Source organism: Carassius carassius, chromosome 36 (genome assembly GCF_963082965.1).
Source record: "Carassius carassius chromosome 36, fCarCar2.1, whole genome shotgun sequence".
Taxonomy (NCBI): Eukaryota; Metazoa; Chordata; class Actinopteri; order Cypriniformes; family Cyprinidae; genus Carassius; species Carassius carassius.
Genome location: NC_081790.1, coordinates 19,775,805 through 19,847,893, shown reverse-complemented (window position 1 = coordinate 19,847,893; position 72,089 = coordinate 19,775,805). Strand labels below are relative to the sequence as shown.

Below are 72,089 nucleotides of genomic sequence, written 5' to 3'. Positions count from 1 at the left end.
AATTTGCAAAATCGAAAGGTCATTCAACGTTGATTCAACCATGGTACTTGACGTTGTTTCAACGTTGGAATGCCGGCTGGGTAGTCTTGTAAATATAAATGCATGAATGAGCTTTTCGAGATCACGAGTGGACAGAAATGGTTTCACTTTCGCTATTAATCTCAAATGATAGAATGAAGACTTAACGACAGAATAAATTTGTCTCTCAAACCTTAGATCATTGTCAAAAAGAACACCTAAATTCCGGACTAATGGCTTACAAAGGGGGCTAAATCACCCAGATCATCAAGATTATTTGGAACTCCAATCCACACGACTTCAGATTTCTCTTCATTTAGTTTAAAAAATGTTAAAGATAACCATGATTTAATGTCATGTATACAATTATGCAGCAACTCTATTTGGTTCTTGCTGTTCTTTTTCAGAGGGAGATAAATTTGCATATCATCTGCATAAAAGTGAAAGGGGATTCCATGCTTGCTAAAAATTGACCCAAGGGGTAGCAAATATAAAGAAAACAAGATTGGGCCAAGAATGGACCCCTGTGGAACCCAACTGAGCAGAGAAACAGGTTGTGAACGATCTCAAACAATATTTACCGAAAAGGTTCTATTTAAAAGAAAAGACTTGAACCATGCAAGCGCTGTACCTTGAATTCCTACTACATTTTCTAGACGTGAGAGTAAAATGTCATGGTCAATGCAATCAAACGCAGCGCTAAGGTCCAGTAAAACAAGAACTGCTGAAAACCCTGAGTCGACTGCAGTCAGCAAATCGTTTAAAACCCTGATCAAGACAGACTCAGTACTGTGAAAAGCCCTAAAACCTGACTGAAAAACTTCAAAGATATCGTTCTGAATGAAAAAGCTATTTATTTGATTCAAAACGACCTTCTCCAAAACCTTGGACAAAAAAGGTAACTTCAAGATTGGCTGGTAATTTGATACAACAGCAGGGTCCAAATTAGTTTTTTTTCAAAAGGGGCTGGACAAGAGTATATTTAAAATGGTTAGGAACAACTCCAGTTAAAAGACTATTGTTTATAATGACTAAAATACTGTGGCCAAGAACATCAAATGCTTCCTTTATCAATTTAGCTGGAATAATGTCTAATGAACAGTCAGTTAGTTTTGACTGCTTGATTACCTCAGCTAGTGACTGCAAAGAGATCATTTCAAAATGGTCAAATGTAACAAATGGTGGCCGAACAACAGAAGGATCAAACAAACTAGGTTTGATTGTAGTTTTAATGTCCTAGATCTTTCGGACAAAATAATCCAAAAAAGTCTCACAAGTAATGGGTGGCAGATGGAATAGCACATCTAATTTTGGATTAAAAACTGAATTTACTATATTAAATAAAACTTGCGGCTTACTACTATTTTTTGTAATTACTTCAGCAAAGTAATTCCTCTTAGCCATCTGTACGGTATTCTGATAGTTATCTTGAGACTCCCGTAACATTTGAAAATATACCTGTAACCAGGGTGCGATTTGTGAAAAAAACCTTGTGTTTTGAAACCTTTTAATTCATAAAAATAAATCATGAGAGCATGAACTAGATGACGCCATGCACTAATTAGCATATTTATGATGTAAGTGCGTCGTATTGTATTGCCTTCCTATGCTCACATACTGCAATTTAATTTAGCCTTTTAATTAAATTCTCAATAAAACTGTTTTTATTACTATATTTTAATGTTTCTGTTGTAAGACAAAGGAATTAATATTATAATGACTGAAAAGCTTTCCATTAAGAGTCTCAGAGACTAAATAATGATTGCCCATGATTAATGATTTGTCGCTAGTCGCTTTTTTTGAAGAAAAAAAAGTCGCTAAATCTAGCGACGAAGACTCCAAGTTGGAAACTCCACTGCCCAGTGGACCCGGCTTCAACCGTTTTGCAATTGTTGATAGGCTATTACTCGTGAGGTGTAACCAATAAGATAGCGCTGTGGGCGGGACATTGAGCAAGTCTGCAGAGTGGTGCATACTAGGGCTGCAACTAACGATTATTTTGATAATCGATTAATCTGTCGATTATTTTTTTACGATTAATCGGTTTATGTACTTACATTTTAGTTTTGTCCATTTTTCCCCAAGTAAATTATAAATAAAGGGTATTTATCATTCAGCATAGATTTTTAAGAGATTTTAACCATTTTGCATTGTCATATCCTCATCAAAAATATACCTGGAGTTGTTTTATTATGTGTTAGTAATCCTTTGTCGAACTCTTCTGCAATCAAAACACTGACCCATACTCTAGCAAATTTCACAAGGAGATTTCAAATAATGTTTTCACCATGGCAGTCCTTAGAGCTCCTAAAGTAGTTTAACATCCTGAACAAAGCTTATTAAGGAATCTTTAAGAACATATTTTCACGAAGAATAAGGATAAAACAGAATAAAATTGCAGTACATTGCATTTTATAATTTACTGGGAAACAGCTTTATAGCTTATGCTGTGAAATTGTAAACAATCCTTTCGAATAAAGTGCCAATGGCATGAAACCTGAATGGAACTCACATTTTAAAGTAAAATCCATCAGAAGGTTGTCCAGAAAAAAAAAATTGAACACACACAAAAAACCTGCTGTGTGAAAAAGAGCAGTGAATACTTAGAAAAAAAAGTGCATTTCAAATATATTTAAACATTTACCTCTCTCATTCAGTCATAATTAAGCTGCAAGACTGAATTATGAACTGGTAAACGACAAACTGATCACAGAACATGTTAACTGTTAACTGTTAAATGTTAACTGTTAAAAAGCAATGTTATCAGCTTTTACGACTAAACATTTGCAAACAACATTGTACTGGAGAATCTGCACAAATAAAAGTCTTAGGGGCCGTTCACATATCGCGCCTAAAAACGCATGGAAAACGCTAGGCGCGCTGCTTTCTCTTTCTTTCCAAAGCGCTCGGGCAGTTGCACCCCTGAGGCGTCTGCCTTTGCTAAGCAACCATGACGTGCTCTCTCCATGAAGACGCGGAAATTTCAGCAAAGGATAAATGGATTTGCAGCTCTAAAAATCGCTTGTAGTAGCTCTGCTTCTAAATTTATTTCAAAATGGCAATCCATATACAACTATGATCAGCTGTTCCTTCATCTTGGCTGAGCTTTCAGCGTTGTTACGGGAAAGGATGAAGCTGATTGGTTAGTTCTTGTCACATGACCCGCGGTGCGCTTGCGGCTCTCTGAAAAGTTGAGATGTTTTTAACTCTATGCGGTGCGGAAAAACGGGTCACATGTCCCGCGGTGCGCTTGCGGCTCTCTGAAAAGTTGAGATGTTTTTAACTCTATGCTCGCTTCCATTATGAGCACGCATACCGCGTGCCTACATTGGAAATAATGAACTTGAGCGTGCAAAAGTCGCGATATGTGAACGACCCCTTAAACAGTTCAGTAGTGCAGAGTTTACAGGTTACTCTTCTTTTTTGAAGGCTCAAAGTAAAGTACTCCCACATCCCGCTGAATGCGGCTGAATGCTGCAGAGATGCTGTTCGGGAAGCACGTGACATAAAACGAGGCCAGCTATTGGCTATTCGCTACTTCTCCTGCTGTACTGGCTGAGTAAAACCTCCGGTGGCTCATTACTGCCACACTTTGGTCACCGCAGATTTGAAATATGCACGAAATGAGCCGCTTACGGCAAATAAAAGTTATTTAGCAACTAATCGATGACTAAATTAGTTGACAACTATTTTAATAATCGAATTTAATCGATTAAATCGATTAGTTGTTTCAGCTCTAGTACATACAGAGAGGCTGCACGGCAGCCAGCCAAAGTAACACATTTTAAAATAAAATTGACTTTAATCAATTTAAACAAAGTTTTGTGATCCGTCTCGCTACTAGTGTAGTAGCACTGATCACTTTGAGGGGGGGATAAATTTATCCCCACCGGGGATAAAAATAATTAAGCAGAGGCAAGGATACATTGACCAGAAAGGGGGGCAAAATCCCACACATCCCACACATTGCTCCAGCATTTAAAAGCCTGTTGTAGTTGGCTTTGAGCTCTAGGTTTTTCAACACGTGGTGTCAACATCTTAAAAATAATTGACTTATGGTCAGAGAAAGCTTGATCTGATATTTCATTATCAGTAATAGATAAACCATAAGTCAAAACTAAGTCTAAAATATGACCTTGAACATGAGTGGGTTTATGCACGTGCTGTATAAGATTGAAAGAATCGATTACATTCAAAAAGTCTCTTACCAGTGGCTTGGTAGGGCAACACACATGTATGTTGAAATCACCCACTAGTAGCAATTTATTGTATTTCAGTACAATTTCACTTAAAAAAATCAGTAAACTCACAAATAAAATCCTTGTTGTATGCAGGCGGTCGATATATTAAAGCACATGAAACTTGATTAGTCAGAAACAACTGCAGTTCAAAGCTTAAAAAAGTGCCGGCAGATAATAGCTGAAACGAAAAACTATTCTTAAAAATAGATGCCAGACCTCCACCACGACTTGTGATGCGTGGAGTATTAAGAAAGCCACAGTCCAGAGGTAACAGATCTGTGAATGGGCTTAAATCGTCAGGAATTAGCCACGTCTCAGACAATAATAAAAAGTCTAAGTTACGTTCAGTAAAAAAGTTATATAAAATAAATGTCTTATTTGATAACGAACGCACATTCATCACTGCCAATATTAATTCAGTAGATACCTTCTCCAGGGTTGATTCGCAGTGAACTTGTCGGAGATTCTGCATGTTCGCCTTCCGTCTGCAAAGTCGAGGGATCCGATAGCATGATGATATGGCTCCGTCACATGGACGCACCGGTAAAATCCACTTATACGAAGATTCAGAAGGGCGCCCGGAGAGAGACCAGCTTTCTTCCCGTTCAAGTGGTGGTGTGAGGAAATGAGAGTGGGTTGCATTAGAAGAAGTAATACTCATTTTCACCTTCACCGCAAAACCACCTCGCCGTCCGCGTCTCCTGCGATGTCTGTAAACGCACAGGGGTCGGCACAGCTGGAACGGGAGCGAGCGCCCAGGTGGCAAGTAATCAAAGCCAAATCCTTTCTGCGCGCAAACGCTTGCTCTGTTCATTGATGATTTAATATCCAAAATCATTTGCCGGTCATAGGTGAACAAAGCAGAGGTGTTTATCACCTAAAAATATAAAATCACGAATAAAACAAAGACAAACTCGCAAAGCGAGAGACGGCATGCCAAGTACACTGGCGCCATCTTTCCTAGAGGCCACTGCATGGTACAAATGGTACAAAATTATGGTCTTGTGAAAATAATAATATGGGCTGCGAGAATATAATGAATAGAAAGAGTAGTGCTGCTGAGTGCAGGCATGTTTCAGCCCAGTAACACACCGTTCCTCAGAGCCAAAACACAGACCGAATTCAGTTCAGCTGGAGGGGGTTGGGTTTTTGGTGGTAGTTATGTATGGCTTGTGGGGGTTGAGATAAAGGTGTGAATCTCTTACTCTTTCATATGGACAGTGTCTTATGAGGCTTTCAAAGTTGCTGAACCGGTTTATATAGGACTGTTGTTTTGGTTATAGACTAAAAAATGGTCTGTCCCCACGTAAGCTTCTAGTTGTTCATTTGTTATATTCAACTAATCAGAGGTTTATATAAAATTTACATAATCAAATCTTGATATATTCCATGCTCAAGCACATGCATTAAGTTTGCCACAAAGTACATGCAGAAGTAGCCTAATAATTGTGAAAAATGAGACATTTTAATTATTTATTAATAAACAAATGTTTTCTTGTCTGCTGCAAGATGAAATTCACAGTGCTGGCTCTCTCCGACAGAGAAATGCAACATTCACAGATTGTTGAATGTTGAATATTAATGCGCCCTGTCATTAATGCGCATTAAGAATTTTTGCACAAATACTTGCATATGAATATTAATTCACATTTCTTTTTCAAATTTTCTTTTTAAAATCCACCGATGCACCACTCAGTTCTCCTGTAGTTCAGAGTGGCTCAACCCTCCCCCGCGAGACAGAAACATGCCGCCGAGCAAAGGATGAGCGGAGTGGGGTGATTCTGACTGGAGCCTCCATCACGAGTACAATAAAACAGCCCGTAATATAACTGCATATTCAGCAAGAATTCATGTTAAACATATTTAGCTATGGCTTGATCAGGTTATAATGACTGCAATAGTCAAGCGGGATGTTAAAGGCTATATGAGTTTGTCTGTTTCTTTTACTGATTATTTTCGGGTTAAAGCATGATTTAAACAGATAAAGCACATTCACACGCAATCGCTTTAGCAATAATGCATTCAAACAAATTTAATCTTACAGTGCTACTACATTATCAGCAGGCTATCTGGTTTTGAAATCTTGAAGAAATACATCGATCTGTTTAGATAAAATAACTGACAAAAGTGTACTGTTATTTTCCTCACAAATAAAATTTGCCCAAATGATGGGCTAGTATTAACAAAAAATAAATAATAATAAAAAATAATATATAATAAAAAAATAATAAAATAAAATAAAGGTCTTTCCAGCATTAAGGTAATAACATTACAGTTTTTTATCATCTTGTCTCAGTTATAAGCTTATAACTATATTAAAACTTGTTTTGAAAATTGTCTTTGTCATTTGAATATTGATTTTAAAAATCGATTTAAATCATAAATCTGTTTTTTTTAGGCCATATGCTATTGCCCAGCACTAAAAGCAAGTAAAGAAGGCTCCCTTTAAAATCACTTATGTTGTCAGTTAATGAAGCTCTTTTTTACATCGTGTGCAATTTGTTGATTATAATGAGAGAACTTGAGTTTAATCATGAGGACGGTTTATTAATCCGTCCATTCTTTAGAGTTTCAAAGATTTAATCATGCAGGTTTAATTTATTCGTCTCTTGTTTTAGGCTAATTAGGCATAAATACTGTGAAAGAAATTATACAGTGCTTCACGTTTAAACATGCAACAATTTCTTAATCAGTTTACAGACAAATGTCTTTTCCCCAAGAAGTTATCTGTCAAAATAAAGTACAGGTAACGAATAACAAAAATGCATGTTGTTTTATTAAAGGAATTTTAAAATATAAATTAAAATATAGGCATAATATATGAAAATTTTGACATTGCATATTAATCCATGTAGCCTGCCCCCCTAAAATAGGCTACCACTTTTAATGCTCAGATGCAAAGTAAACCACAATTTCTTTTGAATAATATAACACATAATTCATATAATATAAATAATACTGCACACCTTTTAAATGTATCAAATCTAAAATATGGTTTAATACCATGTAGCTTAGAGAAAATATAATCACAGGTTCAGGCACAGGCTTGACATTTATCCTGCTTGAATTTGTTATATGAAATGCACATAACTTCATAAGTACCAAACTTTCATCTGTGAATATTACATATTAAATATATTAAATATTTTAACTATAGTGTTTTTCTTTCATTTTCCTTGACTGAAGCAGTCAAATGTAACACATCAGTAGGCAAAACTGACGTCTATTTGCGAAAATGTGCTGTGATGCGCATGTTTGATAACTTGTGGTTAAAGTGCCACTCAGCGGTCAAAAGCTGCAATTTTTTTTTGTTTTACACGCAGCCGCGGCAGTACCCGCGGTGGTAAAAAAGGGCCTTTAGGCTGTCAACTTTATGTACACTGAACAAAATTACGCAACACTTTTTTGCCCCCATTTTTCATGAGCTGGACTCAGATGTCTCAGAATTTTTTCACAAAAGGCCTATTTCTCTCAAATATTGTTCACAAATCTGTCTAAATCTGTGTTAGTGAGTACTTATCCTTTGCCAAGATAATCCATCCACCTCACAGGTGTTGGCATATCAAGATGCTGATTAGACAGTGTGATTATTGCACAGGTGTGCCTAAAAATTTCTCAAAAAATTGGGGGGTCCGGGGTGTCCGAAAACCTGTCACTATCTGGTGTGACCACCATTTGCTTCATGCAGTGCAACACATCTCCTTCGCATAGAGTTGATCAGGTTGTTGATTGTGGCCTGCGGAATGTTGGTCTACTCCTCTTCAATGGCTGTGTGAAGTTGCTAGATATTGGCAAGAATTGGAACACGCTGTCATATACGTTGATCCAGAGCATCCCAAACATGATCAATGGGTGACATGTCCGTTGAGTATGCTGGCCATTCAAGTGTTACGAATCAGCTCAAGGGGGAAATATGTAAGTTTTTACTTGACCTCTCAGTGTCATCTGTCTGTCAATTCTAAGAACATTAATTTCCTGGTTAAGGAAAATAACTTTCTTACTGTACAATACTACTCAGAGCATGCAGCAAAAATCTGCATGATTAGAGACTTCAGTTATGAGCAAACAATGAACAACCTCAAGCGTGATACAACTAAGACTTCAGTTTGACCCCATTCAATATTTAACGTCTGTAAATACATTATTAAAAATAAAAATTCTTCAGATTTAATTAATTTTCCTAATTTAATGGGGACAACTCTGTCAACATAAAATTAACCTGTTGATATTTTTTTAGTGTCCTGTACACATTTTGTAGCATCGGTGTTCCTTGGCTCTTTAAGCTGTATAAAACATAAGAAATATAAAAATTTCACACACATTTGTTTTGGTTGTTTTATTGAGGTCACTATAACATGTTATAATTATATAATGTTCATTATAATTTTACATATTCAATATTATATTAAAAACCTAACCTAACATAAACGTATCTGAAGTAGTTCACATGACATGGGACATAATTCTCATGAGAACTTTGATGTTTCCCGTGCCGTAGAGAGGGGAAAACATAATTTTTGCAAGAACTTTGATATTTCCTGTGCCGTGGGGAGGGGAAAACGTAATTCTCATGGTTTACCAAACAAAGGGGAGGAGCAAGCATTATAAAAGCATTAACAGAAGCATTCTAAACCATTTCTCTTTGTGCTCTGTGTGCTCTATATGTTCTCCATCTCTATCATTTGAAAATTACATCTATGCAAAGATTTTCTGTCAATGAGATTTTGAGATTTTGACAGTGAAAGTGACAGAGGAGAATGTGTCTGAGACCGATGCTAATATTGAGTACCCTGATTATGAGGCATCCTCCTCAGATGAGAATGAGACTCCTAATGTTGACCCTCCTGTTGTCTCTCAACCACCCACAAACCCATTACCTTCCAAAAATGGAAAGTTATCATGGTCCCGCTCACCACCTGAACAATAGGGTAGACTTAGTGCTGCTAATGTCATCAAAATGGCTCCAGGGCCCACTAGATATACTGTCAGCCATGTCCAAGATATAAAATCAGCATTTCATCTTTTCATCACACCATCAATTGAAAAGAATGTACTTGAAATGACAAACTTAGAGGGTAGGCGTGTGTATGGGGATGGTTGGAAAGACTTCGATGTGACTGACTTGAAAGCCTACATTGGGTTGCTCATTTTGGCAGGAGTCTACAAGGCAAAAGGAGAAGCAACAGCAAGCCTTTGGAATGCTGACACTGGAAGGGCAAAATGCAATATGCCCCTGAGGGGGCACATCTTGTAGCTTTTGGTCTCTCAACCGAGGTTGCTGAGATCATCCTTCAATCCAGAACTCCCTCCATGAGGACATTGTACACCTTGAGGTGGAAACCTTTCACCTCCTGGTGCGAAGACTGCCAGCGCGACCCAGTTATTTGCCCAGTTGGGACAGTTCTGGAGTTCCTGCAGGCCCTTCTCTCTGCAGGTTTGACCCACTCCACCCTGAGGGTCTATGTGGTGGCCATTACAGTCTACCGTGCCCCTCTTGGTGGCCATTCAGTGGGCAGACACCCTCTGGTTACATGTTTCCTCTGCGGTGCACTGAGGCTGAGGCCTCCGGCCAGAAGAAGTGGTTGATCAGGATGCTATCCTAAAACCTTGAGTCCTCTGATCTCCCCACACCATTGGGAGTCAAGGCTCACTTGAACCAAAGTGTGGCAGCCTCCAAGGCCTTCGTGTCAGGTGTGTCTATACAGGACATCTGCAACGCAGCTGGATGGTCCACGCCCCTCACATTCATCAGATTTTATGGTTTAGATCAGCGAGCCACTCACGGCTCTTCTTTCTCTTCCCTTAATTTTGCTCCTTGTATACACACTAGGCAGGGACTTGCAAGTCTGGCGGCGTGGGCATTCTCGTTCCCATAGCGTTTTGGATCCAGCTCGAGTTCCTGAAGGGGAACGTCCCAGGTTACGTATGTAACCATGGTTCTCTGAAGGGAACTAGACGCTCCGTCTCAAAGCCATACTTCCGGCATCCCTGCCAGAGTTCGCTTCATTCCTAGAAGCTGACGCTCGTTCCACCTCACATGCTTTTATAGCTTCCTGGTCGCTACGTCACCCGCCTCTGAAGTCACGCCCATTCATGAGACTGATTTCACATATTATTCAGAGTTGGTCACGCTGAAGGGCGTTACCATAGCGTTTCAGACGCAGCGTCTCATTCCTGATGTCTCATTGATGATGTTCTGTTTAAAAATAAAATCCTTCTAAATGTTTGAAATTGTGTTTGTTTTTCCCGGGGTCAAATTGACCCCAAACATAACTCGTGTTACTATCCTTGATAAAATAAATAGTTTTTTTTCTTTTCAAATGTTATAGATTACAAAAATCTATACTTAGAAATATTATAAAACAAATAAAACACCAAATATATATATACTTTTCAAATTTTAGGTCAATCAGTAAGATTTTATGGTTATTTGTAAATGTTTCCATAGTCGTGCAATGGGTCTTTATATGGGGTGGGGAGGATGTCAACTTAAAAGGCTATTTAAGTAGTCAACAAAGACATAAATTACCTGAGACACAAACCTTTGTAAAAAAAATTATTATTGAGGTTTAAATTAATCATTCTGGGGTCAAAATGACAAGAAAAGAAAAGAAATAAGGACATTAAGCTATGTACAATTTGATATTCAGCAGATCTACAGCCTGAAGGAAACATCAGTTTCTTAGTTCAAACACACCTTTGTAAAAGGTGCATATGATACTTAATGTATCAATTTATAAGACTAAGTGTGATACTTGCAAGTCTCGTCTGTTTAATGAAGAGTCCTGATGCACTTTGGGGCTCCAGTTGGTCTCTGCTGATGTCAATAAATGAGACCAGTTCGAAACAGAGAATCTTGATGAATGAATAGTCAAGCCCAAAGCCTGGCACAAGCTTAGTTGGTTTTGAGAGCTCTTAGCTCAGCATCTTCTCCTGGAATTCCTGAATCTAAAAGAACTACCGGATCTGGTGATCTATATAAAGGGATGATGTCACACCCTCAGGATTTGAATGAGCCAATGAGGAATGGTACCTTTTGGAGAGAAGTTTTACAACTCTTTGTTTCTAGTCTGTTGTCTTGCATATGAAATTAAAATGGGGGGGGGGGGTGGTTCAAGAGAAGAATCTTTAAGATTCTTATAAAGCTAACGTGTTGCATAGGCATCAACATATAATATACACTCTCATTTAGATCATGAAAATACAAACTCATAGACACCAAAGGTTTTGAGGTGATAGCTTCCTTTAGGGGGAAGGGTCCATAGACCCTTTGGCTGCATAATCCAAATGCTGCATAAGAACTGGGATTTTTTCAACTTTCAGGAATTGTGTACAGATCTTTGCAACATGGGGCTGTGCATTATCATGCTGCAATATGAGGTGATGGTTGTGGATGAATGGCACAACAATGGGCCTCAGGATCTCATCATGGTATCTCTATGCATTCAAAATGGCATCAATAAAATGCTCTTGTGTTCATTGTCCATAACATATGCCTGCCCACACCATATCCCCACTGCAACCATAGGCCACTCGATCCACAATGTTGACATCAGCAAAACGCTCACCCACACAACGCCATACACACTGTACACCTCTCCAAATTGCCAGACACCAACGAATGTGAGCATTTGCCCCCTCAAGTCGGTTACAATGACGAACTGCAGTCAGGTTGAGACCCCGATGAGGACGACGAGCATGCAGATGAGCTTCCCTGAGATGGTTTCTGACAGTTTGTGCAGAAATTATTTTGTTATACAAACTGATTGTTGCAGCAGCTGTGATAGTAAGATGTAGATTCTTACTATCACTTAAGTACTTCTTACTTATTTGAAGGGAGAGAGGATATAGTGCACCTTGTCTCCAAAAATTTGATTGATGAGGGTCATAAAAGCCATCTGTTCTGGACACCTGTTTGTACACCCCCCTCCCCTCCCTGTACAGCCCAGTGACCTAAATATGAAATTATGAACCTAAGAAGGAATTTCGGTGAGGGAGGGGGAAAAGGGCTTTGTGTGTGTGTGTGTGTGTGTGTTGGGAAACTATGTGCTTTTTTTTAAACATTAAAATGTGAAATCGTGAAAATGGTTTAAGGGAAGTTTTTATTAAGGTTTTAAGTACACAGTGTATTTCAAGCAGAAGGTTATAAACACATACGAATTGGAAACAATGTAAAAATGGTGTTAAACTTGTTACAAATTAAATAAAAAGAAAACTAGATTACCGGTTATTTATCTAAAACAACTAAACAAGTCAAAATCTAACAGATATGTTTCGTTAAGCAACACGTGAAAAAGATGTGAGAGCTTGTTGTATTACAATTTAAAAAGCTGTTTTGTTACCAGTTAGAAAACTAGGTAACAGAGTTTTAGCATTTGTACCTTACCTCATACTAAAAAAAGAAGCGAATGTAAAGAAACGATACAAACCAGAAAAGTTGGTGTTTGTCACGATGTTAGAAAAAGATGGTAGGCATTTACGCTGATCTCAAAGAAAATACATCAGACCTCGTCTTTAAAACACCAGCACAAGATACTTGTCAAAACTATGTCTTACTCTACCACTAACTACCATTTTAAAAATCTAGACCGTTACTGACAGAGAGTTAAACGAAAGAAAAAAAGATCCTTCGGCAGAGTTTGCGAAGCCTCCGGTAAAACAACCTCCCAGCACCGCTTACACACTCAGAATGCTTACGTCCGGTCCCACTCAAACCACTTCTTCTTCGTTTTGAAGCAAAGCTGTAGGTAGATTTACCACCACCTACAGGACAGGAGTGTGGAGGATTGACGTTAATGAAAACTAACTCAAACATAAGAGATAAAAGAAATACAAAAATAAAATTAATGATAATAATAAACTTAGTAGTGATTCTTTAAATACTGTTTATCAACTCTTTGAGATACTTAATCTGTGAAACATTTCTATAGTCACATCTTTATTTAACAAATTCTAAAATGAGATCTGATTTATTTCTATATTAAGTGATTCTGTAAGTTGTAATCTTTCGTTGTCATATCTTTAACATTTTATTAAAATAGGTTCAACTCTTTCAGGAAGATCACATTTAACACAAAGTCCAGACACATGTTTTTCCTCTTATAAATAATGACTGATTAAGTGCAATGTGTCCAATTCTATGGCGAGATCTTCCTTTCTATCCCTAAAATTCTCCTTTCATTTCTAACTGTTCTTTGAATATTATATAAATGTCGTCCTTTATTCTCACCACCCCATTTACTTTGACACGTATCTTTTTATGTTTTTTTGTTGTTTTTTTAATTAGCCCTTTTATTTCTAATTTACTCATTGGAGTATTAAATTTGATGCCTGATATTTTAATGTTTTTATCTGGTCCACTACTTTCATTACCTTCATTACCTATATGTGCGGGTATCCATACAAAATAAATATTTGTTTTTGCTTGTATTCTGAACAAACTCTGTAAAATGACTGACAAAATGTCTTTTCTAGTTGAAGATTCGCCACACTTTAAACTTGATAGTACTGAAAATGAGTCTGAACAAATGACTACTTTAGGTATATTAATGTGTTCAACCCACTGAAGAGCCAAAAATATGCCAATCTGACGGATGATTAGATGTTCTTTTTGCTACTCTATACCTAACCCTTGGAACATATGTGTCCTGTTTCAGGAGCTTTAGATCCAACTGTGTATATGAGTTACTTTAAAACTAGGTTAGCCTTTATGATCTTTATTTTTCATCTAAACTAAAGTCCTTGTTGTTTTATTTTATATTAATAAGCCACTCACACTTACTTTAGTAGGCTAACCTAAATAATAACCTATACGATTTTATTTTTTTAGTCTCAACAAAAATCCTTGTTGGAAAAAAGTGTTGTTTTATTTAATTTTAATAAGTCACTCACACTTACTTCAGTAGGCTAACCTAAATCCTTGAATACGTCTTTTATTTTGTCAATATTAACTTCTATCATTGCTATATCAATTAAAACATGCGTTTAGGCATACACAAATATTAAACAGGAGTGAAATGTTTTGGAAAGTCTTTGATTTTCTTGCCAAAGACTTGTTATCATTTGTATCGTAAAACGTCTAAACTTTTACAACATTACAGGAAAGGCTAAATATTTCATCTCAAGTAGTGCGTAGAAATGCGTCTGGTGTCTGGCATCTGATGTCTTTGTGTTTACGACCATGTCAGCGAAGATTGTAAAACATCTAAAGGTTTTGGGGTTTGCAACTCAACTCTTATCTAATTAGTATTGCCGGGGTTCTGGTGTTGTAAATGGTGTGCTGCAGGTCAGCTAAAGTTCAAAGTTTTTTGTGTATTCAGTGATCAAAGGGTGACAATTTCAACTTTATGGCTTAGGCCTGTGATCGCGAGGTTAGCTGAAAGTTCATTTACTGGTCAAAAGGATGTGAAATTCTTCAATAAGTCAGACCATAGAAAAATGTTGATTAACAAAATATTTTAAACCTCAACATAAACGTACTGAGAATGCAAACAAGTACACAAACACAACCATACAATCATAAACACACACACACAAACGTAAACATACAGAAAATATGAACATGCAAACAAAATAAATACAAATATACACTCAAACAAGTACATAAATACACAAACAAACAAAATAGGTCACAAACACGAAAATACCTATGTTAGATTGAAAATGAGTTGTCATAAGTTTTCTTTGAAACCAAAAGTGTTTGTTGCTACAAATGTCTCACAGAAATTTATACAATAGATTTGACGTTCTTTCATACTTTACAAATGGTGTTGTTAACCATGCTATTTAAAATAGTTTTAAAAAGTATTATTTTTTAGCTTTCATGTAGGATTCTGTCAGCACTCAAATGTTTTTAGCAAGAGTCCAGAGACAGATGAAAATAGATGCGTGAAGAAAAAAAATGTAAGAGGTTTTCAATGACAGACTAAATGGTTTAGATTGTTTAAAACAATTGAGTTTATACATTTCTCTTGAATGTGTGTACAGTAACCGTTGCATACATGAAGCAGAATAAATACATAAACGCATTGTGGTTGATGTTAAACAATAAAAAAAAAATATTATTTATATATCATAACTTACTTTCTTTTCAAAACACAATAAACATTCTTATGACTTTTTTTAACTGCGAACAACCGGTTTGGTTGGAAAATAAAAAATAAATGAAAACATATTATGTTTCTAAGTTAGAATGCTTATAGTTTGTAGTAAAATCAAATATACTGTATAAACAAAAAAAAAAATTCTTTCAAACCACGTGATTTTCACACACACACACACACACACACACACGCACTCCTCAAAAAACTGCCAACAAGGACCTTAAGTTTTTGTTTTAACGTTTAGCTGTAGCTGAGACCTTGGTGGAATTATTTCACGCACAGTTTTGGGGAGGTTACTATGAACTTTGTAATAGGTTATAGATTGCAAATTACCCTATTTAAAATGTAAAAGCTAGTGTAACTATTTCAATTTCTTTAAAAAAGTAATGTAACTGATAAAATTTGATTACATGTTTTAAGACTTGTAATGTTTTCAACCGTTAATCTTTTGAAACATGTAAACAGGACGGGGTTAACATTAGAGTACTCAACAGCTAATGACCGTCAGACTTTTCTAACATCTAACAACGGGGTGGTAAAACGGTTCAATTTAACAAATAAATATACATCGGCCAAATAGGAAATAAGCATATGTCTTTAACTCCTGAAACATCTGACTCATATTTTAGAGTACTTAGGTAGTTTATGAAATATATCAATTAAATCTGTACGTGTGTGAAAAAATATTCAGATGTAACATTTTTATAATTAACCGCAATTTAATTATGTTTTCTCAGTGACTGTAACTGATTACATTTATTTTTGTAATCAAATGATATAATTTAGCTATATGTAACTAGTTGACCCCCTAACACTGATTATGCATTCTAACAATAATAGATGGTGAAAGAGTTCATTAACCTCTTTGAACAAAATGAACAAAAGACAATAACCACCAATATGTGTTCACACAGTTAATTTTATTTAGATGAAACAGGACACATATGTTCCAAGGGTTAGGTATAGAATAGCAAAAAGAACATCTAATCATCCGTCAGATTGGCATAATTTTGGCTCTTCAGTGGGTTGAACACATTAAAATACCTAAAGTAGTCATATGTTCAGACTCATTTTCAGTACTATCAAGTTTAAAGTGTGGCGGATCTTCAACTAGAAAAGACATTTTGTCAGTCATTTTACAGAGTTTGTTCAGAATACAAGCAAAAACAAATATTTATTTGGTATGGATACCCGCACATATAGGTAATGAAGGTAATGAAAGTAGTGGACCAGATAAAAACATTAAAATATCAGACATCAAATTTAATACTCCAATGAGTAAATTAGAAATAAAAGGGCTAATTAAAAAACAACAAAAAAACATAAAAAGATACGTGACAAATTAAATGGGGTGGTGAGAATAAAGGACGGCATTTATATAATATTCAAAGAACAGTTGGAAATGAAAGGAGAATTTTAGGGATAGAAAGGAAGATCTCGCCATAGAATTTGACACATTGCACTTAATCAGTCATTATTTATAAGAGGAAAAACATGTGTCTGGACTTTGTGTTAAATGTGATCTTCCTGAAAGAGTTGAACCTATTTTAATAAAATGTAAAAGATATGACAACGAAAGATTACAACTTACAGAAGCACTTAATATAGAAATAAATCAGATCTCATTTTAGAATTTGTTAAATAAAGATGTGACTATAGAAATGTTTCACAGATTAAGTATCTCAAAGAGTTGATAAACAGTATTTAAAGAATCACTACTAAGTTTATTATTATCATTAATTTTATTTTTGTATTTCTTTTATCTCTTATGTTTGAGTTAGTTTTCATTAACGTCAATGCTCCACACTCCTGTCCTGTAGGTGGTGGTAAATCCAAAAGTCAAAACGAAGAAGAAGTGGTTTGAGTGGGACCGGACGTAAGCATTCTGAGTGTGTAAGCGGTGCTGGGAGGTTGTTTTACCGGAGGCTTCGCAAACTCTGCCGGGGGATCTTTTTTTCTTTCGTTTAACTCTCTGTCAGTAACGGTTTAGATTTTTAAAATGGTAGTTAGTGGTAGAGTAAGACATAGTTTTGACAAGTATCTTGTGCTGATGTTTTAAAGACGAGGTCTGATGTATTTTCTTTGAGATCAGCGTAAATGCCTACCATCTTTTTTCTTTTGTTTTAACTTTATCTAAAATCGTGACAAACACCAACTTTTCTTCTTTTTTCTTCACTTCTTTTTTTAGTATGAGGTAAGGTACAAATGCTAAAACTCTGTTACCTAGTTTTCTAACTGGTAACAAAACAGCTTTTTAAATTGTAATACTACAAGCTCTCACATCTTTTTCACGTGTTGCGTAACGAAACGTATCTGTTAGTTTTTGACTTGTTTAGTTGTTTTAGATAAATAACCGGTAACCTAGTTTTCTTTTTATTTAATTTGTAACAACTTTAAAACCGTTTTTACATTGTTTCCATTTCGTATGTGTTTATAACCTTTTTCTTGAAATACACTGTGTACTTAAAACCTTAATAAAAACTTCCCTTATACCATTTTCACGATTTCACATTTTAATGTTTAAAAAAAGCACATAGTTTCCCAACACACACACACACACACACACACACACACAAAGCCCTTTTTCCTCTCCCTCGCCGAAATTCCTTCTTAGGTTCATAAGTTCATATTTAGGTCACTGGGCTGTACAGGGAGGGGAGGGGGGTGTACAAACAGGTGTCCAGAACAGATGGCTTTTATGACCCTCATCAATCAAATTTTTGGCGACAGGGTGCACTATATCCTCTCTGAAGTGGTATATGTTGCATATGTATGCATCTACAGCAGCGCTGTGGTCAGTCAATGTGTAGTGTTATGCTTATATTACTGTGCTTAGTTCTGCTCGGTTAGAGCTGGAGGGCATTTGTTTTTCCCCTGGGTGCCCTGTGGAGCAGTCAATGGGCTCGGTTCTCTTGAAGTCTGGCTTATTATACTCTTCTCACCATTCTCACCAGAATACAATACATGGTCTGTGGGATTTGCATCGCGAGGTCCGCCCCACTGTGTGTGTATATAAGGAGCAGCATGAGCAACTGACATTCAATCTTTCGCATCGAGCCAAGCACATCTCTCTGTTTGCTTCATCGGAGTGTTTTCAGCAATGAATCTTCAGTGATCTTGGTGCGACAGCATGTTTCAGCGGTTCGTTTGGGCTTCCTGCTTTTTCTCTCCAGCTCTGCATTCCCCTGAGCGCTTCAGCACCTCTGCAAGAGCCATTTCTCTAAAAGAGTTTCACAAGTTGTGTTTGCGTCTTTTTAAAGGATATATGGCTCCTCGTGATGGCCATGTTTGCTGTCTCACATTAATGGGCTTTCAGCACACTGAGGCTGAATTCGTGGATGGTTCATGTTCTCACTACAGGAATGGTATAGAGTCCCCTCTGCTACACCCCAATCTAGTTTCTCTTCCTGTGAGAGGACTACTATGGCTGGTGGCCAGGGTGATCTCAGGGCTATGGTGTGGGCTACCCCGATAATACTTCCCAGCATCTCATATGTGGCTCCTGAATATGACAGCATGCTGATTGCTGAATCACAAACAATATTGAGTCCTCTGGAGATGAGGATTCTGCTGTGTTGCCTCCCTCTGGTATGCCAGCATTGCCCGAGTCTGATCCTGAGCTGACAGCCATGCTTTTCAGGGCAGCTGAGAGCAGCGGGCTTGAGTGGAATCCTCCACCCTGTCCCTAATGCTCGAGGCTAGACGACTGGTTACTGTGGGCTGCATGTGCTGACCACCAGCATCTATTACTAGTTCCTTCCCGGAGGTGTATCAATAATTTAGCAGTTTGTGGAAGGCAACTTTAACTGCCCGAGACCATTCTGATGCTTCCTCCGCCAAGGCCAAGGTGCTCAAGGACCTGCACGAGGGTGGTGCTGACCTGGAAGTCTTGCAGGAAGCACACACTGCTACCGACCTTGCTCTATATGTGACAAAAGTTACTGTGCGCTCCATGGATCAGGTGATGTCCAGGTGATGTCGAGGCCATCTGTTCCACCTTGCTACCCCATGTGGGTACACCTGTAGTTCCTTTGACTCTGCTGGTTTGGTGTCTGGGAGCCTGGCAACAGCTCTCCAGTCCATCCCGCTGGCTTATTTGAATGATCAGGCTTGGCTATGCGATCCAATTTGCCCGGCGTCAACCCAGGTTTCAGGGTGTTCATGCTATGATGGTGGGCAAGGATGCTTCTATAATGTGCACAGAGTTCGCAACCCTACTGGAAAATGGCACGATAGAGCTGGACCCTCCAACCGACATCAAGTCCGGCTTTTACAGCCCCTAATTCATAGTATCCAAGAAAACTGGTAATCATAATAATAATAATAATAATAATAATAATAAGGATCCTAGCAGCACTATTCTGAACATACTGCAGTCTCTGCAAGCTCTTGTTAGGGATCCCAATGAGAAGTGCGTTACAGTAATCCAGTCTGGAGGACACAAAGGTGTGGACCAGTTGTTCAGCCTGTGTGTTGCCGGGACCTTGCACTTCCAAGTGAAATGTACTCTGTTTTGTTAGTGAGATATGATTTAACCTGTTAGCCAGCACCCCCCATTATGGGACTCACAGCTGAAAGTGCTCTAACTAACTTATAATTGTAATAGTTTCCTACTTCAGTGTGTTACAAACATAATTGTGGTGTCTTTAGAAAGAAGACCCTTTGGGCTTCACTTTTTATCAACCAGATTTGATAATGCTCAAAAATATTAAAAGTTATAGACACTGAAGTGCCTTGAATTTTTTTTTACCACTCTTAAATATTTTTTTATGTGATATAAAAATACATGAAATGAGTCCTGGAGCAATCTAGAAAAGTAATGGGTTGAAAGCCACATGTCTCATGAGTTTCTATTTCAAATCTGAATAAAATATCATGAAAAATGAGACTCCTGCAAATATTTTTCTGAGACTATGTCTACACCCCCCACCCCCCAAATATAAGAAAATATATTTCCCAATAGTATTGAAGGCTTCTACAAACTATTTAGTCAGTAAACATACCACTGCATAGTTTTTTTCAATTATAAAACACTAGACATAAACTTAGACATCATATAAATGATTTATTTGAGCACTAGAAAAATACAATAAGAATAATTTGTGTAAGAAAAATAAGAATAATAAGAAAAATAAAAAAACGATTTAACATTTTTTGCCAATATAGAACATCCTGAGATTGCTAGAGATGCATATTTTACAATGAATTACGATGCAAATAAGTGCTGATGTGCTGATGGCCACTTATACAGATGGTAATAACACAAATGTCACTGTGGACACCACAAATGTGGGGTGGTGCTAGCGCAGTGGATAAGACACATGTCTTTGGTGTGAGAGACCCGGGTTCGAATCCACTGTGAGACACCAATGTGTCCCTGAGCAAGACACTTAACCCCTAGTTGCTCCAGAGGTGTGCGACCTCTGACATATGTGGCAATTGTAAGTCGCTTTGGATAAAAGCGTCAGCTAAGTGAATAAATGTAAATGTGTCAAAGTAAATAATCCACTCTCTCTATTCATATAGACGCTCTCTATACATATAGATGGTCACTTTGATAGCCGTGACCATTCAGTAATAACGAGCTGATTTGGGCTGATTTGCACTCAAACAGATGGTAATCGTGCAGATACATTAACATTCAACATAAAACACACTCTCACATATATAAAAACTCTCTAAAATAAAAAGAAAGAAAGGAATTTGCGATCGCTGTAAGTTCCGCCTCCATCAGCTGACAGGTGCGTCAGAGCGCATCACCAGCTCTGAGGATAGAGCGCCAAATTCAAATAAACTATTTTCCGCCTATTTTTCATTCATTCTTTTTTCCGGTGGATCGCCTCATTCTGTTTGTGACACTGTACGCTGCAAAACCGTGCCGTGTTTTTACTACCAAGACGCAGTTTCCGACCGTGAGTTATTCCGTAACGGACGCAAACAATTCTGTCGCTGAAGAAATGAAATGTAAACAAAGGAATTATGATCCATATTACAACGTTATTGCTTCGTTGGACTAAACGTGCTTCATGAGATGTCGTTCAGTGGACCCTTACCTTTCTAACTAAACCGGAATTTACAGCTGTGGATGTGTTTATGACTCCTGATTACGACGGATCTGGTATGTACAGCGTTTTCATTAATTATTTTTTTCATGTGTACTGCTTACACAAATGTAGCAAATACAGTCTTTATAAGCTTTCCATTGAAAAACAGCGATCTGTCGTCGATTCTTGAGGCTTAGATCTTTATAATGATACATAGTTTGTCAAGATTAAATTTGTCCTGTTTCATTTAATCTATTCATAATCACTGGCATGTGCGTGTGGAGAGGCTTTGAGGACGAGGGCGTTCTGGTGCGGGTTAAAGTTAAGAGCAGTGTCAGTAGTGGTGGAAATTATGATTCTTTCTAGAGATTCGTTCATTTTCAGTTCGTTCACCAAAATGATTCGTTCAGAATCGTTCACTGATTCGTTCAGTGACCATTTCTTTGTATTACACAAAATAAGCCAGCACGTGGCAAAAAAAGACTGTATTATGTGTTATTTCTTAAGTCAACGAATGTATTCACTTGTTACAAAAACTGATCTGGCTTTATTAAAATGTGTGTATAATCGCATTCAATATATAAAGTCTAATTAAGTTGTTCAGATGAACAAAGCACAAGGTTTTCTTGCCTAATTAGCATTTTAATTGTTTGATCAGACAGTTTGTACATTATATATTCACATTCATAAATCAGGGATTAAACCTGGAGTTGCTATCAAAACAAGCGTATGTGCACTGCGCTTTGCATTTTGCGAGATTGACATGCTAAATGGCAGACTAACCCGGTTTACTCTCATTCATTTTGTTCACGAACGAGATAAGCTATGTACCAGTTCATTTCATTCACGAACGACATGTGTATCAGTTCAGTCATTTCGTTCACGAACGATAAGATCTCTAGATCTAGTTCAGACTCATAAGAAACTCGTTCATTGAAGGGCGTATTCGTTCACTACATTCAACAAATCACATACTCTGTCACATCTCATACTCGAAGGTTATTGGCTCGAGGTTGAGTAACTCTTTGACAGGATGAAACAGTTCAGTTACCCGGTTCACCGAGCTGCGCATGCGCTGCTTATAGCGCCGCGCTACTGTGGAGGGAGGAACTTCACTGAACGAGAAATATGAGTCAGTGGATTGCGTGAACGAGAACGATTCGTTCACCTAAAAGATTCGTTCAAAAAGAACGATTCGTTCACGAACGACACATCACTAAGTGTCAGTGAGTCCAATGGTGTGATGCAGCTGGTTTAGAAGTATGCCATGATCCACTGTATCGAATCAGCTGTCATCCGTAGGTTGATTGTGACTCTAACCAAAGCTGTTTCTGTACTATGTGCAGTGCGGAAACCAGATTAAAATTTTTCAAAAAAGATTATTGTGTTTGAGATGATCCTGGAGGTGGGAAGCTACAACTTTTTCCTATACTTTGGAGAGAAATGGGAGATTGGAAATGGGCCTGTAATTTGCAAGCACATCTGGGTCAAGGGTGGGTTTTTTGAGAATTGGTCTGATTATGGCAGATTTTAAGGCATATGGCACAGTACCAGTTTGGAGGGACTGGTTTATTATAGTGGTGATCAGAGGACTTAGGACAGAGGTGTTTACTTTCACTAGAGCTGTAGGAAAAGGGTCAAGGGCACAGGTGGTAGGTTTCATCCTTTAAATTATTGTCTCAACCTCTTGCTGTGAAATTTCTGGAAAACGATGTAGGGGCTCCAAAATTACAGGCTGTTAGTGGATAGTCAGGGTGGATAGTGGTGAAGATTCAGAAAAGGTAGAGTAAATTGAGTCTATTTTTTGTTTTTAAAAAGTCCAGGAAATTATTACAGTGCTCTTCTTTAGTTTCTGTAAGTGAGGGGGTTTGTGGTTTGAGTAAATGATTTATGGTGGAGAACAGCTGTTTGGAGTTTCCGGGACTATTTCTGATGACATTTGAATAGAAATTTGACCATGCCTCCATAAGTGATTTTGAGTAGTCCTTTTAATGTTCCCGAAAAGCGAGCTTGTGCACAGTGAGACCTGTGCTTTTGAATCTCCTCTCAAGGGCACGCCCAGCTGCCTTCATTTTTCGTAGATCACCGGTATACCAGGGTGCTGATCGGGTGAAAGTGACTGTTCTGGTTTTGACCGGGGCATGATGATCCAGAATGCTTCTGAGGGTGTTATTATAATAGTCCACTGAGTCCATGGGTGGTAGACAGTTTACAGAAAGGAGATGCTTGAGATCGGATGCCATAGTTTCTTGGTTGATGTTTTTCAGATTTCTGAAGCAGATTTGGTGTTTGCACTTGATGAAGCTGGACAGTGAAGACATCTTCATGGAGATGGCCTTATGATCAGAAACTCCCAGATCATACACCAGAAGATTGCTGATATAAACAGAGTTTGTAATAACTAGGTCAAGAGTATGGCCCCTGGTATGATTTGGGGAATCTATAAATTGTGTCAGATTAAAACAGTCGAGTAATTGGAAAAATTCTGCTGCAAAACGACAGGTTGAAGAGTTGACATGAATATTCATATTTCCAAGTATAATGCTATTAGCAGACATTTTACAGAATGTTGAAAGAAGATTGGACATCTCTGGGATGAATGATAGGTTTGGTTTGGGTGGCCGATAAATGAGAAGTATCATAGTGGAAAGAGGGTGCTTACATTTAAATGCAAGGCATTCAAACGAAGACAGCTCAGGCAGGGTTATAGGGGACAAGATCAGATCAATTCGGTGGATGACAGCCAGACCACCACCACGCCCTGTACTGCGGGCTTTCTGTAAATAGCAGTAACCAGGTGGACAGGTCTCATTTAAAACAGAATAAACATCTGGTTGATGTCAGGTTTCTGTAAGGCACATCATATCTAAACACTTTTCTATAATATGATCATGTATGAGAAAGATTTATTTGTGATGGATTGTGCATTAAAAAGTTAAATCGTGATATTCATTGCAGCAGTGTGTCTCTGTATCGGCCGAAGTAGACTGAGATCCACTCCACGTTTTCTCCGGTTTCCATCCAAGTCAGTGCGTAGCGTTGTCATGGGAACTTCAGCGCTACTAGTCCTGGGAGTGACATTGGCTGAATAATTCAGCATTATGCCAGTCATGGAGAGTGGTCTGCTAGCCGCAAGCCACGCTCGTGATGCACAGAGAAAAGCCAACAGACACAGCAAGCAAACAACCGTAAACATGGGTGAACACCTCGCGATCATCGGCAGCGATCTCAGGCGAAAGCCCCACGGCAACAGGCTGTGACGGACAGACATGGGAATCCACAGGCGATAGCAAACTGGTAGGTGAACAGCCACTTGAGTCGGTGGAATCCGTACAGAATACATAGAAATCTACATATAACTTTCAGAACCTATTACTGGTCGATAAACATTATGTTATAGGTTATACCATAACAACAACTGTTGGTTAGAGAGAACGGAGAAGCGGCGAACAAACCACGACAGCGTCCTCTCCATCAGAGCCATCAATCGACATCGACAATTGACCTAATTCACAGTATCCAAGAAAACTGGTGGGTTATGACCAATCCTAGACTTGCATGCCTTGAAAGGAGCTCTTTATAGACTTCCTTTCTATAAAGAGGAAAAATGTATTCGTCCGATGGATTGGTTTGCAGCAATCGTCCTGAAGGACATGTACATTCGTGTCTCCATTCTTCCCCAACACAAACCATTCCTTCGGTTTGCTTTCACAGGGCAGGTATATCAGTACAAAGTTTTCCCATTTGAGTTGGCCCTGTCTCCCCCCTTCTTTATGAAGATCACAGAGGAAGCTCTGGGTCCTCTCAGGGAACAAGGTGTCTGTTTCCTCAACTACCTTGACAACTGGCTGATTCTTGCCCACTGTCGATTACAGTTGTGCGAACACAGGAATCTGGTGCTCAGACACCTCACCCATCTGGATCTTTCGGGTCAACTTGAAAAAGAGCAAACTCCCCCCTGTGTAGAGGATCTCTTTTCTCGGTATGGAAATAGTTCCCACAGCTTACGAGCGAGTGCGCGGAGTCACTGCTGCATTTCCTGAGCCAATTCAAAGGCAAGAGAGTGGTTCCACTGAAACTAATTCAGAGGCTCATGGGGCATATGGCATCCACAGCGGCAGTCATACCGCTTCAGTTGCTTCATATGAGACTGCTTCAGCACTGGCTTCACAGCCGTGTCCCCAGATGGGCATGGCAACAGGGCATGCTGCAAGTGGCCATCACTCCAGCCTGCTGCTAAACCTTCACCCCGTGGTTTGACCCCTCATTTCACACAGTGGTGCAGAGCTCGCAATGCAAATCCCACAGACCAAGGTACTCAGTATACCATTGGCTCGTTCTGTTACCACTCAAGGATGATTGGGCTCTCAGGTGAGACCCCATTCATATCATTGCTGTCTTTTCTGACGTAATGTCTCCGTTCCCTCTTTCAGGGAATGAGGGTTAAATACGTAACCTTTTTTATTGTAACAGTGATTTGAATTGATCTCACTAGTGTTTTCTAGGCAGTGATGGTCAAAGTTTGAGTCTGACAAAAGAGAAAGTATTTGATTTTTGACCTGGAAGCTTTAAGTTTGCACAAGTTGGTGTGTAGTTTTGAGATTGTGTTTATAGTTGTGAGAAAATGGTGAATTGTTTCATGAATCGTGTGTTAGCAATTGAGAAAAACGGTGCGCATCTCCACCTAGTGTCAGAGAAATGTTTGCCTGAACAACTGTGCGACTATGCTGTCAAGGTTAGTCTCTTTGACATTTTTTTATCTCTGGAACCCATATGCTTTAGAGCATAAAAACTAAATGAAAGATGAAAGAGAAGTAAATCAGCACAAACAGCAGAATTCCAGATTTTTCAGTGCTTGAACTTCTAAACATGTTTAAAGCACATTCCAGTACAAGCAAACATTATTGGTAGTCCACCAACCACAGCAAAACAGGGTTTTTGTTTTGTTTTGTTTTTTACACTCTTGGGATATGATGACAAAGCAGTTGCTGTTGTGACACACATATAAAATTGTCAAGTCAACTTTGCTCAAACACAAAAAGGATTTGCCATTGAATCTTAAGTTGAAGGGAATGCAACAGCTGTGTGCCACTATATATTAACAAAAGTGACAACAATTTATATGTCAGTCATCTACCTTGGTAAGTATATACGCATAAATGGGTAAACCAATTCAGATGGGAATTACCTTTTATTTCTAACTCATCAAATAAGAAGAAGAATGTATGGCAAATATTTATTTTTTTATTTATTTATTACCACAAATTATTTTATTTTTTACATATTTTTTTTTGCTTTTGTGTCTGTGTAGTAAGTCCTGTTCTGACACTTTGTTCTGCCTGGGCTGTGTTTCCCCAAAACATCATAGGCATAAGCAGATCGTAGAAACCACAGCCTACTGTCTCTGTGATCTACGAAAGCTTATACAATGGTTTTGGGAAAGCATGGCCCTGTATGTTTCATCTAGGTCACAGATGGACAACTTGACATTCAGATACAGCATACTTTTAATGGAGGGGCTGCAAGTTACAAATCAGTCCAAGCATCTTGCATTCAGTCTTTTTTTGATTGCTTACATGTTCATTATTGTTTCTAACATTGGGATTTTGATTCAGATCTCATTGGAAAAGAGCTTACACCAGCCTATGCACGTACTTTACTGCAACTTGCCGCTCAATGATGTATTAGGGACAGCCATTCTTTTGCCGTACTTGATGAGGACTATTTTAACAGACCCCTCTGAGCGTTACATCACATATGTGGAATGTGTTATGCAAGCTTATATTGGACATGTATATGGAACAACATGCCACACTATTCTAATGATCATGGCCTTTGACAGATATTTGGCCATATGCAATCCACTGCGATACCCAACCATAATGACCAATAACATGTTGGCTAAATTGTCAGCAGGAGCCTGGGGTATTGCATTAGTGCTGGTAGGAATTCTAATCAGCCTCAGTGTTCGTCTTTCTCACTGCAGATCATTTATTCCAAACCACTTTTGTGACAATGCTTCATTATTTAAACTGTCCTGTGAAAGTATAGTGATTAATAATGTATATGGATTAACATTTACTGTGGTTTTACTAACAACCTCATTGGGGAGTGTTGCATTGACATATCTCAGAATAGCGATAGTATGCTTCAAAAGCAAAAACAAAGCAACTAACAGCAAAGCCATAAAAACATGCAGCACACACCTAACTGTTTATGTAATCATGATGGTTTCTGGATTTGTCACCATTTTTCTTCATCGTTTTCCTGACCTCTCTGAACAAAGAAAACTGTCTAGTATAATGTTTCATGTTATTCCTCCATGCTTGAATCCCATAATATATGGTTTGCAATCCAAGGAAATAAGACGGGGACTATTTAAAATTATTTATAAACGTAAAGTTAACACCATGTGAAAGGAACTTGTATTACAAATGCAGTCATTTCTAAAATAAACAAATAATCACTTAAATTTAATATGCAGATGTTCTTTAAATGTGCTTAGGATTTAGTGCCAAAGTAAATTTAAAAACGTTATCCTTAGAACACCCGTTATATTTTAATAATGATTTAAATTATATACAGCAGTAATTTGTTTGTGACCACATATTCACATCAGAAAAATAAAGTTAATCCTAATAGCAAGTAATCATGATAAATAATATATAAGTAATAATTGATATAGCATATCTTATGACTATGAAATACATGTAACTATAATGTGAGTCAGTATAATGAAAGAATAATGCAAAAACAAAAAAAAAATAAATAAAAGAAAAGAAAAGAAAAAGACCTGAATTACTGAATTTACTGAATTACCCTCTCGGTCCATTTGACACAGGGCCCCCTCGACCAAACCAGTTGCACCACCCAAAGCAAGGCCCTAATATCTTCCATTATCACGTTTGTTAAATTAAATACAGACTTGTAAAAGTTACACAACATGCATCTTTAATCCAAAGACATTATTTCAACACTTCAAAAAGGACAAGAAGGGCTAGAATCAAGAAGGCACTTTCCTGCATGAACAGACAAACAATAGGACATTTGAAACTTTTAAAAACATAATGCTAAGTCATAATTCAGAATTGTGTGTGTGTATATATATATATATATATATATATAAGATGGATCTTAGAGCTGTCATGGGTTCACCAGATACCCAGTCACCAGCAGTCAGCACTCATAGTCATCTGATTACTAATGACCACTACCTGTTCTTGAGTAACACCTCATTATCACCACTACAAGAGCATACACCTCACAGGTATTTCTCGTCTGGCCTCGAATGTGAATACAGACTGTTACAGTTTGAATTGTGTGCTCTGCTTGGATCCGGTCACATCTTCCACTGTCACCTTCAATCTCTGGTACCCACAAGACATTAAAATTAGTCACTCATCATTATACATTCTGTTTATATTCATCTATTGCTCATCCGTATTGCTATCTTCCATATTCTGTTAACAAATACCTATTTGAGTTCTCACACATATGTGTAGGGACCCCTTAAGTATGTTTTGCTTATAATAATGCAAAATATTAAAGGGGTCCTATGATGTGATTTCAAGTTTTCCTTTCTCTTTGGACTGTTCCAAGCTGTTCGTGAATAGATAAGATCCCTAAAGTTGCAAAGACTAAAGTCTCAAACCCAAAAATATATTCTTCATTAAAGTTAAGACTTGTCCATGTCCTCCTAAAATGCCTCGTTTAAACATGCCCCCACATGTATACGTCACGATGTGGGAAGATTTGCATAATTCTGCCCAAATATTCACAAAAATGAAGAAGGCATAATTTTGATCCTCACTGTTGCCACCAGTGCCATTTCGTGGAGACGCTGTTTGGTTGAGAAATCGAAATCGATATCGCTTCAAAAGACCAATATACAGTACTTCGATTATAAACTAAATGAGTCAATGCACATTGGCATGCAATTATTGCATCCAGCTGCAGCTGATCACAGCGTGAGTATAAGGCAGCAGCAGGTGCAATGCATACCAGGTGTTCGCTGATGAGCTAGGCCAGATACCTGGCCAGCTCAGTGGTGGTACAGCAGCCGTGGCGACAGGACGTGACGTCTCCGTTCCCTCCTTTAGGGAACAAGTGTTACCATATGTAACCAAGACGTTGCCTTTCAGAAATTGGGATTCTCTACCAAAGCGCCATGGATGCTGCCTATTCCAGTGCCCTGTGTGAGTCACTTGTGCTCTTTTTTGGTGTAGGCTGGGGCTTGTAACAAGTAGTTCCATTCACTATTGTCAAAGCACTTCCCACTCAGTGAGACTGGATAACACTGGGAAAATGTACCTGTTCCACTTGAAACAGGGAAGCTGCGGAATCTCCATCTTTCCTGCAGGAGGTCTCAGGAGTAAATATGAACATTCATTTAGGTACATAGGGAAAATTGGAGGTGATCGTAACCCCTTTGGATATGGCAGAAGTCTGCCGGGGAAACACAGACTCTGAGGCTATACAGGTGCTTCTCAATAAATTAGAAATGTCAAGGAAAAGTTCATTTATTTCAGTAATTCAACTCAAATTGTGAAACTCGTGTATTAAATATATTCAATGCACACAGACTAAAGTAGTCTAAGTCTTTGTTTCTTTTAATTGTGATGATTTTGGCTCACATTTAACAAAACCCACAAATTCATCTTAAAAAATTAGAATATGATGACATGCCAATCAGCTAATCAACTCAAAACATCTGCAAAGGTTTCCTGAACCTTCAAAATTGTCTCTGACAATCATTGACACCCTTCACAAGGAGTGTAAGTCACAAAAAAAAATGCCAATAAGCTGGTTGTTCACAGAGTGCTGTATCCAAGCTTGTTAACATAGAGTTGAGTGGATAGAAAAAGTGTGGAAGAAAATATGCACAACCAACTGAGAGAACCGCAGCCTTATGAGTATGGTCAAGCAAACTGGATTCAATAATTATAGAGAACTTCACAAGGACTGCATTGAGGCTGGGGTCAAGGCATCAAGAGCCACCACACACAAAAGTGTCAAGGAATTTGTCTACAGTTGTTGTATTCCTCTTGTTAAGCCACTCCTGTACCACCGACAACACCAGAGGCATCTTACCTGGGCTAAGGAGAAGAAGAACTGTTGAAGAAGAACTGTTGCCATTGGTCCAAAGTCCTTTTTTCAGATGATAGCAAGTTTTGTATTTCATTTGGAAACCAAGGTCCTAGAGTCTGGAGGAAGGGTGGAGAAGCTCATAGCCAAAGTTACTTGAAGTCCAGTGTTCAGTTTCAAAAGTCTGTGATGATTTGGGTGCAATGTCATCTGCCTGTGTTGGTCCATTGTGTTTTTTGAAACTCAAAGTCACTGCACCTGTTTACCAAGAAATCTTGGAACACTTCATGCTTCCTTCTGCTGACCAGTTTTTTGAAGATTTCATTTTCCAGCAGGATTTGGCACATACCCACAGTGCCAAAAGCAGCAAAAGTTGGTTAAACTTTTGTTTATTTAGGGCATTTAGATTTTTTTCTAAACATAAACATCACTAAACATGAATTACAATGAATTTGATATACAATGTTCATTTAAACACTTTTTTGGAGGTTTGTAATATTTAATAATAAAAAAAAATAAAAAATAAATAAATTTAAAAAAGTCACTCCCACAAAAATAGTATTTCTATTTAAATTTTCATCACTGATTTATTTGCAATCAATCTTGTGCATTCAGCCAATGTATTGCAAATCTTACAGCTCAAAAAAAACCGAAAGAATAATTAAACTTTTTCTTGGGAAAACAACTTTGCTACCTCAATATGCTTCCTCAGATTTGATGGTGAACTTTTGAAGCCAGACAATATCTAATGAAAGTCATAACTTAAGTAGAAATGTGTGTGCTTGATGCATGAAAACAATGATCATTGGTTCTCACGTCAAGCATGTACATTTGAGCTTCAGTTTACCATATTAAATGATTAAATAAAAATGTAATGTACATTTCAAGATTGTAAAAAGTAAAAAGTACTGTTTTTTCTTCAATAATGTAATTAAGTAAAAGTACAAGTAGTCATTTTAAATTGTACTTTAAAATACAAATCAGTACAAATCCTCTGATCCCCAAATCCTCAAGTAAAATTACTCAAGTAATTTACAAATTTTAGATGATAAATACTAATTAAACAGAAAATAAAATCGCGATATAGTAGTTTGCTTATCATTAAGCAAAGGATGGTTTTGGTGGGATTCACACAAAGTGCAGTGTTCACGCAAGCAGTGGATGATTGACGTCTCCATTCACAGTCAGTAAATAAAGCATATGCTGTGAGTTTAACCTGCTTATTTTATGACTCCTACGTATCAGGTTTAAGTTGCATAAATTTTGTTCTTACACTGGTGTTACATTTGTAGCAATATATTAATAGAACTAAAATAACTATTTAACTATACAGTATTTTATTGTTGTGTGTATTGAATAGTTTACAAAATCAAATGATTGGGAAACTTTTTGTTATTGAAATGGCTTGGAAAAGTGTCCCAATCAACCTGAATTTACCCTACTTTTTGAAATCATGATCGCTTTACAGTATGTTGTTTTAAACCCCAAATATTTAATTTAACTGCATTATATTTTACGTATAACTTCATTATAATTCTTCATTAATAATCATTTAGTTATTTGTAATATTAATTGTAAAAAAGAGAAAAGGAAAAAATAATTAAAAAAATTCATTTATTTTAGAAGGGTTGCATGAATGTAGCTTAACTACTTTAACTTATGAGTAGCTTGTTGCTGGTCAAGCTTCAGTTTCAGAGTAGCTTCCCCAACACTGAGGTTGTGAAAAAGTTAGCACACCCCATGAAAACTTTTTTTTTTCAGTATAAGACATATGGTTACTGCATCAACAGCTCACTAGTGTCAACAGATATCTTTTATTTTAATTAATTAATATACAATAATTCAAGATATTATGTATGGAGGAATTAAAAAACCTATAGGTATGTACTTTTTTCCATAAAATAACTGCTGTAGATATTCGGTATATATATTTATATACATATTTAAAAGTCATATTTAAATGTTTATCTGCTGAGTTCACTCCGTTAAATCACTTTCACATCAGTACTGTCAAAATAATTTTCCAGTATCAATATGCTCATGTTTGTCTTTAAGGGGACAAAGAAAGATCAAAACTTAATTTCCTGGCTACATTTATTTCCAGTTAAAATCAAGTGTAAAATTAAAAAAAAAAAAAAAAAAAATAATAATAATAATAATAATAAAAATGAACTATACATTTTCTATCATTGAGGAAAACAACACATAAAATACCTAATACATTACTATATAATATAGACTTTTCAGTCAAATTTCAAGAGTTCAAGAATTTCTTATTTTTCTATTCCAAACTTTAACGATCTTATGCCTTATCTCTTTGGTTTGTAGACCATATACTAAGGGATTTAATCCTGGTGGAATAATGTGAAACATTATACTACCTAGTTTTCTACTTTCAGCGTATTCAGGGAAACGATGAAGAAAAATAAAAATGGCTCCAGAAATAAACATGATTAAATAAACAGCTAAATGGGTGCTACAGGTTTTTATGGCTTTGCTGTTGAGTGCTTTGTTTTTGCTCCTTATACAAAGAACAGCAATCTTGACATATGTTAGAAATATAGATACTGCTGACAGACATGCTACAATTATGGAATAAATAACTCCAAATGCATTGTTAATACCTACATTTTCACAGGACAGTTTAAAAAGTGAGGCATTATCACAGAAAGGGTTTTCAATTGTTGATCTGCAGTGAGACAGACGAAGAGTCAGACCTATCATAATTGTCACCACAAGTACTGCCAGCCCCCAGGCTAATGCTGATAGTTTAATAACCATTTTATTTGTCATTATAGCAGAATATCTCAGTGGATTGCATATAGCCACATATCTGTCAAATGCCATGATCATTAATATATAATGACATGCTGCTGTAAATACATGCACAAAATAAGCTTGAATAGCACAGTCCATATATGTAATAGAACGCTCTGAGGCTTCTCTCAAAATATCTTGCATTAAGCGTGGCAAAATGACTGTGGTCCCTATTACATCATTTACTGGCAAGTTACAGAACAGAAAATGCATAGGGTCATGCAGATTCTTCTCTGTTGAAATCATAAATATAAGTGTAATGTTTGATACAATTGCAAAAATATAAGCTAAGAAAAGCACAATAAAAACAGGATAGGAGGACTGATGTGTAACTCTGAGTCCTTCCACAAAGAGAATGCTGTATCTAAATGTAAAATTGTCCATTGCTTGTTGTACATAAAACCTGCAAAAACAGTAACAAACAGATATCACATTGATTAATATTATATTTACTTGAAGCGTTTAATTTAACATATTACATATTTCAAAATAAAGCCCTTCCATTGTATTATGCATGATTTTATTTTGTACAACTTCATATGTAAAGCATGTTTAACAATATACATTGCTTGCTGTTACTACAGTACATATCATGACAACAGTACTCAAAAAAAGTACAAACTTGACAGTAAAAAAACAACAAAAGCAATAAAGAAAAACTTTAACTACACACGTTCACAAGGTGCCTGATTTATAGGTGCACAAACAAAATGTTGCATAATTTAAAGAAATATCAGCTGATAGCTGTCTATACACATTAATGTTAACATTTAAATGTAAATACTGCATCTTGCCTCAGTCTCCTTAAGATCCTCCTTATAATGATTTAGTCACACAGTTCTCTGTATAAATGTTTTATGGCCCTTATCTTTTAATTTGGGGTTTATATGAGTCTTCTTTTTCATCAACCCAGTAGGGAAAACTGATTCATAGCATTTGTTGCCATGAGCAGCAAGACTTTCTATTGTGTTGATTGTGCCTACAAGTGAAGTTACAGTCTACTACCCAACAAACAGAGAACATTTGTCATGATCCGGTCTTTGAGCTAGTGTTACTTCACCACACAGACTTTCACACTACACAGTACTCCCTGGACTACATTTCCCATGATCCATTGCACCAATCACAAGTTCACATGATAACAATCACACCAAGCACCTGAGAACAAACACACACACACACACACACACACACACACACACACACACACAGCACAACACAATCATCAGACAATAAGTACACTTTATAAGTACATTTTATTTATATAGCACATTAAATATAGCAAAGCTATCCAAAGTGCTGAACAATGTAAAATAAAAAAGTGAGAAGGAAACACAGAAAAGAATCAAACAAGACATATAATACAATAAAACCACAATGAAGAGAAATTAAAATGCTAAGGAGAAAAGATAAGTTTTCAACCTCGATTTAAAAATGGTAATGGAAGGTGCAAGGCGGCAGTCTAGAGGCAATTGTTTCCACGGACGGGGGGCAATGACTGAAAAGGCTCTGTCACTCTTAGTTTTCAAACAATAACGAGGGACAGATAAAAGAGCCCTGTCAGCGGATCCTAAAAGTCTGGTAGATGGCAAAGGGAAGATAAGATCTTTAATATAAGATGGAGCTTGATTGTTAAGAGCTTTAAAAATAAACAACTGAATCTTAAACTGAACTCTATAATGGACCAGAAGCCAGTGAAGAGAAGCTAAAATTGGATTGACATGGTCATATTTCTTTGCCCCAGTCAGCAGCCTTGCAGCTGCATTTTGTTCCAACTGGAGGCGTGAAAGCAATGATTGAGGAAGACCTGAGTACAGTGAATTACAATAATCTAAATGAGAAGTAATGAAAGCATGAATAACTTTCTCCAAATCCTGAAAAGACAAAAATTTTTTAAGTTTGGAGATGACCCGTAATTTGTTTGGACAAACATAATTCTGAGTCTATAATAACACCCAGGTTTCTAACCTGTGAGGAAATGGAGGGGGAATTTATTGCCCAGCTCCTTAGTAATATCCTTTCTTATTTTTGGGGGGCCAAAAACAATCATTTCTGTTTTGTTCTCATTGAGTTGGAGAAAGTTATGTGATAACCTTTTTTTAATAACTGGGATACATTCCAGCAGTGGTTGAATGGAATCACCAGCTTTTAGCGGGAGGTACAACTGTGTATCATCAGCATTTAAATGAAAAGAAACATTGTGCTTCCTGATAATATCCCCCAAAGGGCGCATATATAAGTTAAAAAGAAGCCGTCCCAGAATAGAGCCCTGAGGTACACTGTAAAAAACAATTTGTTGAGTCAACTAAAAATATTATGTTACCCCGCTGCCTAAAATGTTTTTGTTATCTTGACAAAAAAATTCTTGTTGAAACAACTTCAAATTAGAGTGGAATTAGTCCATGTAATAAATTTCTTTAAGTTGTCTTTTTTTTTTTTACTTCGATCAATAATCTTAAACAAATGTTACCCCACTGCCTTAAATGTTTAAATAAAGATGACAAAACACTTGTTTAATGTAATTTATTTAATGATAGAGACAACACTTTCATTCACATTTAAATTGAACAAGCAATTTTCTGTCAACACATCAACTGATAATTGATAAAAAAATTGTAAAATACAAACACACACACGTCTAAAGATCTGAACCAACACTTGAAAGTGTGATGTATAATAAATAACATTGGCGTGGGATTGAGAAACTTCATCAGATCAAAACCACAGGGATTGTTTTTAATTTCATAACTCAATATGAAAATCATAAGGTTAACTCTGCATATTAACCCTGCACAAATTCACATGCACTCCCCCCACCATGATGCAAGTCATGGTCAAAATGAGAAACCAAGATATATGTATATAATATCACAATTAGTTACAAAAAAATTGTGTACTGTAAGCACAAAGATCTAAACCGTCAGATTCTAAATTTCATAGCACAACATGACCAGACAGAAGTATTAACATCAGAAGCATCTTGAAAGTTTCCAAACTCTCCACCATCATAATGCTACATACTGAAAATGTGTACATACTGTATAAGAAAATGAGAGGTGAAACAACATTTGTTTACATGAGAACATGCATATTCCAAGTCATGACATGATAAACTTTAATGTACACTGTAAAAAATTGCTGTAAAAAAACAGCCAATTTCCAACAGTAAAATACTGTTATTTCAATAGACAGTTTAATCCTGTAAATTAACAGACAAAGGCCCATAAATTAATCACTTGCTGTAAATTTCCAGTATGTAACTGTGAACCCGTTGGCGCCTGAAAAAAAACAGTCTTGCGCTGTAAAAAGCAGCATGTGGGGGTGGGGATGTTTTAACAGTCCTTTTTTTTTCCTTCAAAAAACAGCGCGGTAAACGAGATCACTGCACAACTCACCTCTTGCCTTCACCTATGTTGTTTTAAAGCACACGATTCAATGTAAGTTTGTCTTTTTGTTGTTATTTCACTTCGTTTCCCCCAACTTGTAAAATCACATCTTTTAAGAGTTATATGTGACTGTGCTACTTGACGCAAATCGCCTTTTGCAGGCACTTCTTAATGGGTCTGGTGTTCGGTAGTTAGTTTTCTCCGACCTCCGATTATTACAGCGAATACTTTGCTTGGTTAAAAGGGTACTACTATGATATAAGATCGATTTTCTTTTGTACAAACCTTTATATGTACATCTATTTCTGATTCATGATGCTAATTTTAGATACCAGATTCATGCATGTAAGTTAAATGTAATTCACTAAAGTTTCTCCACGCAAAAAATAAAATAAAAATAAATATATATATATGTATGATTCAAAGGTGGGAGTACCTACTCGTATTTTATTGAGATTTACATGTAGGCCTAACGTATGCAGGAGTCATGTTTAAAGACGTCTGAGAGGTCGTTACTGAAAACGCAAGGTGTGGCAGATATTTTTGACTGCTTTTCAGCGGGAACCACGGTTTGCAGACAGACGGTGAGAGTCAACGGTTCAGACATTTTTCTCGCCAGTCTTCTCCGTCGAATAATTTTCTTGGTCAAAGAGGTACAGTTTTATCTTATACAGGAATCATTCATTCCATGTAACGTTATTTGTATTTCCAAGAAGGCAAACGACAGTAAAGTTATGTAAGTTTAACGACATGTATTTTTGCAAACTTTGTATGCACTCAAGCAGTACCATCTGTGCGTTTGTGAGGCACATGCGAGTACACAGACATGTTTCCAATGTAACTTTTAGTTGTGCTCTGCCTGACTGCAACAGAACATTTCACAAATTTGAAGCTTTTAAAACTCACAGCTATAGAAATGAAAAAGACAAAACTGAGATTAGTTCAAGGTCCTTCACCTCGTTTGACCTAACGTGTCATGTTGATTTATGTCGGGCTAGTTGTGAGACATTGAAGAGCCTTTATCGACATCTAAAAACACATATTAAGGAGGGGAAAACCGTTTCATGCCCATTTCAGGGATGTGGCAAAGTGTTTTCCAGCGTTTCCACATTTACTGCACACTTATCTAGGAAACATCGTGATGGCTCTGAAAGAAATCTGGTTGTTTCGGTTGCACATCCTGGTGGCATGTCTGAAAGTTTTGACCATCATTCGGAAGTACTTCATGAGGCTCCAAGTATGGAACAAGATGACAGTGCAGAAAATGTTGATGAAGCACTGTTTTTGAGACATCTTGCTTTATTTTATCTTAAATTGCAATCTAAATGTCTACTTCCATCATCTGTAATTCAGACAATTGTTAGTCAATTTCAGGAAATTCATGACATGAGTAAGGATCATCTGCTTTTCAAGTTAAAAGACAAATTAGCAGCATTACAGCTTCCTGAAAGGCAAATATGTGCCATTGTTGATGTTTTGCGTAGTGATGACCTTTTTCAGACTTATAATTCACAAATACTTAATACTGACCAAAAAGAAAAACCTACTTCAAAAGTAATTTTAACCACGTAGCACCAGTTCCGGTTTGTCTTGGAGAAAATGAGACCGGCAAAGAGTGCTTTGCACAATATGTTCCGATCAAAGAAACAATAAAGACACTGTTACAAATTGACACAGTAAGGGAACATCACAAACAAATGTACTATAATGTTCCTCGTAGAGATGTTTTTCGGGACGTCTGGGATGGCAACAGCATAACAGAAAATAGTTTGCTTAGAAATGACCCCTCATCTTTTGGCATAATTCTCTACCAGGATGCATTAGAAGTTGCCAACCCTCTTGGTTCTGGTAGAAAAAAACACAAATTGCTCTGTGTATATGCTACCCTTACGGACATCCCTCCTCATCATAGGTCTAGCATTGACCAGATGCAACTTGTTCTTATTTGCAGAGAGCAGGATTTCAAGTTTTTCGGGCAAGAACAAATCTTCCAATCACTCATCAAAGACCTCAAAGATCTTGAGGTAAGTGGTGTTATTTTGCCTGATGGACAAGTTTTCTTGGGAACATTAACTGCAATTTGTGGGGACAACCTGGGCTCACACTGTATTGGTGGATTTGTAGAGAATTTCTCAAAGAGTTTGAAATTTTGCAGATACTGCAACATCGACAGAAAAACATTTAGAGAAGATCCTCTATCTAAAGGTACTAAGCGCACAGTTGAGTCATACAAAGAGCATGCTGAGAGTGATGGTGCTTCAAGTGCAGTTGAAGGGATCAAATTTGACTCTTTGTTCAATAGCCTCCATCACTTTCATGTATGCCAACCGGGATTACCACCCTGTCTTGGCCATGACATATTTGAAGGTGTTGCTTCATATGATGTAGCCTTATACATAAAACACCTTGTGACAGTGGATAAGCAGTTTACTTACCAGGAATTAAATCGGAGAATAAGTCAATTCTCATACTTTGGCAGTGATGCTAATGACAAACCCGTTGAGCTTGCTCCGGGTGGGGATAAACTTTCTGGCCATGCAGTGCAAAACTGGTGTTTACTTAGGATGCTTCCAGTTTTGATTGGAGATAAGATTAAAAGTCCAGCTGAAAATGAGGTATGGCAGCTTGTGTTACAGCTTCAACAAATAGTAGAGCTTATTTGTGCTCCAGCTATTTCTGCAGGCCAGATAGCCTACCTTGAAGTATTGATTGATGAGTACTTGGATACTCGATGTAAAGCCTTTCCAAATCACACACTGAAACCAAAGCACCACTATATCACTCATTATCCAGAACTGATTTTCCACTTTGGCCCTTTAATCCGTTTATGGACTATGAGATTCGAAAGTAAACACACATATTTCAAACAGTGTGCTCGAAAATCGCATAATTTCAAGAATCTCTGTCACACGCTTGCAGAGAAGCATCAGCTGCTTCAGGCGTACATTTATGCGGGCAACTTTTTCCCACCAGATATTGTTCTGGAAAAAAGCACAGAATTTCATTTTACAGAATACAGTGAGGAGATCAGGAGGGCAGTTTCAAATTTGAATTTTGAAGCGGCAAACACTGAGGTTGCCAATGATATAACACTGAGAGGCACAAAATACAAAAAAAAACATGTTTGTTTTGATCGGAGACTATGATGATGGGCTTGTAGCTGGAAAGATCAAATTGGTTCTTGTTCATCAGGGTTCATTTGTACATTTTGTAATCCAGGAATATCAGGCTGTGTTGGTTCCTAACATGGGTGTTTACAGATTAGCGCCAACTGAGAGAATGTGCTGTGTAAAACATGAGAATCTGTTAGATTATTACCCACTGCCTGAGTACAAAGTGTGTGGCATGCCTGTACTTTGTCTTCATCACTCTTTTCTCTTCTTATAGACCAATGTCTGCCTGGAGTACTGAGGTTAAAGACATCATTTTGCGAGCATTGCCTAACTTATCCTCAGATGTTCTGCAACAGATACTTTCAAAACTTCATAGCTCTGGGCTAGAAAGCAAAGAAGATTAGCAGTATGTTCGACAAGAAGACCTTACTGATGTCTTGCCAGTTATTCAGCTTAGAAAGCTTCTTCAGGTCTTCAAATCAGGTAATTTAACAAAGACATTTAAGGTTAATGAACATTACCTGCACACAAAATGTAAATATGTTCTTACAGGCAGTGGCGTTCTTTACTTATCCATTTTTTAGCTCATTTTAGTTTTTGCAGAGTAATATTTGATGTTATGTAAATGTGTAAATATATAAATTATTTGTAAAATAAAATAGTAATATTGTACATAGTATCATTATCATCATTATAGTTCGTAAATATGTTAAAGGGATAGTTCACCCAAAAATGAAAATTCTGTCATTAATTACTCACCCTCATGTCATTCCCAACCCCTAAGACCTTCATTCATTTTCGGAACACAAATTAAGATATTATAGATGAAATCGGAGAGATCTCTGACGCTCCATAGACAGCAAGGGTCCTGCCACGGTCAAGGTCCAGAAACATAAAGACATTGTTAATATAGACCATATAGCATCAGTGGTTCAACTGTAATTTTATGAAGCTACAAGAATATTTTTTTTTGTATGCAAAGAAAACAAAAATAAAATTTTTTTAATGATTTCTTTTCTCCTGAGACAGACCTCTGCCATTACGGGGACTGGGAGTACCACTATTTTAACAATGTATTTACAACGTTTCTGGACCTTGACCGTGGTAGGACCCTTGCTGTCTATGCAGGGTCAGAAAGCTCTCCGATTTCATCAAGAATATATTAATTTGTGTTCCAAAGACGAAAAAAGGTATTCCGGGTTTGGAGCGACATGAGGGTGAGTTATTAATGAAAGAATTTTCATTTTTGGGTGAACTAACCCTTTACTTTTCTTTTCTGTCATCAGAAACTGAAGTTATTACACTGAACTTACAAGCCACCTCGAGCCAATGTTCAAGTTACAGTGAACCAAGTTCAGCCTCTCCTTTGTCAAGTTCAGCACATGACAGTCAAGCTTGCATGTCATTTTCCTCAGAAACAGCCAACCCAAGTACATCCTCTCCACATAATTTTATTATTTCCAAGACATGGCCCACAACTTTCCAGGTCCCATGGGATCGAATGCCACCACAGATCCAATCAGCTATTTCTGCAGGCAAGAGGCCTAAACCTGCAGAACGGCGGCAGATGGTGAGAGTCCTAGTGGACGAAATCCTGTCAAAATATTGTTAGGCAATACCCTAACAGCTTTGCAGACCAGTTTCCAAATGGTGCTTTAATAGCAGGAGGGTATACATCACTTTTAATGCAAGTAAAAACACGTGTGGAAAATCTTAACCGTGAGATCAGTTTCGCCCATCATAGAACCATGCCGAAGTCTGGATCCAAACGAGGACCCACAGACACCTACGGGTGTGTTAGATTTCAGCCACAACTCCCACCTGAAGAAACAAAGGAAACAATAGAGGCAAAAAGACAGCGACTACAGGACATTTACAGCAAGGAAGGAACTGCCGGAATTGAGAAAGTAGAAGTACAAAATCTGATGGAGACAACATTTTGTCTGCAGCGTCAGCATTTAAACTCCACACCTGTTCCTTCCATTGATGACATGCAGAGCAAGTGGCCTTACCTTTTTAACCAAAAGTCCATCTGTGCCCATTTTAATTTGCTCACTGAAATCAATATACTGCACGCATTAGAGATGTCCATGGAAGATTGTGGAAAGGCCATTCTTGAGTACTTCAAAAGCAGACCAAGAGATAAAGTCATGAAGGATGTCTTGTCCCAGGCTGACAGCCTTGAGATTGCACACCTGCTCATCAAGCTTCTTCTGGCACATTTTGATGAGAGTTAAAGTGGAATGATGGCACATGCAGATGTGAGTGTTTATTTAAATATTTTGTTTGTTGTTTAATTTTATCTTAAGAGTGTAATTCAGAATTTTATGTTCTCTTTTAGGTTTCTGTGACTGCAGCTGATGTTGCAAAGATGCAAAATCTACCTGCCAGCCCTTTTCTTATTCTGTGTGGTTAGTATGTCACAACTAATGCTGGTAGTCGGTTGCAAAGGCATGACTTTTAAAAGAAAGATTGACTCAAAATTGAAAATGTTCTCATTATTTACTCACCCTCAGGCCATCAAAGATGTATATGACTTTGTTTCATTAGAACACAGGTTTTTTTTTTTTAGAAAGAAATCCAGGTTTTGCAGATGCATTATCTGGTGCTATCACATTTACAGTCAAACAAGAGATAAAAGGTAGAATGACAAGAATCCACATGTCTCCAGTTGCAGTTAATCAGGTAATGTCTTCTGATTTGAAGCTTTATGTTTGTTTATAAAACAATCCAAAAAGAAGACCATTATTGGTGGTATCAATATTCTCTTGTTATTAAGAATTTTTCACAATAGAGAAGGGAAGCAGGAATCTCCAGTGACACGAATTGTGATATAAGCAGGGCTTGGCCTGTGTTTATTCGGTGTATTTCAATGCAAGAAGAACAGAGATAATTGTTTTCCTGAAAGAATATACTATATGGATGCGTGTAATTTAACACAGTGCCACCAATATTTCATAATTTTAATGGAAACAGTAAGTAGTTTTTTGCACATATACATAGGTCCATGTTACTCCTGAAAATTTATTTGTATTCTGATGACAAAAAGTCATAGACATCTTGGTTAGCATGAAAGTAAGTGAATTGTCAGTAGATTTTCATTTGTTTAAACTATTACTTTAAGCATAATTTGGAAAGAAGACATCCTGAGAACTATTTAAGATACAATCTAATTGAGGATTAAAAAAAATGTATATCATTTCAGGGAGGTCAGAGAGCTGCATTGAACGATGGATGATTACCCTTGAGGGCCGTGTCATTTGTGAGGGTGTACACCCAAGATTTCTGACTGCCGTAGCAACAATGTTTGCAATGTACTACGTCTATAACCTTCAGTATCCAGAGGAGGCATGTGGCACATTGGAATTCATTCAAAGGTATTTTATTTACCTTTTACTGTGACCTGTACATTTGCCCCTTTTATTACTCTATAATTTCAGGAAGTATATATTTAATACATTAATTCAACTTAAAAAAAAGGTAGTCTGTAAGTTTTGTCTTTTACATTTTTCTATTAATATACATGTATATTTATTAATACCCTTAGGCGATTTGTTGGGATAAACCCTGAAAAAGGCTCAAAGACTGTCGAAGTCGTTTCGAAGAAAACTGGAAAGATCGTGAACAAGAAGTCAGCTACTGTCAACCCCAAAGTAGCGTCCCTGCTAAAGAACCTCATCGATTTTGAATGGGATTTTGTCTAGGTAACTAAACTTATTTGCTTCCAAACACTTACTTGTTCAGTGGTATTAACCCTTTGGAAATGTTTGTTTTTCTGCATTAATATTACCTAAAATTGCATCTGATCACATGCATAGACAAAACACAAGGTACTTCAGCTAAACATGACCCACAACTTTTTTTTTTTTCTCATGAGTCAGGACTGGGATAATTTTTCAGTTCTGTTTAAAGGGATAGTTCACCCAAAAATAAAAATTGTCATAATTTACTCACCCTCATTTTGTTCCAAACCCGTAGGATCTTTGTTCATTTAGGAACACAAATTAGGATATTTTTGATTAAATTTAAGAGCTCACTGACCCTCCATAGCTAGCAAGGTTACTACCACAATCAAGGTCCAGAAAAGTACCAAGAACGTCAGAAAAATCAACAAGAACGTATTCTTATAGCTTCATAAAATTACAGTCTATTTTATGACTGTTATGTCGATGTTCTTGGTAACTTTTTGGACCTTGATCATGTTATTAACGTTGCTGTCTATGGAGGGTCAGGGAGTGCTCGGTAGGGTTGGGTACCGAAACCCAGTACCCATGGAACCGGTATGCACCGAACCAAATCAGAACACAGATTTCGGTGTCTCATTTCGATGCCGCTTAATGCCTGAGCGATCGATTGAAGTATTTGTCCTGGTTCTCTGAAATGTACACAAGAAGCATGGGCATCCCTAGGCTTTTTTAGCGGGGCTATAGCATTTAGCTCCATAAACTGTACACAAATTTGCGATCACCTCAGAGTCAGTCCCTCTTAAATGTCATATGAAAACGGCATCAGACCTGTCTTCTCTCCGTCTTTCAGCGCGCTCTTCAATCCGCAGACCGCGGCGGAGCAACGCGAGCAGACTCAAACACAAACGGTGTGTGTTTATCAGAATCAGAATCAGAATCAGAATCAGAAAGAGCTTTATTGCCAAGTATGCTTGCGCATACAAGGAATTTGTTTTAGTGACATAAGCTTCCAGTAAACAGACACACAACAACACACAGAAAAAAAAAAAAAAAAAAAAAAAAAAAAAAAATTACGGGAGAATTACAAATTGGCAAATAAATAAGTGTATAAACAATTGTGCTATAAATGATAATGGAATAGGATCGAGTGAGATGCAGGAATGTTCTAGGATGGAGGGGTAACAAATAAATATAAGGATATTGCACATTTTTGCATAAGCATAAGTTTAAGTGGGAAACATTTAACTGTTAATGAGGTAGATTGCCTGGGGGAAGAAACTATTCTTGTGCCTTGCTGTTCTTGTATTTGCGGCTCTGAGGCGCCGGCCAGATGGCAAAAGTTCAAAGATGGGGTGACTTGGATGTGAGGGATCCAGAGTGATTTTCTGAGTCCTTTTCCTCACTCTGGATGTGTACAGTTCTTGGAGGGTGGGCAGGGGAGCACCAATAATCCTTTCAGCAGTCCGAACAGTTCTCTGTAGTCTTCTGATATCTGATTTTGTAGCTGAACCAAACCAGACAGTAATTGAAGTACACAGGACTGACTCAATGACGGCTGAGTAGAACTGTTTCAGCAGCTCCTGTGGCAGGTTAAACTTCCTCAGCTGGCGAAGGAAGTACAACCTTTGTTGGGCTTTTTTCACAATGGAGCCAATGTGATTGTCCCACTTCAGGTCCTGAGAGATGGTGGTTCCCAGGAATCTGAATGACTCCACTGCAGCCACAGTGCTGTTCATGATGGTGAGTGGGGAAAGTGCAGGGGGGTTTCTCCTAAAGTCCACAGTCATCTCCACTGTTTTGAGCGTGTTCAGCTCCAGGTTGTTAAGACTGCACCAGACAGCCAGCTGCTCAACCTCCTGTCTGTAAGCAGACTCGTCACCGTCCTGGATGAGGCCGATGACTGTAGTGTCGTCTGCAAACTTCAGGAGCTTGACAGAGGGGTCTTTAGAGGTGCAGTCGTTGGTGTACAGGGAGAAGAGCAGAGGGGAGAGAACACATCCCTGAGGGGCACCAGTGTTGGTGGAGCAGCTGTTTGACATGAATTTCCCCAGTCTCACTAACTGTTGCCTATCTGTCAGAAAGCTGGTGATCCACTGACAGATAGAGCTAGGAACAGAGAGCTGGGTCAGTTTGGTCTGGAGGGTTGTTGGGATGATGGTGTTGAAAGCCGAACTAAAGTCCACAAACAGGATCCTCACATAAGTCCCTGTTTTGTCCAGATGTTGCAGGATGAAGTGCAATGCCATGTTGATTGCATCATCCACGGACCTGTTTGCTCGGTACGCAAACTGCAGGGGGTCCAGTAAGGGTCCAGTGATGTCCTTCAGATAAGCCAGAACCAGTTTTTCAAACGACTTCATGACGACAGACGTTAGAGCCACAGGTCTGTAGTCGTTAAGTCCTGTTATCTTGGGTTTCTTTGGAATGGGGATTATGGTGGAGCGTTTGAAGCAGGAAGGCACTTCACACAACTCCAGAGATCTGTTGAAGATCTGTGAAAAGATGGGGGCCAGCTGGTCAGCACAGATTTTCAGACAGGCTGGTGTAACGCCATCTGGGCCTGGTGCTTTTCTTCTTTTGTTTTTCTTGAAGACCTGGCGCACATCATCTTCACAGATTTGAAGAGCAGGAGGTATGGAGAGGGGGATTGCAGGAGGTGTTAATGGTTGTGTAGGGAGATGGTCAGAGTGGGTGTTGGGGGTTTCAAATCTACAATAAAACTCATTCAGGTCGTTAGCAAGTCGTTGATTAGCCTCAGTGCAAGGGGATGGTGTCTTGTAGTTTGTGATGGCTCTCAGTCCTCTCCAAACTGAAGTAGAGTCGTTGGAAGTAAACTGGTCTTCCAACTTTTTAGCATAGGTCTTTTTAGCCGCTCTAATCTCTTTGTTCAGTGTGTTCCTGGCCTGATTGTACAAGACCCTGTCCCCATTTCTGTAGGCATCCTCTTTGGCCTGACGAAGGTGTCTGAGTTTTACTGTAAACCATGGCTTATCATTGTTGAATGTTAAATAAGTCCTGGTAGGAATGCATATATCCTCACAGAAACTAATATAGGATGTTACAGTCTCTGTGAGTTCGTCCAGATCGGTGGTAGCAGCTTCAAAAACGCTCCAGTCTGTGATGTCAAAACAAGATTGTAAATCCTGCTCTGTTTCGCTGGTCCATCTCTTCACAGTCTTTACTACAGGTTTAGCAGATTTAAGTTTCTGCTTGTAGGTCGGTATAAGATGAACCAGACAGTGATCAGAACGTCCCAAAGCTGCTCGTGGAACAGAGTGATATGCATCCTTTATTGTGGTGTAACAGTGATCCAGTATATTACTGTCTCTGGTGGGACAGGTAACATGCTGTCTGTATTTTGGCAGTTCACGGGAGAGATTGGCTTTATTAAAGTCCCCAAGAATGATTAAAACAGAGTCCGGGTGTTGTTGTTCTGTGTCTGTGATCTGATCAGCGAGTTTCTGTAAAGCTGAGCTCACATGTGCTTGAGGTGGAATGTAAACACTGACCAGAATGAGCGAGTGAAACTCCCGCGGCGAATAGAACGGCTTGCAGTTGATAAACTGCGTTTCTAGATCAGGACAGCACATCTTCTTTAACACAGTTACATCTGTACACCACCGTTCATTGATGTAAAAGCATGTCCCGCCGCCGCGCGATTTCCCCGTTGATTCTGCGTCGCGATCCGCTCTAAACAGCTGAAAGTCCGGCAGATGGAGTGCGCTGTCCGGTATGGCGTCATTCAGCCAGGTTTCCGTGAAACACAGAGCAGCAGAGTGAGAGAAATCCTTATTTGTCCGAGAGAGCAAAAGGAGTTCGTCCGTTTTGTTGGGTAGAGAGCGGAGATTTGCGAGATGGATGCTAGGCAACGGCGTTCGAAATCCGCGCTTCCTGAGTCTGACGAGCGCTCCCGCTCGCTTTCCCCGTCTGCGCGTCCTGAAGCGCTTGATCAGCGCCGCTGCTCCTCCGATAACAATGTTCAGTAAAACGTCTGTATAATAGAAATCCGGAAAAATATCATGTGGTGTGTTCTGCCGAATGTTCAGCAGTTCATCCCTGGTGAAACTGATCGTGTTTGTTAAACAAAAAACAGGAAAAACGAACAAAAACAGTACAAACACTGGAGAGCCAAGCACTGAAGCAGCCATGTGCGGCGCCATCTTGGATTAAACCCTTGGATTTAATCCAAGGATTTAAACCCTTGGATTTAATGGATTAAACCCTTGGATTTAATCCATCTTGGATTTATCGATAGATTGTTAGAATATCTGTATCTGTGCAGTTCTTTGTCATAAATACAGTTTAAAAATAGGTCACAAGGGAGCAATTGGTTTCTCATCTACTGTAAAGTTTTCACTCACCACATCACAGCTGTTTCCTCCAGTGACTATCTAGCCCTTAACACATATGAACACATACTTTAATTACACTTAATCAATTATACGTACTTTATAGATACACTACTGTGCAAAAGTCTTCATCTTAGGCAGTCTGCTGTCAGACTGCTTGTGCATTCAACAAGCTCACTAGATTATTATTAAAATTAATGGCAAAATGAATGTTTGGAAATGTAAACTGATATTTCCTACTGACAAACTAAAGCAAAAGATATAAATAACTGGCTTAAAATCATTTTTGGAGGGGAAAATACTAATGTGTTTAAGACTGTACTTTACAAACGACATTGCTGCTACTTTATAAAGAATGAGCATACAGTCATTCACAGAACTGATTAAAGACAGGGACAGACAGCACTCATTTGAACTAAATATCAGAGTGAATGACAGAGATACAGTAAAAACATTATTTGTGGTTTTGTATTAAATAATGACCCAGATCGTGAAATACATTTATTAGGCATAGAGTAAGGGAAGCTTGAGAAATGAGATAATACAATCTTTTTAATGTTCTTTAATGTTATCCTTTTTTAGACTTCATTTATTTATTTATTTTTATAGAAGTATCGATTCAGGCACCATTTAGGCACCAGTACCATTTTAAAAGTATCGAAATGGCACCGGTATCGAATAAAACCCAAATGATACCCAACCCCTAGCGCTCCGATTTCATCAAAAATATCTTAATTTGTGTGTAACGGGAGGATAACACTGACTGTCTGACACCTTGTGAGGGTGGGTTAATGTCTACCAGGTGTACATGTGTATTTGCAAGTCTGTGGTTGCAGGTGTGTTCAATGTTACTGATGAGCCAGTGGTACAACGCGATTGGTAGATCCACTGAATATAAGAACCAGCATGCAGTCCTTTGGGTGGGTTCCTGGACCGTGAGAGAGACCGTAACGAGACAAGCTCGACTGCCTTTGTGCCGATGTGTTGGATATTCGACTCCACGCAGGGACAACGAAACGCGATTGATTCCTGACAGCGAGAGGCCCACGAGAATAATCAACGCGCGCTATTTACTCATACTAAGGGAAGTGGTAAATCTGATCGTTTACGAAAGAGTGGGCACTGACGTGTGTTTATTTGGGACTGATTGCCCTCCCATTTTCTCTCAGCTCGGCCCTACAGTTCTGGTTTCTCCCGTTGGTCACCGAATCCTGGGAGTCGTTGGAGCTGGGATTTTCGTGTGTGGGTCGCTGCCATCACCTCACCTCTAGCGCCTCTTCCCTTTGCACCACAAGCGCCAAGTGGGCGGGGTCGTGAGTGACTAGACTGTGAACTGTGTCGATGAAACTCCGCTCCATGCATAATATAATTGTGATGTTTTGCTTATGTAACCTTCTCTCGGTCTAGGAGTATACTGGCTGCTCGTCTGGGTTTTATTTGTAATTGGTTATATGTGATATGGTTTTAGGGCTTTTGTACTGATCAAACCAATTTAGTTTTACCATTATTCCTTAATGTGTGGGGTTATTTTGAAGTGTTACACCGGTATTTAAACTTGCTATTTGCCCTTGCTGTGTAAATCTCATGTGTGACTGTGTGCTGTTACATATGACTTTATTGGCGTGGTTTGTGTGTTAGCCCTTCTCATTCGCTGTCTAACCAGGGCGCCAGATTGACATTATTCCGAGCCCTTGAATTGTAGCAGTTACATCTAATGTTTTTTTTTGCTCTCTTGATTATGCATACAAGTGTTTAGTTTTTTTTATTATTTATTTGTTGTATAAATAAATTTTGTATTTTTATAAGACTTTTTGGTGTAAGTCTGTTACTTGTGTATGACAAGGGTAAAACTTCCTGTGTGTGTCTGAATTATCGCTTTACATGTGTTCTGAAGATGAATGAAGATCTTACTGGTTTGGAATGACATTAGGGTGAGTAATTTATGACATTTTTGTTTTTGGGTGAACTATTCCTTTAACTGATCAAGAATAACAAATGACTTCTTAACCTCTATTACAAAAAATTTATTAATGGATACACAAAAACATCTTACAAATTTCACTTTTTCCACAGCATTGTAGATGTTTAATTTGATGTGCTTAGTAAAGACATGGTAGATTATGATTGTGTGTTGTTAGCTTAAAGATATCACCCAGTAATGAGAACTTTCTCACCCTCATGCCATGATGGCAACCAGATAAACATAAATAAGCATTTTTAATGAAATAATCCATCCATAATCGTCCATAAAATGCCTTTAAAGCTGTCACTAGTTCAGTGCTTAAAAAAAAGTGACCCCATCAGATAAATCAAAGCCAAACCATAGGCATGTGTGAGAAAGATACTAATAAAGCTACAAGTACTAAGATAAATATAAATTATTGCTTTTGCTGTACTGTCAAATAAGCACTTACATTGACGTAAATGCATTGTGAAGCTTACATCGCAAGCATAAAGGACTGGCACAAACTTCACAATGCACTTACATCTGAATAAATTATTTACAGTTAAGATTTTTTTCACAGCTATTGTTTGGCTTCACATTAATGTCACGATCACTGTTTGTGTTTTTTAGATGTGAAACTAGTGGCAGGCATTTTATGAACGTCACAGTGATTTAATTCCTTGAAATCATCAATCATTTGTTTTTATCTTTAGAAAATAAGTCATACATTGTAACTGGCATAAGAGTGAGTAAATTCTGAGATTTCTTTAGGTGAACATTGCTTTGTCTGTACCTGTGTCTGTTATGAAGATCAGATTTTATGACCAGTCAATGCAGAAAATCAACCAATTTTGAATGGTTCCTTTGGCTTCACTTCCCACTTGTGCTCTCAAACGTACCTATTCAGCATAAACATGTATTCATGCACAGTCCCCAACATTCTTGCACTATACACATATGCACACCTATAATATGCAGATGCTCAATCACTAAATTGTTTGCTCCTTTCTGGATAACTAGAAAACCCAATCACTTTTACACACAGATTAACTGCCTGGTCTTGTCTTTACCTGCAGTTCTTTTAAGATTGTGTTTTGTCATTTTTTCCTCCTCTACTGTAACAAAAGAAAAAAATAGTACATTAACCAGCATTTTAATTTTTAAGCGAGTTTGTAAAAAGTGTTTCCCGAGTGTATGAGCACTAGCTTTTGCCATGTGCTATGTTTTGTCTCTAACATTTTCAAAATGTTTTCTCGCTCTCCAGACCCGGATGTCCTCTCAGGCCAGAGCCATCAGAAGCTGGAGAGAGACATTTTTTGCCTCGTCATAAGGTTTTTTTTTCAGCTATTGGTTTGGTTAATGTGTTCCACTCAGATTTGCACTTAGTCTCATGCCAGATTTAAAAATAAAACTGGCGTATTGGCTTTTTTTTCCTTTAATTGCACTTTTTCTCTGTGACACTGCTTTTATTGTTAAACATACTGTAAAATGTTAATACTGTTAAAAGATTGTAATAACAGCCAATTGAACGGTTCTTTTAGATGTTTTAATAAATGGCAAATGAAGCACTATATCAGTCTATTTCTCCATTATTTTTTTCCATTGAGTAAGTATACTAGAGATGATAGCATATCAGACAGTAGAGTAAATAGAAAATAACTTGTATTATATTTCACAGTTATAGCTGTGAAATTACAGCACAGCCGTAAAACAGAAAACAGTACTTAAACTGTAAAATGACGGTACATAGCTGGAACCATTGCTGCCAGTACTTTACTGTGAAATTACAGCACAGCCGTAAAACAGAAAACAGTACTTAAACTGTAAAATGACGGTACATAGCTGGAACCATTGCTGCCAGTACTTTACTGTGAAATTACAGCACAGCTGTAAAATTGAAAAACAGTGCTAAAACTATAAAATTACAGTAAATGGCTGGAACCACTGCTGCCAGTATTTTACTGTAAATTTACGGGGAAATTTTTTACAGTGTACATTCTAAAATGTAATGAAAGGCACAAAAGAACCTAAAGTTGCTTAAAAAACACTACTTTTTAAAAAAGAGTGCTGTGGAGAAAATGGACACATCATGAACAATGAAAAGTGAAAGTGACATGACATACATTTGTGCTCTTCATTTAACCCATCCAAAGTGCACACACACAGCAGTGAACACACACCGTGAACACACACCCTGAGCAGTTGCCAGCCATTTATGCTGCAGCGCCCAGGGAGCAGTTTGGGGGTTCGGTGGCTTGCTCAAGGACACCTCAGTTGTGGGTATTGAAGAAGGGAGAGGGCACTGTAGATTCACTCCCCCACACCTACAATTCCTGCCGCTGTAGCAAGCAAATGGTGGGACCAGCTGTTCTTCACAAGTTTTCGCAGAGCCTCAATGGTGTATTTCATGCGCTGGAGGTAGTGGATGTTCACTGCATACAGACCCATTAGGAGTCCAAACGCCATGGGGACATGGGAGATGTCAGTGATGACAGGATGTCCAAATGAGAGCAATGTTGGTTATTCCTTGGAAAGCACATCACATTGCTGCTCCTCAGTTAATGTCACCGGATGGCTGGGAAAACACAAAATATTACATTACTTAATAAATTTATAACAAATGAACACACATATGTACATACACTATTCAAGTTGAGTGTTTTGTTAAAAGCACAGCTACCAATAAATGCAAATTGTAATTCACCTTCAAGTGTAAGATATTTTGAAAAATTTAACCAAAAATGAAAGTCAAAAGTAAATGGTGCTCCTCAACTGTTTCGTTTGGAAACATTCAAAATAACTTCCTGTATTAAACTGTTAAAAGCCTGTACAAATTTCTTTGTTATGCTGAACACAAAGAGTTTAAAATCCCAATTGGGAAAATAAGTAGAAAATACACCTCCGAAACCAACTATGCTAAAAATGGGGGGAAATTATTTTCTTCACTGGTATTCTACATGATTTCTGAATGACATAAATGTGACAAACCAATACAACATATTCGTTTTTTTTTCTTAATCCAATTCTAACTGTCTAATCTGTCACACCATTTTTACAATGATCAGAAAATATATTGGTGTAAAGAAGTATTCCTTTTAAATAATAGTCTGTTGCACTGCATGTTCAGAGTAAAGCATGACTCTTAAAGGGTTGGTTAACCCAAAAACTCATGTTTTACTCACCCTCATTCATGGCATCGTAGGTGTGCATTACTTTCTTCTTTCAGGCAAAAACAATCGGAATATATTAAAAACTATTCTTGCTCTTCCAAGCTTTATAATGGCAATAAGTGGGTGTTTTTTTTCAACAGTCCAAAAGTAGTCAAATAATGTGCATCAATTCATAATAAAAAGTACATCATACAGCTCTGAGAGGTGAATAAGGGGCTCCTGTAGCGAATCCATGTGTTTTTGTTAAAAAAAAAAATACATATTTAAAATGTTATTCAAAACATATTTAAACACTTTTCTCTCACTTTCGTGAGAGCCATTCCGGGTGGATGAAAATAGAACATAGCTGTCATGCATGCACCGATGATAAGTGACGAACACGGAAGAGAGACAACAATACGTCGATCACGAAGTAGAATCAAATAAAAAATTAGGCTTGCACATATGATAGTCAGTGGAAGAGAAAAAAAAAGTGTTTATAACGTTTTAAATATGGATTTTTATTATTATTATTTTTTACAAAAAACGCATTGATTTGCTACAGGAAGCCTTTGTTCACCCTCCAGAGCCATGTGAGGCATGTTTTATTAAAGGATGGGTGCATTTTATTTGGCTATTTTTGGACTGCTGAGAAAAAAACACACCTGTCTACTGCCATTAAATAACTTGGAAGAGCCAGGACAATTTGTAATTCAACTCAGATCGGATTTGTCTGAAAGAAGAAAATCATATACACATAGGATGCCTTGAGAATGAGTAAAACATGGCCTAATTTTCATTTTTGGGTGAACTAACCCTTTAAGCAAAGTTGCTAATGGCCAATATGCCAGCACTGAACATTTTTCAGGATTCAAAACAGTATTCAGCTTAATAATAAAGAATGGTGATGTCCATAAAGAGGGTTTCTGTTGGTTTTATGAAGATAAATTCAACACTTTATAAAGACCTTTTAAATACCAATTATAGAAAATTCAAGGAATAAAACTGAAGGGGAAATAATGTCAAATTATGTTCTCTACATTTTTAAGCTGTTTTCCAATGCAAATATCTACATTTTCATAAAGGGTTCACCCAAAAAATAAAATTGTCATTTACTAAACCTCAAATTGTTTTAAACCTGAATTAGTTTATTTCTATTAGTCCCAGTCCCAGCTAGTCTAACACAGTACACAACCCCATAACTTGTTGCAACCCCAGATCACCAAGATTTCTTCTTCTTCTGTTACCTGGACCACATCACTACAGATTGATGGTGATCAGTGTAACGGATATGCAGTTCATCGATTCATTGGTTGTGAACTATTGAATCACGGTTCGTTGAATCTAAAACAATGCAAACCCAAAGCTTGTAGATTTTGAATTCAGGCATATAAACCCAACTCTCTCTCAACTAAATGCCTGGCGCCAGCCTGGCTAGATTTAAATTATTTACGACACTCTGGGCGAGAAATTCCACAGTCACGTGAGCAGCCTCAAAGGAGAAACGAAACACCCACATTCCTAAACACACACACACAAACTTTTCTTTACGCTCTTTATGTAAGTCCTTAATAATATGTATTTTGAATAGGTTTGTGTGTTGCATAGAATGGTTAATCCGGTTATGCGAGGATTATAAATTGCTGTTTTGTAAATTGGAAATGCTTCTCCTAATTTAACGTTCTCAAATAGAATCATGAGTTGTAACCCTACCCCACTGACCAGGTCGTAAAACGTTATGACCTAACAAACAGGACAGGAAAGCTAACTCTTAGAAAAGAGAATAGTACCCTTTTATTTTCTCAATGTATTCTAAATGTATTGAGTATTGCCTTTTTGTGCAGTAGATGTTTCCCCATATAAATTGGAGTATCTGCAGTTTTATCATGTGTTAATCAAACTTTAAATGTGTGTAATTCTGCATATGAATGTAACGTCATGTTTCTATCAGTTATATATGTCATTTATGGTATCTTTATAATCGTAAAAATACGACTGTGTCGAATCTCGACGACAAATTACAAAAAGATGCATTGTTTCAGAAATACAATCTTTCTTAAGAAAAATGTTCAATTCTGTCAGCTATAACTCACGCGAGGGGGTGGTTCCCCAGAGACAAAGGAACGTTTTTCCCGCTTCAGATCGCGGACGTTCATTGGATGTTCACGCAAACAGAGGCGAGAACCAGTCAAGCCATAAGAACTGACCCAGGAAGTTCCTCCCTCTTTTTGTTCTTTTTCCTCTTGCTCTTCTTCGCGCTCTTGGTCCGCTCTATCGCCGTTGATCTCAGCACACCGTTCTCATGGCTCCTTCGGGAGCTTTCATCTCCGTTGTTTTCATTTCTTTTACTTACTAAGTTCCTCTCTACACGAGGAAGACTAATTCTGAATCATTACATTCGTTGGAACTTTCAAATATTGCGCGAGTCCGCAGCAGCCCCGGAAGACACGAGAGAACACACCCAATCACAAAGAGACCACATGCAAGTACCATTCTCTATGGAGATTTACAACCCGAATTCCGGAAAAGTTGGGACGTTTTTTAAATTTTAATAAAATGAAAACTAAAGGAATTTCAAATCACATGAGCCAATATTTTATTCACAATAGAACATAGATAACGTAGCAAATGTTTAAACTGAGAAATTTTACACTTTTATCCACTTAATTAGCTCATTTAAAATTTAATGCCTGCTACAGGTCTCAAAAAAGTTGGCACGGGGGCAACAAATGGCTAAAAAAGCAAGCAGTTTTGAAAAGATTCAGCTGGGAGAACATCTAGTGATTAATTAAGTTAATTGATATCAGGTCTGTAACATGATTAGCTATAAAAGCTTTGTCTTAGAGAAGCAGAGTCTCTCAGAACTAAAAAGATGGGCAGAGGCTCTCCAATCTGTGAAAGACTACGTAAAAAAATTGTGAAAAACTTTAAAAACAATGTTCCTCAACGTCAAATTGCAAAGGCTTTGCAAATCTCATCATCTACAGTGCATAACATCATCAAAAGATTCAGAAAAACTGGAGAAATCTCTGTGCGTAAGGGACAAGGCCGGAGACCTTTATTGGATGCCCATGGTCTTCGGGCTCTCAGACGACACTGCATCACTCATCGGCATGATTGTGTCAATGACATTACTAAATGGGCCCAGGAATACTTTCAGAAACCACTGTCGGTAAACACAATCCGCCGTGCCATCAGCAGATGCCAACTAAAGCTCTATCATGCAATAAGGAAGCCATATGTGAACATGGTCCAGAAGCGCCGTCGTGTCCTGTGGGCCAAGGCTCATTTAAAATGGACTATTTCAAAGTGGAATAGTGTTTTATGGTCAGACGAGTCCAAATGTGACATTCTTGTTGGAAATCACGGACGCCGTGTCCTCCGGGCTAAAGAGGAGGGAGACCTTCCAGCATGTTATCAGCGTTCAGTTCAAAAGCCAGCATCTCTGATTGTATGGGGGTGCATAAGTGCATACGGTATGGGCAGCTTGCATGTTTTGGAAGGCTCTGTGAATGCTGAAAGGTATATAAAGGTTTTAGAGCAACATATGCTTCCCTCCAAACAACGTCTATTTCAGGGAAGGCCTTGTTTATTTCAGCAGGACAATGCAAAACCACATACTGCAGCTATAACAACAGCATGGCTTCGTCGTAGAAGAGTCCGGGTACTAACCTGGCCTGCCTGCAGTCCAGATCTTTCACCTATAGAGAACATTTGGCGCATCATTAAACGAAACATTCGTCAAAGACGACCACGAACTCTTCTGCAGCTGGAAATCTATATAAGGCAAGAATGGGACCAAATTCCAACAGCAAAACTCCAGCAACTCATAGCCTCAATGCCCAGACGTCTTCAAACTGTTTTGAAAAGAAAAGGAGATGCTACACCATGGTAAACATGCCCCGTCCCAACTATTTTGAGACCTGTAGCAGAAATCAAAATTGAAATGAGCTCATTTTGTGCATAAAATTTTAAACTTTCTCAGTTTAAACATTTGCTATGTTATCTATTTTCTATTGTGAATAAAATATTGGCTCATGTGATTTGAAAGTCTTTTAGTTTTCATTTTATTAAAATTTAAAAAACGTCCCAACTTTTCCGGAATTCGGGTTGTAAATGCTGCTTAAAGTTTGTCTGTGAACCAATGATTAACTTTTCAAGGTGATTTGATTCGTTGCTGTCTTTCAAGGGTTACTGGTTATGAGTTTGCATAACAGAGCGTAATTCTGTGACCGTGCTTATTCTCTCACCTCTCTCTCTCATCCTCTCTCACTCATCTTCTCTTTCTTTCTCCCTCATTTGGATTCCGTTATGTCTTGTACAAAGTTTACTGTCTGTATTGTCGTACGCGTATTTACTCTGTGTGATTTGTAGTTTGATGTATTATTAGTTCAATTATTAAAAACCAATATATATTCATGATTGCCTCTGTCTGAAACGCTCACATCACGAGTCAATGAAATGTCTGATCTTTAGCTACAAGCTTTTTAGTAACTTAAATTTCTACTTTACTTTTTAGTAACTGAAATTTCATAATGATAGGATAATGTTTTCATGGCCAGAGAATATTTTTCCTTGAATTATAAGAAGTGATAACTTTATTGAAAGTTGATAAATTAATCTTATGGCCGTTTGCTGGACAAACCACTGTTTGATTTGCGGTAATTTACAGTAAGAGATATCACTATAATTGATATGAAGAATGGAATATTGACATATTAATGAGTAAATTACAGTGCCTTGTAATGAGTTATTGATATATACAATTGACCTATTTTTCATCTTCAATAATTTTAATGTAACTGTCATATGAGATATATATATTAATCATATTCCTGATTAATTATTAAAATTCCTTATATATCATTTGAGTAAATTATAATGTACAACCCAGTGCGGCTACATCAGTTTGGTCATCCACAACCGTAATCCCAACAATCATGTCCTTGATGAATTCCTGCTCCGAGCCTGTGTGCTTTAATAAAAACAAAGGGAAGCATTAAACAGTGCATTACAGACGTAAAGCATATAGACTCCAATAAATGTGCATTTATAAATAAATAAATTTACTTACAACTTTGTCCAAGCTCTACAATGAAAATGTCATTTCCATTATGTCTGGATAACATTTTGATGGAAACAACTGCAAAAGGACTCGCTGCGGTCCATCCACAGGATTATTGAATTCTGTGCTGATCTTAAGTCATTTCAAAATATCATAAACATGAAAAATACAGAAACACGTTAAAACACTGTAAAATAATAAACATAAATATATAAATACATATTTACAGAGAAAGTCAAATGTATTGACAATTTTGTTTTAAATACCAAAGACAAACTTTACCATCCAGACGATGCTTTTAAATGACACAACACAGAATTATAACACAATAAAAGGAAATTTAACACGTGTTGATCGTTATTGTATGGTTATTAATACAAGATATATGCTATTATTACTTTTATTCTAAAATATATAGATTTGAACGTATGCAATTTACTTACGACCGTATATTCATCATAGACTGTATAATAATAGATATTCACGCAGCATTACAATGAGTTCTGGTGAGGCACTTGAATGACTAACGTTACTTCAGAAAACTGAAAGAAGAGTTTGTAACGTTACCTTCAGAACTTCATCTGAACCTAGACTGTAAAAAATCAACTGAACCAAGCTTATGTCAACGATATCAAATGTAACGTTAAGTTAAGCGCTCCAAAATAACTCTGAGGGAGGTGCTCATTTATGGTGCTCATTCGTTTACCTTATAACATGCAGAAAAGACACAGTTTGAGTAGTAATCTTTTTCCCCTTATTTTTCATCGATGTATATTCTGACGGATCTCATTACGCTGTCAGGTTTAGAGCAGTTCCTTTTTTTTTTAATTCCCGGTCGCAGCTCTGGGCTCAAATAATACAGTACATACAAACGTTCTCCACATAAGTTCAGCTCCGCTGTCCCGCATGGGAGAATATCTGTTTTAATATTTATAAGGAAAATACTGTGGAACCGCCTGTAATTTTTAGGCTTCAGAGTGCAGCGAAACATTTGCATACAGTAACTTACATACAGAAAATACAACTCTTTAGACCATACTTACTTTTCTGAGACAACAAATGTAATTTTACACTTTAAAACAATAGATACAAATATTTTACTTACCAAAGTTTTATTCTGATAAAATGTCCAAACTTTGAGGAGAAACTGACTAGTATGGCTAACGTACATTTTCTATCTTCAACAGCCTTCACGAGAATGACGAGATCTCGCGATAAGTGATGTTGAGAACACGATATTGCTATTGAATTGAGTCAACACTTTTTTTTTTAAGTTGAGAGGACCAATCATCTAGTTCAGTCAACTTTCAAACTAGTTGAGACACTGAAAACTAACTTTTTTTTAGTTGAATGAACAAATTCAGTAACTGCAAGTTGTGTCAACTAAAAAAAATTAATTGAAACAACGTGCTAAATAATTTTTTAGGTACTCCACTAATAATTTGGGGCAGATGGTGAGGAAAACTTGCCTAGCTCTACAGAAAAATAGCTATTCTTTGAGATTTGAGCTGAACCATCGTAAGGCTGTGCCCCTGATACCGATCAGCATTGGACTGCTTCTCACACACTGCCAAGTATTGTTCTGCACATATCCCTCTTCAAGCAATAGCTGCAATACCAAGCCATTCTGTGTTTGTTTTCATAGTCTTGTCTTAGTTTCTAGTTTTCACAGTCTTGTCTTAGTTTCTAGTTTTCATAGTCTTGTTTTAGTTTATAGTATTCATAGTTTAGTCTTTTTCTTGCTTTGCCCTGTTACTCATGTTTTGACCCTTTGCTCTGGATTCTGGATACCCCTATTGCTTAGCCCTCTGGATATTGTTCATTCATCGTAGACCAACGCTTGCAATAGGATTATTCTTGTGTCTTTCTCTCTATATACCCATTTGCCATTGTTTGACCCAGGTCTGTTATGACCACGTCTCTTTCCAATAAAAGCTTGCACATGGATCTGCACAAGTCTCACGTCTCGTCAGCCCCGTTACAGAATAGTCTGCCACACGAGGATCCAGCGGCTTTTCTGAGAAACACTGGCCAGGTATGTACACGGCACAAATTTTGTTAGCCTTTAGGCAGGGTCCACGATCACTGGAGAACTATATCTGAGAATATTTAGCAATCGCATACTATTTAGATTTACTGGACTGTCTTTTGATAGAGTTTTTTTTTTGATGGCAATAACCAATCTCCAGTCTAAGCTTAGATGGGAGGATCCACGCTCATCACTCTCTCAGTTTATGGATTATGCTTTGTTGACTGTTGGCTTTTCATTCACTGTGGGTGTCGTGGAGGAAGAACGCAGCACCGCACTCACTCATATAATGGCAGCCACACTAGAGCACAAGCACAAAATGACAGTAACAGTGGAGCACGTTTGCAAAATGGTTGCCACAGCTGATTTTCACGAGTGAAGCCAAGTCGCAGTTCAAATTCATGAGTCAGGTCAAGTCAAGTCACAGTTGGTCTTCCAGAGTCTCGTCACGTCTCAGCTGGAATTCCAGAGTCTCGTCACATCTCAGCTGTACTTCCAGAGTCTCATCACAATGGATCGTTCAGAGTCAGGTGGTCAGCTCTTCAGTATCCCAGACTGGCATCCAGCATGGAGGATCCACCGCCGTTGTCAGTAAGAGCAGCTGGTATCGCTATACCAGCTCGCTCAACCCCTCCTGTTCAGGAACTAATTCCCCATCGAAGTGCTTCCCATGATGGGGATTGCTTTATGTTGCATTTGGGCTGCGTACACCACTACTGAAACTCTAGAGATGGTGGCATCCACAATGATTTCTCCAGAGGTGGCAGCTAATGCTGCAGAACCTTCCAAGGTGGCGGCGCTCGCTTCAGCTCCTTGCGTGGTGGTGCCCAGCAACTCACTTTCAACTCATAATGTCACTGTTGAAGGAATGTCACTGGAGTCATATGGATTCATGCATGAATAACGGCAAGCTTAATTACATGTTAGTACATGTTTGATAGTCAATGCATTATAATTAACATTTGGGTAAACTAAATCAAACAGCAATTTTTTAAAGAAATTCTTAGACTTTTAAATAAATTATAATAATAAAAAAATGTTTTGACTGTGTTGTTTAACTAACTTGTGTTGTTATCTTTGCCTTTAAACTCACTTGGCTATGACTTATAAACAGCTAAATAATAATAAATCCTCAAAATCCTGAAGAAATGCCCGGAAACAGTTGACTGTCCATCCAGACACAGGCTGTGATGATACTATTCCTCTGCCTCTTGCCTGTCTGGACTACAATTTTTGGATTCTCTCTATTAAACACTGCTATTGGATCTCTCTGTCTGTGTGTACATTCATGACTGAAGGACTCAATCATGCTCAGATCCAGTGGTGTGAAAGTGCTATACCTAACTTATAATTGTAACAGTTTCCTACTTCAGTGTGCTACAAACATAATTTTGGTGTCTTTGGAAAGAAGACACTTTGAGCTTTACTTTTTATCAACCAGATTTGATAATGCTCAAAAATATTAAAAGTTATAGACACTGAAGTTCCTTGAATTTTTTTTTTACCACACTTAAATATTTTTTTTTTATTTGATATAAAAATACATGAAATGAGTCCTGGAGCAATCCAAAAGTAATGGGTTGAAAGCCACATGTCTCATGAGATTCTATTTCAAATCTGAATATGTTTTCATGAAAAATGAGACTCCTGCAAATATTTTTCTGAGACTATGTCTAGACCCCCCACCCCCCAAATATAAGAAAATATATTTCCCAATAGTGCTGACAAGATGCTGGAGATATACTTCTAATCACAGGAGCATCTTTACTGATGAGATGCGCATGAAAAATCATTCGATTTTTTGCACAGCCCTATGTGCTGATGGCCACTTATACAAATGGTAATAACACAAATGTGCCATAAAGTAAATAATCCACTCTCTCTATTCATATAGACGCGTTCACTTTGATAGTCGTGATCATGCAGTAATAGCGAGCTGATTTGGGCTGATTTGCACTCAAACAGATGGTAATCATGCAGATACATTCACATTCAACATAAAACACACTCTCACATATATAAAAACTGTTGAAAAATAAAACAAACAAAGAAAAAGGCGATCGCTACAAGTTTCGCCTCCATCAGCTGACAGGTGCGTCAGAGCGTGTCACGAGCCCTCATGAGGGAGCGCCAAAATTCAAATACACTATCTTTCGCCTATCTTTCATTCATTCTTTTTTCCGGTGGATCATCTCATTCTGTTTGTGACACTGTACGCTGCAAAACCATGCCTTTTTTTTACTACCAAGACGCAGTTTCCGACCGTGAGTTATTCCATAACAGACGCAAACAGTTCTGTCGCTGAAGAACTGAAACGTAAACAATGGAATTATGATCCATATTACAACGTTATTGCTTCATTGGACTAAACGTGCTTCATGAGATGTCGTTCAGTGGACCCTTACCTTTCTAACTAAACCGGGATTTACAGCTGTGGATGTGTTTATGACTCGTTATTACGACGGATCTGGTATGTACAGCGTTTCTAATGTTCATGTTTTTTATGTGTACTGCTTACACAAATGTAGAAAATACAGTCTTTATAAGCTGTCAATTGAAAACCGCGATCTGTCGTCGATGCTTGAGGCTTAGATCTTTATAATGATACATAGTTTGTCAAGATGAAATTTGTGTCGTTTCATTTAATCTATTCATAAACACTGACACGTGCAAGTTGAGTGGTTTTCAGGACGAGGGCGTCGGGGTGATGGGCTAAGAGGTTAACACCCATGAGTCAAGCAAAACCACAGTTAGACCTCATGAGTCAAGTCAAGTCACCAATGATCTTCATGGGCAAAGTCAAGTCACCAATGATCTTCATGAGCAAAGTCAAGTCACCAATGATCTTCATGAGCAAAGTCAAGTCACCATCAACCTTCATGAGTCAATTCAAGCCACAGTTGATATTCCTGAACCCAGTCAAATCACCACGGATCTACCAGAGCCTCGTCACGTCTCAGCTGAACTTCCAGAGCCTCGTCACATCTCAGCTGAACTTCCAGAGCCTCGTCACGTCTCAGCTGAACTTCCAGAGCCTCGTCATGTCTCAGCTGAACTTCCAGAGCCTCGTCATGTCTCAGCCGAACTTCCAGAGTGCTAGTCCTATCCTGTCATGGCCATGGAGGCTATCTATTTCAGCCTTGCCTGACCAGACTTGCTCTTCTGTGCCATCGATCCCACTGTGGTGGTCCTCTGCTCCGCCCTTGGGGGCTTCTGTCTTGTCTGCTCGGCTGTGATTGTCCTCTGCACCGCCCTGGTGGGCTTCTGTCTTGACCGCACGGCTGTGGTGGTCATCTGCGCTGCCCTGGTGGGCTTCTGTCTCATCCGCAAGGCTGTGGTGGTCCTCTGCTCCGCCCTGGGGGGCTTCTGTCTCGTACGCACGGCTGTGGTGGTCCTCTGCTCCGCCATTGGGGGCTCCAGTCTTGTCTGCTCAGCTGTGGTGGTCCTCTGCGATGCCCTGGTGGGCTTCGGTCCCATCTACTTGGCTGTGGTGGGCTCCTGTTCCGCCTGCGCCATCCCGGTGGGCTCCAGTTCCACCTGCTCCACCCTGAATTCCTGCTCTGTTGGCACTGCCCTGGGCCTCTGAACTTTCAGATCCACCCTGGTCTCCTTGTTTGTTTGTTTTTTGTTTTTGTTTTTGTTTTTTTCACTTCCTGTTTCTGTTCCCCTCTATGGACCTGGCCCTCCGTCCCTCCCCCTGATCCTCCACCAGTACACCTCCCTCCTGGTCTCTTTGTTCTTTGGTTTGTTTTTGTGTACTGAGGAGCATCATGTTTTTGCCCATGCGTGACAAAACAAATTGCATTCAGCACCATATTGAGATCAAGCCAGGCATAGTATTGAACAGTCTGCCGTATAGTTTACCTGCACACAAGACAAAATTGGTTCAGACTGAATTTGAGGCAATGCTCGAAATGGGCATAATAGAAGAATCCAACAGTCACCTTTATTTATATAGCGCTTTAAACAAAATACATTGCGTCAAAGCAACTGAACAACATTCATTAGGAAAACAGTGTCAATAATGCAAAAATGATAGTTAAAGGCAGTTCATCATTGGATTCAGTTATGTCATCTCTGTTCAGTTAAATAGTGTCTGTGCATTTATTTGCAATCAAGTCAACGATATCGCTGTAGATGAAGTGTCCCCAACTAAGCAAGCCAGAGGCGACAGCGGCAAGGAACCGAAACTCCATCGGTGACAGAATGGAGAAAAAAACCTTGGGAGAAACCAGGCTCAGTTGGGGGGCCAGTTCTCCTCTGACCAGACGAAACCAGCAGTTCAATTCCAGGCTGCAGCAAAGTCAGATTGTGCAGAAGAATCATCTGTTTCCTGTGGTGTGGTCCTGGTGGTCCTCTGAGACAAGGTCTTTACAGGGGATCTGTATCTGGGGCTCTAGTTGTCCTGGTCTCCGCTGTCTTTCAGGGATGTAGAGGTCCTTTCTAGGTGCTGATCCAGCATCTGGTCTGGATACGTACTGGATCCGGGTGACTGCAGTGACCCTCTGATCTGGACACAGACTGGATCTGGTGGCCACGGTGACCTCGGAACAAGAGAGAAACAGACAAATATTAGCGTAGATGCCATTCTTCTAATGATGTAGCAAGTACATAGGTTTTTATGGGAAGTGTTTCCGGTTCCGGTTTACCTAATTAATGCAGCCTAAAAATCCTTTAACGGATTTGGATAATAAAAGCATATTAGTATGTTATGTGTATGCCAGGTTAAAGAGATGGGTCTTTAATCTAGATTTAAACTGCAAGAGTGTGTCTGCCTCCCGAACAATGTTAGGTAGGTTATTCCAGAGTTTGGGCGCCAAATAGGAAAAGGATCTGCCGCCTGCAGTTGATTTTGATATTCTAGGTATTATCAAATTGCCTGAGTTTTGAGAACGTAGCGGACGTAGAGGATTATAATGTAAAAGGAGCTCATTCAAATACTGAGGTGCTAAACCATTCAGGGCTTTATAAGTAATAAGCAATATTTTAAAATCTATGCGATGCTTGATAGGGAGCCAGTGCAGTGTTGACAGGACCGGGCTAATATGGTCATACTTCCTGGTTCTATTAAGAACTCTTGCTGCTGCATTTTGGACTAGCTGTAGTTTGTTTACTAAGCGTGCAGAACAACCGCCCAATAAAGCATTACAATAATCTAACCTTGAGGTCATAAATGCATGGATTAACATTTCTGCATTTGACATTGAGAGCATAGGCCGTAATTTAGATATATTTTTGAGATGGAAAAATGCAGTTTTACAAATGCTAGAAACGTGGCTTTCTAAGGAAAGATTGCGATCAAGTAGCACACCTAGGTTCCTAACTGATGACGAAGAATTGACAAAGCAACCATCAAGTCTTAGACAGTGTTCTAGGTTATTACAAGCAGAGTTTTTAGGCCCTATAATTAACACCTCTGTTTTTTCAGAATTTAGCAGTAAGAAATTACTCGTCATCCAGTTTTTTATATCGACTATGCAATCCATTAGTTTTTCAAATTGGTGTGTTTCACCGGGCTGCGAAGAAATATAGAGCTGAGTATCATCAGCATAACAGTGAAAGCTAACACCATGTTTCCTGATGATATCTCCCAAGGGTAACATATAAAGCGTGAAGAGTAGCGGCCCTAGTACTGAGCCTTGAGGTACTCCATACTGCACTTGTGATCGATAGGATACATCTTCATTCACTGCTACGAACTGATGGCGGTCATATAAGTACGATTTAAACCATGCTAATGCACTTCCACTGATGCCAACAAAGTATTCAAGTCTATGCAAAAGAATGTTGTGGTCAATTGTGTCAAACGCAGCACTAAGATCCAATAAAACTAATAGAGAGATACACCCACGATCAGATGATAAGAGCAGATCATTTGTAACTCTAAGAAGAGCAGTCTCAGTACTATGATACGGTCTAAATCCTGACTGGAAATCCTCACATATACCATTTTTCTCTAAGAAGGAATATAATTGTGTGGATACCACCTTTTCTAGTATCTTGGACAGAAAAGGGAGATTCGAGATTGGTCTATAATTAACTAGTTCTTTGGGGTCAAGTTGTGGTTTTTTGATGAGAGGCTTAATAACAGCCAGTTTGAAGGTTTTGGGGACATGTCCTAATGACAATGAGGAATTAATAATAGTCAGAAGAGGATCTATGACTTCTGGAAGCACCTCTTTCAGGAGCTTAGATGGTATAGGGTCTAACATACATGTTGTTGGTTTAGATGATTTAACAAGTTTATACAATTCTTCCTCTCCTATGGTAGAGAATGAGTGGAACTGTTCCTCAGGGGGTCTATAGTGCACTGTCTGATGTGATACTGTAGCTGACGGCTGAATGGTTGCAATTTTATATCTAATAGTATCGATTTTAGAAGTAAAGTAGTTCATAAAGTCATTACTGCTGTGGTGTTGGGAAATGTCAACACTTGTTGATGCTTTATTTTTCGTTAATTTAGCCACTGTATTGAATAAATACCTGGGGTTATGTTTGTTTTCTTCTAAAAGAGAAGAAAAGTAATCGGATCTAGCAGTTTTTAATGCTTTTCTGTAGGATATGTTACTTTCCCGCCAAGCAATACGAAATACCTCTAGTTTTGTTTTCCTCCAGCTGCGCTCCATTTTTCGGGCTGCTCTCTTTAGGGTGCGAGTATGCTCATTATACCATGGTGTCAAACTGTTTTCCTTAACCTTCCTTAAGCGTAAAGGAGCAACTTTATTTAAAGTGCTAGAAAAGAGAGAGTCCATAGTTTCTGTTACATCATCAAGTTGTTCTGAGGTTTTGGATATGCTAAGGAATTTGGATACATCAGGAAGATAACTTAAAAAGCAGTCTTTTGTGTTAGAAGTGATGGTTCTTCCATACTTGTAACAAGAAGTAGAATTTACAATTTTGGCTATATGAATTTTGCAAAGAACTAAATAATGATCTGAGATATCATCACTTGGCTGAATAATTTCAACACCATCAGCATCAATTCCATGTGACAGTATTAAATCTAGAGTATGATTTCGACAATGAGTAGGTCCTGAAACGTGTTGTCTAACACCAATAGAGTTCAGAATGTCTATAAATGCTGATCCCAATGCATCGTTTTCATTATCAACATGGATATTAAAATCACCAACTATTAAAACTTTATCTGCAGCCAGAACTAACTCAGATGTAAAATCACCAAACTCTTTAATAAAGTCTGTATGGTGCCCTGGTGGCCTGTATACAGTAGCCAGTACAAACATAACAGGGGATTTATCATTAACATTTGTTTCTTTGGATAATGTTATATGAAGTACCATTACTTCAAACGAGTTATACTTGTAGCCTGCCCTCTGAGAAATCCTGAAAACGTTGTTATAAATTGAAGCAACACCTCCACCTTTGCCTTTTAGACGTGGCTCATGTTTATAACAGTAATCTTGGGGGGTGGACTCATTTAAAATAATGTAATCATCAGGTTTTAGCCAGGTTTCTGTCAAACAGAGTACATCTATATTATGATCAGTGATCATATTATTTACAAAAAGTGTTTTCGTAGAAAGGGATCTGATATTCAATAAGCCAAGCTTTATCATTTGTTTATCCATATTGCTTCTGTTTTTTATTTGTTGAAGCTCAATTAAATTGTTAATCTTAACCAGGTTTGGACGTTTTTTGTTTTTACTAGTTCGGGGAACAGACACAGTCTCTATAGTGTGATATCTAGGTGAAAGAGTCTCTATGTGCTGAGAATTAACTGACCTCTGTGACGGGAGGCAGCTAGCAGACGGTCGGTTTAGCCAGTCTGTCTGCTTCCTGACCTGGGCCCCAGTTAGTCAAGTATAAACACTAAGACTATTTGCCATATTTCTAGAGAGAAGAGTGGCGCCACCCCAGGAGGGATGAAGACCATCTCTTTTAAACAGGTCAGGTCTGCCCCAAAAGCTCGTCCAATTGTCTATGAAACCTATGTTATTCTGTGGGCACCACTTAGACATCCAGCCATTGAGTGATGACAATCTGCTATGCATCTCATCACCACGGTAAGCAGGGAGGGGACCAGAGCATATTACAGTGTCTGACATCGTGCTTGCAAGTTCACACACCTCTTTAATGTTATTTTTAGTGATCTCCGACTGGCGAAGTCGAACATCATTAGCGCCGGCATGAATAACAATCTTACTGTATTTACGTTTAGCATTAGCCAGCACTTTTAAATTTGCCAAGATGTCAGGCGCTCTGGCTCCCGGTAAACATTTGACTATGGTGGCTGGTGTCTCTATATTCACGTTCCGTACAATAGAATCACCAATAACTAGAGCACTTTCATCAGGTTTCTCAGTGGGTGCATCACTGAGTGGGGAGAACCTGTTTAATGTTTTGATCAGAACAGAAGAGCGGTGTTTTGACCCACGACTACGCTGCCTCACCGTCACCCAGTTGCCCTGCTGCTGGGGCTCTGTTTCCGGAACCGAACAATGTATAGGAATCCCTGAGCTAGACGCATCCAAAGCCGTATCTAGAGCCCTAACATTCTTACTGTCCTCAATTAAAGTTTGGATGCGTGTCTCTAATTCTGAAATCTTCTCTGTCAGCCTAACTATTTCCCTGCATTTATCACATGTGAATCCCTCATCAGCGACAGAGATAGATAAACTGTACATGTGGCAAGAGGTGCAAGAAACAATGATAGGAGAAGCCATTACTCACCGTGCTTGATGAAAATTCTTACTGCGGTTGTTTGATGAACTTGTGAAAAACTGGAGCGAGGGAGAGGAGAAAAGAAAACAGCGATAGGTTCGAATGAAGACGCTAATGACAAGCTAACGAGTGCTAAGGCTTTGCAGGTCAAATTTCTGATAGTTTTGACCAAACAAATTGCATTCAGCACCCTATTGAGAACAAACCAGGTGTAGTAGTGAACAGTCTGCCGTACCAGTCGTGGCCAAAAGTTTTGAGAATTACAACAGTGATTGGGCAGGCCTGATAGTTTTAGTTCCATAGACAGATGACTCTGTTCAATTTTGTGTGGATTACTGCAAAGTCAATGCTGTGTAGAAATTCAACATATATCCAATATTGACAAATTGCTTGATCGTCCGGGCACAGCTCGTTTTTATTGGAAACTGGATTTAACTGCCAAAGCCTTGTCACATCTCAGCTGAACTTCCAGAGCCTCGTCACGTCTCAGCTGAACTTCCAGAGCCTCGTCACGTCTCAGCTGAACTTCCAGAGCCTCGTCATGTCTCAGCTGAACTTCCAGAGCCTCGTCACATCTCAGCCGAACTTCCAGAGTGCTAGTCCTATCCTGTCATGGCCACCGAGGCCACCCTTATCCTGTTCATGTTGTCTATTTCAGCCTTACCTGACCAGACTTGCTCTTCTGTGCCATCGATCCCATTGTTGTGGTCCTCTGCTCCGCCCTGGGGGGCTTCTGTCTCGCCTGCTCGGCTGTGGTTGTCCTCTGCACCGCCCTGGTGGGCTTCTGTCTTGACCGCACGGCTGTGGTGGTCCTCTGCACCGCCCTGGTGGGCTTCTGTCTCGTACGCACGGTTGTGGTGGTCCTCTGCTCCACCCTGGGGGGCTTCTGTCTTGTCTGCTCAGCTGTGGTGGTCCTCTGCGACACCCTGGTGGGCTTCGGTCCCATCTGCTCAGCTGTGGTGGGCTCCTGTTCCGCCTGCGCCATCCCGGTGGGCTCCAGTTCCACCTGCTCCACCCTGAATTCCTGCTCTGTTGGCACTGCCCTGGGCATCTGAACTTTCAGATCCACCCTGGTCTCCTTGTTTGTTTGTTTTTTTCACTTCCTGTTTCTGTTCCCCTCTATGGACCTGGCCCTCCTTCCCTCCCCCTGATCCTCCACCAGTCCACCTCCCTCCTGGTCTCTTTGTTCTTTGGTTTCTTTTTGTGTACTGAGAAGCATCATGTTCTTGCCCATTCGTGACCAAACAAATTGCATTCAGCACCCTATTGAGAACAAACCAGGTGTAGTAGTGAACAGTCTGCCGTACCAGTCGTGGCCAAAAGTTTTGAGAATTACATAAATATTAGTTTTCAAAAAGTTTGCTGCTAAACTTCTTTTAGAACTTTGTTTCAGTTGTTTCTGTGATGTACTGAAATATAATTACAAGCACTTCATACGTTTCAAAGGCTTTTATCGACAATTACATGACATTTATGCAAAGAGTCAGTATTTGCAGTGTTGGCCCTTCTTTTTAAGGACCTCTGCAATTCGACTGGGCATGCTCTCAATCAACTTCTGGGCCAAATCCTGACTGATAGCAACCCATTCTTTCATAATCACTTCTTGGAGTTTGTCAGAATTAGTGGGTTTTTGTTTGTCCACCCGCCTCTTGAGGATTGACCACAAGTTCTCAACGGGATTAAGATCTGGGGAGTTTCCAGGCCATGGACCCAAAATTTCAACATTCTGGTCCCCGAGCCACTTAGTTATCACTTTTGCCTTATGGCACGGTGCTCCATCGTGCTGGAAAAGGCATTGTTGTTCACCAAACTGTTGTTGGATTGTTGGAAGAAGTTGCTGTTGGAGGGTGTTTTGGTACCATTCTTTATTCATGGCTGTGTTTTGGGCAGAATTGTGAGTGAGCCCACTCCCTTGGATGAGAAGCAACCCCACACATGAATGGTGTCAGGATGCTTTACTGTTGGCATGACACAGGACTGATGGTAGCGCTCACCTTTTCTTCTCCGGACAAGCCTTTTTCCAGATGCCCCAAACAATCGGAAAGGGGCTTCATCTGAGATTATGACTTTGCCCCAGTCCTCAGCAGTCCATTCACTATACTTTCTGCAGAAGATTAATCTGTCCCTGATGTTTTTTTTGGAGAGAAGTGGCTTCTTTGCTGCCCTTCTTGACATCAGGCCATTTTCCAGAAGTCTTCGCCTCACTGTGCGTGCAGATGCGCTCACACCTGCCTGCTGCCATTCCTGAGCAAGCTCTGCACTGGTGGCAATCCGATCCCGCAGTTGAATCCTCTTTAGGAGACGATCCTGGCGCTTGCTGGACTTTCTTGGACACCCTGAAGCCTTCTTTACAAGAATTGAACCTCTTTCCTTGAAGTTCTTGATGATCCTATAAATGGTTGATTTAGGTGCAATCTTAGTAGCCACAATATCCTTGCCTGTGAAGCCATTTTTATGCAACGCAATGATGGCTGCACACGTTTCTTTGCAGGTCACCATGGTTAACAATGGAAGAACAATGATTTCAAGCATCACCCTCCTTTTAACAGGTCAAGTCTGCCATTCTAACCCAATCAGCCTGACATAATGATCTCCAGCCTTGTGCTCGTCAACATTCTCACCTGAGTTAACAAGACGATTAATTAAATGATCTCAGTAGGTCCTTTAATGACAGCAATGAAATGCAGTGGAAAGGTTATTTGGGATTAAGTTAATTTTCATGGCAAAGAAGGACTATGCAATTCATCTGATCACTCTTCATAACATTCTGGAGTATATGCAAATTGCTATTATAAAAACGTAAGCAGCAACTTTTCCAATTTCCAATATTTATGTAATTCCCAAAACTTTTGGCCACGACTGTACAGTTTACCTGAACACAAGAAAAAAGTGGTTCAGACCGAATTAGAGGCAATGCTCGAAATGGGCATAATAGAAGAATCCAACAGTGATTGGGCACGCCTGATAGTTTTAGTTCCATAGACAGATGGATCTGTTCGATTTTGTGTGGATTACTGCAAAGTCAATGCTGTGTAGAAATTCAACATATATCCAATATTGACAAATTGCTTGATCACCTGAGCACAGCTCGTTTTTATTTGACACTGGATTTAACCCTCCGAGGTCTAATGGTATTTTTGGGGCCTGGAAAAGTTTTGTCATGCCCTGACATTTGTGCTTTTTTCAGTTGCTTTTACACATATAAATGGCTAAAGTCTAATATCACTGTAATCAGCACAAACTGGGCTATAATAATATGGGAGCAGCATGTATGTACATGATTGTGTTTTTGAGAGAAAAAAAATGTTATGTGTGGTTAGTGAAAAACTAAAAATGTTAAATCACTTGAATAAGGCCATAAAACACATAAAGAACATTG

At 38.5% G+C, this 72,089-nt stretch overlaps 2 protein-coding genes and 1 long non-coding RNA gene across 3 annotated transcripts; 2 read left to right on the top strand and 1 right to left on the bottom strand.

The window, feature by feature from the left end:
• Nucleotides 1-26,879: 26,879 nt before the first annotated feature.
• LOC132116767 (olfactory receptor 13H1-like) lies at nucleotides 26,880-27,821 on the top strand. The gene has a single exon (XM_059525636.1). The coding sequence runs from the start codon at nucleotides 26,880-26,882 to the stop codon at nucleotides 27,819-27,821; it is 942 nt and encodes a 313-aa protein (XP_059381619.1).
• Nucleotides 27,822-32,751: 4,930 nt separating this feature from the next.
• LOC132116768 (olfactory receptor 8G17-like) lies at nucleotides 32,752-33,690 on the bottom strand. The gene has a single exon (XM_059525637.1). The coding sequence runs from the start codon at nucleotides 33,688-33,690 to the stop codon at nucleotides 32,752-32,754; it is 939 nt and encodes a 312-aa protein (XP_059381620.1).
• A 3,428-nt stretch (nucleotides 33,691-37,118) lies between these two features.
• Nucleotides 37,119-41,394, top strand: LOC132117394 (uncharacterized). The gene is made up of 4 exons (XR_009425749.1): nucleotides 37,119-37,345; nucleotides 38,644-38,716; nucleotides 40,080-40,288; nucleotides 41,092-41,394. It is a non-coding gene; the product is annotated as an uncharacterized LOC132117394 (long non-coding RNA).
• The last annotated feature ends 30,695 nt before the right edge of the window (nucleotides 41,395-72,089 follow it).

Excerpts from the sequence above, each read along its gene's own strand:
- LOC132116768 (XM_059525637.1), bottom strand. The coding sequence starts at position 33,690 with ATGGACAATTTTACATTTAGATACAGCATTCTCTTTGTGGAAGGACTC.
- LOC132116767 (XM_059525636.1), top strand. The coding sequence starts at position 26,880 with ATGGACAACTTGACATTCAGATACAGCATACTTTTAATGGAGGGGCTG.